This window comes from Anoplophora glabripennis, unplaced genomic scaffold, assembly GCF_000390285.2.
Source record: "Anoplophora glabripennis isolate ALB-LARVAE unplaced genomic scaffold, Agla_2.0 scaffold315, whole genome shotgun sequence".
In the NCBI taxonomy this organism is placed as follows: domain Eukaryota; kingdom Metazoa; phylum Arthropoda; class Insecta; order Coleoptera; family Cerambycidae; genus Anoplophora; species Anoplophora glabripennis.
In genome coordinates, this window is record NW_019416434.1 from 1 (window position 1) to 64,857 (window position 64,857).

Consider the following 64,857-nt stretch of genomic DNA (forward strand, 5'->3'; position numbering starts at 1 on the left):
GTCAAATTTTCGTTGGGATACCCTGTATTATGTTTTGTATACTTTTGCATTGTTTACACCTCTGCAAATCGTGATTGATTAGATTTTGTAATTCAGTCTCGCATATTATAAATTCTGTATTATCTTAAGATTTCATGTAATTAGGCAACTTTGCCTGTGTGGAATTAAATAATTAAAATAATGACCAGTGATCACAATCTAATTCATTACTAGTATCAACAGATACCATTGAAAAAATTACATCTTTTATTTGTAATTATTGAAGTATATAGTTATCAAGATGGATTTGCAGTTACTTTATCATTATATTATTTAACACCGTGATAAGAAAATTTGAGAAAAAAATAAGTGCAATAGTATCTTTACAATATTCTTTCATTTAAAACAGCAGAAAAATATTATTGACCTGTAAAGCGATAAATCCATGGGCTTACTCACCGCAATTTAATTCATCAGATAAGTCATAACAGTCGGCTCTTCCATCACATATTTGTTCTTTTCTGATGCATTGGGTTAGAGAAGCGCAGGGGTAGTAACCCTCTCGGCAGTTGTACTGTGTAGTTGTTTCTGGTGCAAAAGTAGTAGTTATAGGTTGACAATTGTATTCATCAGAACCATCACTACAGTCATTCCGTCTGTTACAACGTAAATTATAATCTATACATCGGCCATCAGTACATTGGAACTCATCAGTTCGACAAGCTACAATACAAAATAAAAAAGAAAAAATAAAATAAAAATAATAGTGATACAACAAAAGAATAAATAAGAATAAATATAAATAACGAAACTAACAAAATGTATATAGGAGTAAGCTAAAAAAATTCATGCTAAGGAAACGCAAATAAATTAGATAATGTGGTAATAAATAAAACAGATAATTTACTTCTGAAAACATTAAGGTAGGTAAATATTTTATTGATTCACCATCACAACAAAATTGTCTTATGGTTTGAAACTGTGATTAATTTTTACAAATTTATAAACTGGGGCCTGATATTTAAGTACATTTATATGTTTTTAATTTAATTTAAATGAATTCAGTGAAAATTGACATTATTTGTGATGATACTTTTTGCAAAATATGACCAAGAAAAAATATTACTGACCACTAACTAAGAAGGTATACGGAAGTATTTTTATATTTATGATTATTTAATTTGAATGTAAATATTGTAAATGTAAAAATGTTGTTTTCAGTTATGCTTACAATAAAAGAAAAATATATTTAAATAATATATATATGAATACAGGGTGTAACTTAAAGTGGAAGCAAATATTTTTTGTTAAACCGAAATAGTCGAATTATAATTTTTTATACTGTACTTTAATTCTTGTGTATGCCGCCACTGTACAACATAGGACTTGTATCAATGTTCCTAGTTGTTTTTGTGTTTTAAAAAAAATTAATGCCTTTGCATGAAATATTAACTAATGTTGCTATGTGAATAGACGTTACTAATTGTAAGTGAAACTAATTTAAAGTAATTATTTTTGTTGTTTGAAAAATACAAGTAATTACTTACTATTATTACAGATTAGAATTATCTGTTAAAATATTTTCAAATTTTGAACAAAAATTAATTGTTACTGTGTTCAGTTCTAATGACTTCTGATATTGAACTATATATACTCCGCGGTCGAAATTATAGAGTGACTCATCGCTAGCTTTTGGACTAGTAAGGGGGATGAAGCGTGCCGGGAACGAAAATCCATTGGCGTGTCTGCGTAAAAGACCACAAGATATAGAAAATATTGAAAAAAGATAATAAAACATAACATCTAATATTTTTTTACGGTTTGCTATAACCGGCACTTTGATCCATTTTAATTATTACAGCATTTTGAAACGTCCCAGTTGTGTTTTTTTTTAATTTATAAATTTATTATAGCCATGGAATTAGACCCCTCGTCTACGCTTATGCTATGACGTTTCTCAGGACGGGTAAATCAAGTCCGTTTACACCCACTAAAAAAGCATTTCCCTATTCCCTACCAAGTGCAAAAGACAGAGATAGAATATAGATCGACGTTCAGTGTAACTCGGTCTCTAGCCGATTATAGATTCTATCGATGTGCGTAGCGAGCACAAAGATAAATAATATTGAACCGTATAAAAATCATTTTATATTTTATACGCATTATGGTAATAGTGTTTTTATATTATGTCTGAGTCACTCTCTATAATTTCTACCGCAGAGTATAGTTCAGGTGAATTATGCTATGGTAACTTACATTCCAACAAAATAAACAATTACCTGCAATCACGACGTGATTATAAAGTAAATAGAGACGGATTTAGGAAGGTTACAATAAGCATTATTAAAAAGTTATAAAATTCTAATCAAAATACAATATGTTTTTACTCATACTGATACAACATAAAATAATAACAAAATTAAGTCGCGAATGATACGTACGAAATGAAAACTGTTATACGATGTAAAGTCCGGTTCTGTTTGAAAGCGTTTGAAACCGTCCACATTAGGAAGTTCTAACAAGAGTACATATTTTTATAAAATAAAATTGTACATTAGAAATTATAGCCCGAGTGGTAAAAAACCTAACCTTAAAAAATTAGAACTTAAAATGTAATAGAAATGTAGCATAACTAGTGCCCTCTATGAAATATATATATAAAAAAAAAATAATTAGACCAGCGTATTTGGTATCCTTAAAAATCCCGAAAGTAAAATTTGTAGTCAATAGTAGGTATACAAAGTTTTTTTTAAGAAGTTTGATTTTATAGTAAATGTATTACAGTAATATTTAGTGAAGAGTCTTTGTGTAATATTTTATGTAATACAGGGTGTTTAGTTAATCGTTTGCCAAATTGAATTGGCCAAAAGGAAGTGCGATTTGCAATCTCTTCAGCTCAATAACTCACTCTTCATTGTTGTTTTAAAAAATTTCAAAATTCAGTATTGGTATAGCCTCTGAAAATTTAAATTTTTATGTTTACTGTTGTATGGTTCTATCAAATTCAAATTATTTTCAAATAACATATAGTTGTAATTTTATTCTCATAAGCTTTTTGGAAGAGGTAAAACAAAATTTAAAGCTCGACTCAACGTTGCAATAAAAAAAATTAAAAGCGATCGTGATCTTCGAATTCCTTAAAAAAATCCTCTGGTCTATTCCCTTTCCAACGGTATGCAACATGTCGTAAAAACCTTTTAATAATTTCACTAATTCGCTTAATGTATCGAGACACGTCAGGCTGATATTCGGGATGAAAACTTGATTTTACGTCGCGCGATGTTGGTAAATATTGTTATCTCACTTTTGCGCAGTAGAATTCTTCATCCGTCTCTTCGGTAAATTCAGTATTTAAGTGAATTTTGGGATTTTTCAATACAACAATAGTAATAGTATCTGTTTCAAAGAGAATATCCACGGAGATTTTTATCTTCTTGGCTTTCAAATATCACTAGAAATGAAAATTTTTCTATGCGCATAAAAAAAAACGTGGGCTTAACTTTGGCGGCACAAAATGTTAAAAAAATTCGAAAAATTTCATATTTTTTTTCTATTTAATTATGTATCTTTTCAAGAGTTGATTTTAGGCGAAAGTGGAAGAGGAAAAAAATGTTTGTAATTAAATTTTTACATACAAATCGAATGAATCATGATTATTATTGTAAAAATCGGAAAAATCGTAAAAAATTAGGTTAAAAAACATTACCTTCTAAGGAATTTTTTTGGGGTCCCTAAATTGGGTATAGGACCTTCATACTTGGCTCAAGAAAACTTCATATTTTATGAAGAATCATCACACCAAATTTCATCAAAATCGGTTAGATAGATTTTGCATAATAATTTTGCAATCCAGATTTTGAAAAAAAATTGCAAATTTTCAAAATTTTGCACAGGAAATACCAAGGCCCTTAGATACTTGAAAATTTAATCACATATAGAAGGGTTCTCAAGCTTTCAAACCGTTTTTGAAAAATTCGAATCCGTTAATTAGGAAAGCTCTGGCGCTTGTTTAAACATTAGTCGAATTTTTGTACTATAATTTTGTAATTTTGTAATATAATGAGTTAATTTCTCATTTGCTTATATTTTAAACAGTAAATAATATTTGAATTAAGTATACTTTAATCACAAAAGAAATGATGATTAAATTAATAATGAATGAATGAATTAATTAATTAATTACTCATTTTCGACATATTTTGAAAATAATTGTTGTTTAAACAATTTTAGAATATTTAAATAAATTTGTTTTTGACCTTTAATAAACAGTATATAAGTTTATGCTCTTACTTTTGATACAATAAAAAAAATAAAGTTGATAATTAAAGGAAGTTTAAAGATACATAATTATCGGACCAATGATTATTATTAACGATAGGCATTTGAAAATACGCTAATTATTTTTTTTTAAATTGCGGGACATCGATTTTCTTGAATTTCTCGCTTGCATAAATAACTTTAAACGCGTTTTAAAGTAGGTTGCCAATGAAGAAAAGTATCGCAAACTTAGACCTGGTAAGTACTCGGAATACCAAAGGTATTTTTCGAAAAATTAGCCCGGATGTCCCAGTACATTTAGTGTAAATGACGGTTAACTTTGATCGGCTATAACTACGTAACTAATTGACCAATCGATCTGTTTTTTTTTAAAGAAGCGTCTTTTCAATAACTTTTAAAACTTGCTTTAAAAAATTTGATTTGATTGAATAATCACAAAGTTATTCTAATTGTTTATAAGTACAGAAATTCGACCAATGTTTAAACAAGCGCCAAAGCTCTCCTAATAGACGGATTCAAATTTTTCAAAAACCGTTTGAAAGCTTGAGAGCCCTTCTATATGTGATTAAGTTTTCAAGTATCTAAGGGCCTTGGTCTTTCCTGTGTACAATTTTGAAAATTTGCAATTTTTTTTTCAAAATCTGGATTGCAAAATTATTATGCAAAATCTATCTAACCGATTTTGATGAACTTTGGTGTGATGATTCTACATAACATGAAGTTTTCTTGAGCCAAGTATGAAGGTCCTATACCCAACTTAAATTCCCTAAAAAGTAATGTTTTTTAACCCCATTTTTGACGATCTTGTCGATTTTTACAATAATAATCATGATTCATTCGATTTGTAACTAGTCATATTTTGTAAAATTTAATTAGAAACATATTTTTCCTCTTCCATTTTCGCCTACAATCAACTCTTAAAAAGATACATAATTAAATAGGATGAAAATTAAGACATTTTTCGATTTTTTTTAACATATTGTGCCGCCAAAAGTTAAGCCCACGTTTTTTTTAAGCGCATAGAAAAATTTTCATTTTTAGTGATATTCTAATGCCAAAAAGCCAAAAATCTCCGTGGATATACGATTCACCCAAACCAAAACAAATACCGCCTAGTCTACAATGGAAAAGTTGAAATAAAAAACAAATAGTGACAAGTGAGTTATTGGGGCTGAAGAAATTGCAAATCACCCCTACTTTCGGTCAATTCTATTTGGCAAACGATGCACCAAACACCCTGTATAATTATAGGTATAGGTAAGCTAATAAAGTTATTTATTTCAGTATTTAGCTATGTTATGTTCACTGTTAAATTTCTGTATGATATTATGAAAAAACATGCACACATACGAAAAAAAATGAGATTTGACAACTACGCATGACGTATCCCCTAACTGGGTAGTCCTTACAACATATTAGTGCACGTGATACGGTTGTTTGAGGGTACATTAGCCTTTCCGGCGGCAGAGGCAGGTTATTAATAAAAGGTTGTAAAAAAAGAGCCAATTATCACAACGGAGTTTGAGAAAATACATTTGTATGTGTTTCTAAAGGCCAAAGGTGGTCTCCGTACAAATATGACCCCCATTCAAAGTTACACCACGTATAAGGAATACTTAATTAAAATCATGCAAAATTGACTAAGGAATTATAGGTATAATTTACCGATGTTACCACTGTACCCATTAACACACTTACTATTTTTACTAATATCTACAAGATATTGTCTACCAAAATACTGTAAATAAATGAACCTACTATTAATCTAGATTTGTACTGTTCTACCCTAAATCCTAAAACAGACACAAAAAACACTTAAACTTCCACAAGAAAAACACTAAAATATTTTCTAACCGAAACAGTTTTGTTCGTCTGAAAAGTCTCTGCAGTCGTAGAAATTGTCACATCGAAGTACAACATCTATACAGGCCCCATCATAACATTGGAACCAATCAGGCTCGGCACATGTCCCTGGCCAAAAGGCCAGAATATAACATTTCATTTACATATCAGTGTTATATATAATAAGACATTTAAAACTATAACGCTCGTAAAGTGAATCCATTGTCCTATAAACCTTACCTCCAATGCAATCATGCGTAGTTCTGAAGTGAGCAGATTCTTGTACATATTTTGTTTCCCAATATCAGATTTCCCTCAATCTCACACTTATTCTCTCAGAATTATAAACCACTTCATTTGATTGCAGGAGGCAGATTATGTTCAGCTAATATTTGTTTATGTTGTTTTTAAAGAAAAGAATTCAGATGAATATTAAATAAATATGTGCATCAGATTTAATATTGACTTTTTGAAAATAATTTTTTTATTGTATGTTTATAACGATTTCAATTATGTAAAAATATACGAGTATAGTCAAAAATAGTCAAAAATAAAATTTGGATCATCATAATTATGTCTCGAAATTAAACTTCACAAAGTATAATAATCTCAGACATATAACCAAATTTCCATACATACAAAGTATCCCAAAATTAGTGTTTTATATTTTATTATCCTTTTGCAACTAAAAATAAGGGAAAAGTTTATATATACATAAATAAACAAATATCCCCTAAGGGATGCTATAATTCTTTAAATGAAAGTTGTTTTCCCAGAAATGTTCTGTCAAAATTATCAAAAATATTCAAATTATTGGAGATAACACTATCACCTATACTACAAAGCCTCACATCTGATTCTCTTTTGCTTGGTGACGATACTACCCGTGGTATTGTTAATTTGTAATTCAAATAGGCAAAAATTGACATGAGAATTGTTATCAATTTAATTTAATAATTTCGAAAAGTTTTTCCCAAAAAAAAAGAAGATACAATCCTCAACAATAAAAAACAGGTTTTTCGCATTAAATTGTAGATATAGTTTCCAATTTTTTACAAAGCGAAGGCTCGACAGCTTGAGGGGGCCTCTGGTTGTGTGTTATAATTCTAACAATTTCTAAATAGTGTTAATTAAGAGAAATTATTAGACAAAAAAGTTTTTATTTGTAGTTGGTGAATGAAAAACACACATAATTTAGTTATTATGTTGATCAAACATTGCATTTTTGCACTTTCGTTTGTCCATGATTTTTTTAGTAATTATAGTAATAATAATAGTAATAATAGTAATTCAATGAATTTCTGATCTAAATGATCGATACATCTGTTTTTCGTCATCATTAATTCAAATGGTTTGGAACTGCCATTTTTCGAATATGTAACATTATTTTTAAATCAATTACATACAAAAAAGTTGGTGCATAGTTTTGCCAAAATTTCCTTAAAAACGGGCAATGCAATTAAAATTTAGAAAATACTTTTTCACCTAATTCAAAACTTAATAACAATAATATCCAGTCTCAAATTTTGTTACACGTTGAACAATTTGAGGCGTATGAAAAAAAAAATCAGTCTCCTTTAAGGGCATATAATATCCACTTCAGAAGGCACGTCTTTGTCTATGTTCATATAAACTTTTCTCTTATTATTTTTTTTTTTTAGTAGAATGCGCTGATACAATAATTTGCCCTGCGAATGTAATGATTATTTTAATTAAAAAAATAACTTACGACATCCTTCCTCGTCTGAGCCGGACGGACAATCTTTGATCCCATCACACTGCTGGTAGGATTCTATGCAGGACCCGTCACTGCATCTCAGCTGGTTGGATCTACATGTAGGGCCTACAGGGGGACAGTCATACTCATCGGAATTGTCACTGCAATCAGGACGACCGTCGCATTTTTGGCTATCAGGTATGCAGCTTCCATCTGGGACGCATTCAAATTCATCGCGATTACATTTAGTACCTGGCAAGAAAATGACACTATTATGGTATTCACTATTAACATATTTTTTAAGGCATTGGACTTTTCAAAACTTTTATTCTGTAAAATTATTTTCGTGAATGTTAAAAATATAAAGAACTCACCGAACAAAAAAGCCGGCCAAATAAAATTTTGCAAAATTTCAGTGTTCGACAATTTTGCAAGTTTTCACCGATTTTCATTATTCTCCGCCATATTGAAATTAAGATCTAAATTACCACAAGCCTATACAATTTTCAAAAAAATATATTCCCATCGAACATGGGATAAACTTAATAGGGTATTCATCATCCCAATTGCAATCCCCAAAGATCAAATTTTTAATTTTGTTAATTTGTTGCTACATTGAGACGTGCTACTATTATAACGAGAAGTTGACATACAAATTTTTGAAAATTGACATTGGCTTTATTATTGTTCAAAATTTTGTGTGCATTCTAAGACCCTTTTGACCATTCAAATTAGTTTCTTCAAAATATGACGAGAAAATAGTAAAAATCGATGAAAGGATACCTACAAAATTTTGAAAATTTTAGATTAGCCATTTTGTTTCATGGTGAATTTATAATTGTAATATTCATACAATAATTCTAAAATAATTTATAGAGAAAAATATGTGCTCATGCTCAATTTTTTGAAATAAGCCTACCCAGCTTAAGTAAAAAAAAATAACTAGCTTACTTACCACAGCCAATTTCATCTTGGCCATTTTTACAGTCTTCATATTGGTCGCAACGGTACTTTAGATCTATACAATTTTCGCCACAATCAAATTCATCAGGACCGCATGCTAAATTATGTGAAAAATTTAAAAACTTAAATTATTAAAAGCAAATAACAGAATATTAACAATAGCAATTCAAAATGTATAACGTATCAAAATGCATCCCAGGAATAAGAAATTCTTAATTATTATATTATTATTCTATTTATTCTTATTTATTCTTATTCTTATTTGATTCATTTTTTCATATACTTAATATACAGCGTGCTCCAAACCTCCTTAACCTCTTGTATATCGACACCCTGATAATTCTGAAAATTTTAAAGGTACAAATTTGAAACTTCTTGTTTCTTTTTAATTGATTAACTTTTTTTTATTACTACTTTTTTCACAACAAAGAATAAAAACTAAATCTATAAAAAAGAAAACTTGGTTGTATAAAAGACGAAAATATCTTCCAAATGATGTACAGGGTGACCTAAACTAACAGTTGGCCGCATTTACAGAAAAAGGAAAAGAGAAAATAAGAAACCAAGAAGTAAGATTCTCTTACATCATATAAAAATTTCAATTTTGCTGAACAACTTTTATTAAAAAAGTTTTTCAATATCTCTTCCTATTACAAGATATAAATGATTTTTATACAGAAACGCTGGTTCACTCAAGACTGTTACTGACTTTAAAGTTTAGATAGAGGTACCTTCTAGTGATGTAACGAATGCCAGTTTTTAAGCATTTGCGAATGCGAATGCGAACATCTGTTGTTGACATTCGCGAATGCGAATGCGAATACCAATATTCAGTTTTTAAATCTAGCGCCGCATATCTATGATTCAAAATATGCCGCGCGCGACGCACATAATATTTCCGGTGACAGCGGCACTAGAGGCTAAAGAAATTAGCGTTGTTAAGTTGGTAGAACGGTATTTTTGTATGATTGGAATTTTGTTTTGTTTTCGCTACCGGCTCAGATGAGTTTGTGAATTAATTAACACCAAATATAAAGGTTGATTATAGAAAGATAAAAGATATAATTGTTTTAAGTAAGTTTTGTAATTAAAAAGAAAAGAAATGAATACTTTTTTGTCTAATTTACCAAATATTGTTTTCACATTCTGTATTTTTTTTTCACGTTCATATTCGCAAAATATTCAAAGATATTTGCGAATGCGAATGCGAATGCGAATGCGAATGCGGATATTCGTTACATCACTAGTACCTTCTATGTTTAGATTCATTGACAAAATAAATTATTAGTTTCGATAAAGTCATAAAACTTCGAATCTTTCTGAGCTTTCCCGAAAATCACAGTCATACTTACTTTTTAATTGCGTGTTAATTTTTTTAATAAATGTAGTAAATTTGCACAAAAGCAATTAAAATGTGTCAGTAATGATTATAAAATGTAGAAAGCATCTTGTTTGTCACGGCAACGCTGTCAAAATCAGATTCGATCAGCTACTTTTTAATTTATCTATAGATAACGTCTTATATATTTTGAAAAAGAGGATTTTTACATATCTAAGATAAAAAATATTTATAAAATAATAATTGCTCAGCTCTTAGGGTCGTAAATTTACCAAAATATCATTTTAAATTATATACTTATAATATCATGCCACAAAGATACCTAATTACAGTTTCCTCTGTTTGATTTTTCCCGTTTTCTGTAATGGCGGGTCACTCTGTATATATCATTTGATCCATTCTCCAATTTAAAATTCAAAATTTTTGTCAAATTTATTTAGATTTTGAAAATTATTTTATAAATCCTTTTCAGGTTGCATCATATTTTATTATAGAAGACTGGCGCCTCCACACACTGTTTTCTAGAAATATATTTTAATTTATTATTCTGTTAATCGGGTTTGCTACTGAAGCGTAAATGTTATGTTTAAATCGTGAAATATTGTTAATTGTGAACAAAATCTGATGAATTATGTTAGTCAATGAAATCAGGTTGTAAAATTCCACATAAGTAGTCCTGACGATATTAATTAAAAAGTTCACATAAAATGTTAAGAGTACATAAATGAAATTTTAGAAAGTACACCGTGCTTTTATTTTCAAGTTTATTGATGTGGTTCTAATAGAGAATTAGTTTTTATTGTTATTATTACTTAGGTTATATACTTCAACCAACAGTTCGAAACAAACACAGTCACCTCATAGTAAAATCTTAATTAAGAAGTTTATTTTTGATTTTATTGATATTATCCTAATAGAGAATTAGTTTTTATTAACAAAATGTTACTTAGGATATACTTCAACCAACAACAATACTGGAAAGTGGAAACAATCACCTTGATGTGTTTTATTTCATAATGGTATTAGAATGCTCTACGTGTACTGTATTCGTTAACCGATTATTGGATGTATAGATATTTATGTAATGTTGTGTTTCTACTACTGTGCTGTACAATATTATAAAATGTTAAATCATATATTTTTTTATTTTCTCACTTCCTCGATTTAGTTTTTTGAATTAATATATTCTGCATATATACAAATTTTTGAAATTAATATATGTCTGACCAAAATTTTGGAAAATCAAAAAATGAACAAATATGTTCAGTGATTACAAAATCGAGGAGGCAAATAAATTTGGACGGAGAAATAAACAGAGAATAATTTTTGTTACAAATTCATAGATTTTATGTACAATTTATAATATCGGCAAGTTAGCTATGTGGATATCTAGGCTATATACGTAAGTTTCATGGCCTCTCTAATAATAGCAAAAATCAAAATAACCCCATACCAATTTCTGTAAAGATCTATATTTTAAATTTTATACATAATATATATTGTCATTTATTTTGTATATTATTTTTTTGTTGGATTTTATACCCAAAATTTTATAACGGAAAATTAATTCTCATTTTAAATTTAACTCATTTAACGGTAGACATACAAAGGAGGTGGAAAATGTCAAGAAAATTAATATCAACTTGAAAGAATTTAATGAAGATATAATTTTTTTTATTTCACTATTCAATTTGCCTTTAAAATGAAATAAATATGACATCGTTCTTTAAAAAATCTCGCTTTACTACCCATTCCTACGCCACTGACATACAAAAATTTGTAAATTTTACAGTCAATTATGTACATGTGTAAATGTTAACACCACCCAAATTTGAATCAATTTGTTATAAACATACCAAAGATTTCATAAATAATACGGCCCTGTACAGTGAAAACGGTGAGACTTAGACTCTTGCTTTATAAGGCAATATTGAATTATTTATTGAGTTCTATTTGTGGTTAAAGTTTGATTCTCTCGAACTGAAACACCCTGTATACTTGTGGCTAAAAGGGATTTTGAAACTTTTTTCATTGTTGAAATCTTCTTATTACGATAGCTAGTATATTTTTTACCCTGTAAAAATTTTTATTGCGTCTGCTATGTCTTCATCCTAGATTGACTAGTTTTATGGAAAGATCAGCAAACGTTACTATGTTTTTAGTTCCATTGTCAACTTTGCTTTTATTTAAACTTTCACTTTATATTCAAAAGTTATAAGTATAAAAACCGAGATATCTATAATTTCTTACCATCCCTTGCTTTTATACTTGTCAGTTTTACAAGAGATGGGATCAACAATTTCCACAACGATTGCGTGTTTGCAATCCAAAACACTCATGCTAATCGAGAAACCCATTTTCAGAGAAGATTCTCTGTAAAAATTTGGACTGGAATAATTGGGCTTTTTGGAGAACGATCTATCTCTACTACCTCAGGACATTCCTCTTCAAATCAGAAGGACGGTGTTCTTTTTGCATGATGGTGCTCCATCTCATTATGGAAGAGGTGTCACTAATTTCCATCGTTTGGCCACCGCGATTTCCAGATTTCAACCCGTTTCATGCTGGGACATGTGAAGACACTTACCTACTCAATAGGAAAGTCTTGCAGAGACCAACTCATTGAGAAGATTCGTACAGCATTTGATGAGGTGAAAAACAATGTGGAGATCTACTGGGAACGAGAGCTTCGGCAGACGATTGAGTTAAGCATTGCAAAAAGCGGTGACCACATTTATTAAAATATTTTTATTAAAATAAACCACTTTTTTACTCTTTAGCAACTACCCATACCACCTTTAACTTCAAACTCCGATATTTCAACAACCATAGGGAATTCGGGAAAAGTGAATATAATCATTTTTGCTTAAAATTAGTCACATAATTTATATACAAAGAATCTCGGATAGCTGGGTGACCACCCTGTATAAAAAGAAGTTAAAAGTAAAAAAGCGGGGAAGTGTGAAATTGCCCAAATTAGGTATAGGTGTAGTTTTTTATTTGTAACTTTTTAAATATAAAGTGAAAGTTAATAATTGAGTCAAGCGCACATTGTTATGGAAAGAAAACTTATTAATGTCCAAAAGGTCACTTAATTCAAGTAAAAAAGGATATTTACAGTTATTGTCATAAAAATATAATCTCAGCATGAAAATCTAGCAGCCGCGATATAAACTGTTGCTATTGTAGAAGACTGAAAGTTGCCGTGATAAGAAAATGGAATATCAATAATCAGGAAGTTAACAAAAACCTGTTTTTTATTACGGCAGCAGCTTATTTAAGATATTTTGTTAGGTTTAATCGATTTCTGTTTATGAGTAAAAGATATTTCCCTCAGTGATGCGCTAACAGAAGATTTAGTTGTAATCTTAAAATTCTTACATGAGCAGTTTCGATTCCTGTAGTCATAGGTAGATCCCAACTGAATTCAATTATCTAGTGCAGTAAGATATTCAGATACTTTTAGCAGGAGAAGTGCTAGAAAAATTTATTTATTTATCGTAAGAAGATGCTCTATTGTTCTAGTAAAACGCCGATGTTATGGTAAAATCATTTTAGTTAAGCTTGGAATACGATAATGCAACCCCAAAAACAAATTTCTTTCAATTTCCTTCAGCGCAGTTTCTTTAATGGTGAAAAATAAATGGGCAGATACTCTATAATACTCCCCATAATAGTACTTTGCTGTAATGAATTTACTTGACAAAAATTATTCCCTGTTCAGTGTTCCTTCATATTAATCGCATACTATAACAGTCAAACAGTTTCAAAACCACTCGCACACTGCCAGTAAAATCAACATTTAAAAACCTACGCTTCCTATTCGTGCAATTGCTCTCATCTGAGCCGTCGAAGCAGTCTGGACTTCCGTCGCACCTCCTTTTTATGTCCAGACAAATTCTATCGGAACACTGAAATTGGCCTTCAGGACAAGACGCTAAACGAAAACATTTCTTGGTGAAAGGAAGGCCGAATAAATGGGCAACTTGCAAATAAGCAGTAGCTATTAGTTAACTCCGGCGCATCCGCCAAAAATTAAAAAAAGGCGTGGTGTAAACTACACGGAGAAAACTACTATTATATTTCCAATGACAGCGTTAATAGCTATTTCTTTAAGTTAGTGTTAATCAAATTATGTATTTTAACTGAAAGCAAATATTTAATTAAAATACAAATTATGTGTAATTTGCTATAAATATTTATGTAATTATTTATGATTACAAGCCACGTGACCAGTAATTTTATTCTAAACAGTAATTTTATTTCGTTCGTGGTGATAATTAAATTCTGGTAAAATTATAAATTACTAAAATAAGATCAAGACTACATTAAAATGCAACATTTCGTTTTACCGGCGTATGATTGGTGTAATTTTTCAGTCAATCAGAAACTGTATCATCTCGAGTGTAGACGTAACGGTTTGTTACTGTTTGTTGTGTGTCTCTTATTGTTTATATTCAATTTTTACTATCGTTTTGTTGTTTCGTATTTCCTATATTTAAAATTTTTAGGTTAATAATATTTTTATTTTGAATTTGAAATTAAGCACTGCATTTGCAAAGAAAAATCTATGGGCAGACCAACTGTACTTAAAGAAAATATTGGTAATATACAGCAACGAATAAATGAGTTCTACAAAGTCCGTACCAAAGTTGTCTGTTCAAACAGGTATTTTTTTGTTAAGTTCGAGCAAATATTCTTAAATTTAGTTCCTGTCCATAAAATATTCTATCTTTGGAATCTTTATTTGAATTTGAGATTAGATTGAAGTATAGTTATATCCTAAACTTTCCATTTTAGGGCTTTCATTTGGGGCAAGTTACCAAGCTTTAAAAAACAACTGCATATACACCCTTGCAAAGTAACTGTTGTGTAGGACTTATTTCCCATGGCAGACTATGGCAGACGATTACAATACTGTGAGTGGTCATAGAAAAAGAATAATAATTTGTTGGCCATGGTTCCACTTATCATATTATGCAAATAGCCAAAATTATAGAATCTGGGCTGCAGAAAATCCTAATATTATTCGTAGAAACCGCTTTACATCCCTTAAAAGTAAGCGTTTGTGTAGCGATGTCAAGAATGCTGAAATGCTGAAAGATATGGAACCCTTATTTTAGAGCCAATTTTAGCACAGTTACATAATGATGAGTTACAAGTAAGTTACTTTCAACGAGATGGGACAATCGCACATACTGCAAGAGCAACAATACGATTTTTGGAAGAATTTTATGATAATCGCTTGATTAGGCCACCGGATCTATGTCCTTTAGATTATTTTTTGTTTGGATATTTGAAATGCACAACATCGAAGATTTAGTGGCAACAATTATTCGAGAAATTAATAATACATAGAACAACTACAAAATGTGTATGAAAATATGCACAGGAGAGTAAATTTCATAGGTAGTGATCATTTTCAACATAATATATAATGTTTTTACCGCTAATATGGTAATATAGCTTACTAATTTATGAGTCTGAATTTATTTTATATTACAGCAAAGAGCAATGGTTTGTAAATTATTGTAACTTTTTCGTAATCCTACTTCATCTTTAATAAAAACTAAACTGTCTTATGTTTATTTTATTCTGTACTTAAATAAAAAAATAATTAACTGTTATAGGTTCACGTAATGTTTTTTTTGCAATTTGGTCATTAACAAGTGAAGTTTGACAGTTTTCTCATTTTAATAAAGTTAAAAGTATTGCAACGAAAAAAGAAAAGTTCGGATCGGAAGTTTTTACTAAATTATATGTGTGTATTAAGTTTAATATCGATAATTCAGGTCAATTCAATTTTTCAAATAATTTTATTTAATTAGATCTCTCTCAACCACTCCATTGAGGTTTAGACATTTTAATTTGATAATACCAAAAATGAATTATTGGTTGCCTATGCTCGACGGTCACGTAGCTTGTTAACATTTCTGAAGGCTCTGTAGTTAAAATGGAAAATGGAATCCTGAAATGGACTCAATGATAGCAATCAGAGCCATTTGACTTCTTATTTATGTCGATCCTATTCGAATCATGGGTTGCAAAAGAGTACCGAAGTTCGATTTGGTTTTGTAAGTAATTATGTAAATCTGCAAACTGTGTGATATATTATGTCTAATGCAATAAAATTAAGATTTTTGCAGAAAAAAGGTTTAAATATTGCAGTTATATGTTATGTAGTGTTTCACATACAATGAAGTTTTGAGTTATAAAATTTAACTTTTAAATAAAATTTAACTAATGTGCAGCGTGATTTTAGTTTTGTTTATGACAGAAATAAGTTTATTCTAGAGTCAACTGTATAATTATAATAACTATGTTGCTATATAGGGATAAAAGTGTAGCATTGCCAAAAAAGTACATCATTGAGAACAGAATACCGTTTTCTCCATGTACAATATTAGAAAATCATATTTTCACTAGTACCGCAAGTATTATTACTTTTTAATAAATTAATTCTATTCTATTGAATGTTAAAAAGCTGGAAATCTTCACAATTATTATATTGTTATTTGTTAGGTATTGTTATTATGCTCAGTATATCTTTATGTTGGAATTTGCTTGCTAGGTAGGTAACTTAGTCGTATGATAAAGTCATTTAAGTTCTGTTAGTGATTGCTGAAAATATATAGGGTGCTCCAGTTTTGATCTGCCAAGCTGGAAATGGTGTTCTGTGAATTTAAAAGGTGCAAATTTTAACACAGAGTTTTAATAGCATCTCAAAAAAGATCATTATATTAAATTTGGTATAGTTTGCAAAGGTGAAAATTGCAATAAAAAGCATCTGCTAACATTTTGTTTCATACAACAATGGCGTGCGAAAAGGTGGCTACGTTTTTTCACATCACTTACGCTATGGATTTTTTAAGAATTACTGAATTTTAAAATTTTGTTAAGTAGTTAAATGCGTTACCGTCTAAATATTAACAAAATTTGTTGATAAATTATAGTGTCGGACAAACGACCAAAATTAAAATTACAATATATTTTACATTTTAGGTTTAAACAAACGCCAATTTTGTCTTTTAAAAATAAGAGCAGAATTTTCATATTCTCTTTATATTCAATATACCTTTTTTAATAAACATTTCTGAATCTGTTTATAGAAAATTTTTCTTACAATTAAATTCACCTTTTTTAATTTGACAGATTAGTATTGAGACACCTTATATACTTTCAATAGCATTAACAGCGTAATAATTGCTATGGATAGATTAAAAATAATAATACACTATTAAGAAGTAATATTGGTTTTTAGAAGTTTTTGGTTTTTAGATTTAAAATTTAGTTCGGACTTCCATAAAAAATTAACCGCTGTATTAATGTTAATTAATATACAGGGTCGCAAAGTCCCCATGGTTCATCGGCCGTTACGTGAGAGCGATAAAGAAAGTCACAGAAATCCGTGCGATAGAAAAAGATGGCTATAATGAAGGCGTCTAATAGTCACCGCCCATTTCGCCCTTCCACAAATAAGATCCACTTCTTATTTGTGGAAGGGCGAAATGGGCGGTGACTATTAGGCGCCTTCATTATAGCCATCTTTCTCTATCACACGGATTTCTATGACTTACTTTATCGCTCTCACGTAACGGCCTATGAACCATGGGGACTTTCCGACCCTGTATATAAAACCTTACACTTATAGGGTGCTTTCGAAAGTGGGATTTTAATTTTGAACGATTATAGGTAATGCCAAAATAATATGCTTAACAAAAAATGATGTAATAGTTTTGTAAACACAAGTTAATGAGGTTTCTGTAAAAAAACATGCAAATTAGTCCAAGCATTCTCTCACGGATTAATGTTAAATTTGCAGAAATTATTACCTGGACAAAAAAAATATGACCGTATAGAAAATTAAATTTTAAATTGAGTTTCTTGTTCTTTAAACTCGATCCAATATGGCGAATATGGTTAAAAAAAATCGCAAAGTTGAAAAAATCGGTTTTTCTAAAATAACTAAAAAAATATAGCACGGATTGAAAAATTTTAAATGAGAAAGTTGTAGGTTTTAAAAAGATCTATCGACTGATTTTTTGAAAGTATCGATTGCTTTGTTACTTTTCGAGATATATCGAAAAAACCGTTAAAAATCTTCTCTTTTCTCTTCTTCTATAACTCGTTTACATTTACGTGCCCATATTTGCTATTTACTGCAAGCATAGCCCGCGGCAAGCCAAAAAAGTACATTTTTGAAAAATTTAAAAATATTAATTATTTTTCGAGATATATCGATTTTTTGAAAAAAAGGCGCTCTCGAAAATTGGCTAGATCTTCTCAGCGGATAGCCCTACAGTAACGATTTTCGGTTTATTTTCTTCGTAAAGAGTTATATTATCATGCTGTTAAAAAATGTTGACGATTTTATTAATTTTAAGGATCAAAAAATGACTGAAAAAGTTGCACTTTTTTTGGGTATGTTTTTTTCAAATAACTATTTCAATTTTTATTATTTTTTTGTACTTAATCTGGGGTAGCTAAACACGAATATTATAGCATTTTCGCCTTAGAAGCAAAATAGACCCGTAAATGTTTAGTTTTCTTTCTTTAAAAGTCATTTTCATAAAATAAAAATTGAAATAGTAATTTGAAAAAAACATACCCAAAAAAGTGCAACTTATTCAAAGTCATTTTTTGATCCTTAAAATTAATAAAATCGTCAACATTTTTTAACAGCATGATAATATAACTCTTTACGAAGAAAATAAACCGAAAATCGTTACTGTAGGGCTATCCGCTGAGAAGATCTAGCCAATTTTCGAGAGCGCCTTTTTTTCAAAAAATCGATATATCTCGAAAAATAATTAATATTTTTAAATTTTTCAAAAATGTACTTTTTTGGCTTGCCGCGGGCTATGCTTGCAGTAAATAGCAAATATGGGCACGTAAATGTAAACGAGTTATAGAAGAAGAGAAAAGAGAAGATTTTTAACGGTTTTTTCGATATATCTCGAAAAGTAACAAAGCAATCGATACTTTCAAAAAATCAGTCGATAGATCTTTTTAAAACCTACAACTTTCTCATTTAAAATTTTTCAATCCGTGCTATATTTTTTTAGTTATTTTAGAAAAACCGTTTTTTTCAACTTTGCGATTTTTTTTAACCATGTTCGCCATATTGGATCGAGTTTAAAGAACAAGAAACTCGATTTAAAGTTTAATTTTCTATACGGTCATATTTTTTTTGTCCAGATAATAATTTCTGTAAGCATTTCTCTATAATGCTTGGACTAAATAACATGTTTTTTATTTCCCATGGATATAAATAATTCTAAATCTAACAATCACCGCTCTAATTTGATTAAAAGCTTTTGTTCTAATTTATGATTTAGTTGTTAATGTAAACTTATTGGCTACGTTGTGCCTTAACAAACTTTTTAATTTTTTTAGTGAGTAGCTATCTATAAACATGTTTGCCAAAATGGTACATTAATCAGAAATACCAAACGACAAACTTGTGGAGATTTTTATGTCAAATTATGTTCTTAACATGGCTATATCCCAGATCCCGAAGAATTGCTTATCTCATTTATCGAGTTCGAGATGATGGAAGCTTACAAGAAGACCATGGAAGATGAGTTCAACTACATGGGACAACTTTTGGATCATGAATACTATTTCATTTTGATATAAATACGCAGCTGTTAAAATTAAAATCGTACTTTCAAAAACATCCTTATAATGTACCTATATTTATTATGTATTATATTAATTATTCCGCTATTTGATGTAGTGGTTTAAAATTATGATTTAAAAAAAAATATGTATTACTACGAACTTTGTGTTGGGCTTTCGGAGATGATTTGATTGCCCTAAGGATTGTTTTAAATTTTAATACTTGCAAATTTCTTTTTAAACATGAAATCAGTCACAGATTTTTAAGTTTTTGATATAGTCGTTTGCATTCAATATTACCATTAGATTTGAAGTCTTTCAATTGGTAATATAATTCAGATCTGTATCGTTTTTCTTTAAAATTAATTTTTTCTACTCGAGTTGTGTTGATTTATTGAAAATCATCATAAATGAATTGAAAAATCATAAATTTATACGGAGTCTGTTCTGAAAATAACCGAACTCTTTGAATTACATGCTAATGGAGATATTTAGTGATATACGGTTGGCAGCACTGCGTTGCGCATAATCTTATCTGTAACCACATTGGATTGTTGATTTAGTTTTCGTGATATTATTATTTGAGTGCAATATGTTTAAGTGTTGGTGACGATTTTTGAAATGTACAACGATACAACTTAAGATTTTGCGTGAAACTGGAAAAAACTTTCACGGAAACATTTCAAGTTTTGAAACAAGCTCACGGAGATGATCGTCTGGGTCGTACGCAATGTTACGAATGGTTTTCACGATTTGAAATTGGTCATCAGTCAATTGAAGATGATCCTCAACAGGGAAGACCTACAACTGACGACTCCCACATTCAGAAAGTTAAAGATCTGGTGCGTGCAAATCGCCAGTTGACTGTCAGAGAAATTGCAGAAGAGGTAAGCATCTCAACTGATATTTCGACTGAAAAATTGAACATGCATCGAGTTTCAGCGAAGGCAGTTCTCTTATATCCGAAATTAAAATCAGTCCTGAAAGGACGCCGTTTGCAGACTATTGATGGCATCAAAGCATATTCGTCACAGACTTTAAAGGCCATTTCAAGTGAAGCTTTCCTGGACTGCTTCGCGAAAGAGAAATACCGTTGGGAAAAGTGTGTGAATAGGGGAGGGAATACTCTAAAGGAGAGAAGGACCAATAATGTATAAAATTAATAATAAAATTAAAAAAAAGTTCGATGATTTTATGAACAGACTACGAATAGAACCCGATTGCTTATATAGGTACTAATGACTTTTTGCTTTTCAACATAGTGTATACGTAGCATATACGTAATATATTCTATTACATTTTGTTTGTGTTGTTAAATTAGTTATTTTGTAGATTACTTTTGTGTACACTGAGTTGTGACTGAAGTTTAAAGTTATTATAGTATACGTAATTAAGCATTCTTATTTCGTTTTAGCTCTAACCGTAACCAGCAAATCAAAGAACCTGTGTAATTTATAGTTTATTCCACTGTTCTATTAGAGTAATTCTCCATAAAACTGGCGTGATCTAGTGGGAAATAATTTTCACTAATGCAAAACCTTTCGAAATAATAATAACACCTTCTTAAGCAATTCCAACATATAGACAAACTAGAGGTCTAAAAGATTTCAACAGGAGATGAAGCGGGAAACTCAAACAGCGGCTGAAGCAGTGCAGCCAACATACCGCACTCCTTTTCATCGGAACCATCGCGACAGTCTCTAAGCTTATCGCAACGTAACCGGTCGTCTATACATGCTCCGTCGTCACATTGAAATTCCGATAGAGAACAGAAACCTTCACAACCCTGTTCGTCGGAATTATCCAGACAGTCGAAAATGTGATCGCATCGTTTTCCTGGGACACAGCTACCGTCCTTACAACTTATATCGCCATCCTGGCACGCTGGAGCTAAATCATTCGAATGAATAAAAACGAGATAATTCATTGACTATACGAAAAACAATGTCTTAGCTTCGTATGAATAAAAATTGAAGCAAATCTTTATACCCCGTAAAAGATAAAACTTCGAGGAAAAGCATCATTTGCTACTTTCGGGAAGTAAATGTCCCATTCATATGAATAAAACCAAGCATTCAGCTTTCACCGAAGTGAACACTTCAACACTTTGGAGGTAGTTCTCGAGCAGACTCTAGTCGACTGCAAATATACAAGCGATATGACTGTCTATTAATTATTGCGAATTGTGTGTTTTTATGGAAATGCCTGTAAGAAAAATCAGATACTTAGTATGAAGTACTACATCTTACTATTTTGATGATCAGGTGATAATCAGAAGAGCCTTAAGCTCACTATAATGAAAATATTTTTAAGTTTGGACTTAACAAAATACGAATACTTAAGGTTATATGGCATTTGGGATTTCTTGGGAATTTTCCTTCACTGAATTTTGCAAAACCTAAAGGAGATTTATCCAATTACATAGGCACAAAAAAATTAAAAGTTCCAAAAACTAGACCTTTGTATCCGGGGCCAGAAGAGCTCCATCACCCTCCATTTTTTTTAAATCGCGAAAAACCCACCCTAAATACAGAATGTACGAAAAATCACGGTTTGGGAGGGATCAGCATTAGGTATAATTGTAAAACCGACTGAAAATGACTGCAGGACCATATATGCGTGTATTTTGATGTGCTGAATCCGAATTCAGGGCCAGAATTGTACCACAACCGTTGTATTATCTACGTTTATCCATAACGATCAAGGGCCGAAAGGCGAAGGGCCAGTAACTTCAAACCGGGCACCAGGACGCCGTGAACCACTCGACACAGCAAATATAAATAGCAGCCAGATGACTTAATATGCATGTCTATACGACGAGAGTGATATGTTTTTCAAAAGCTTAAAAAATCTAAATTGAGAAGTGCCATTCCGAACACTGTTCAATCATTGTCAACTGTCATGGAAGTTTGCAAACCCATCTAGATGGAAGAGTGTTATTGGCGTCTGACCAATACCACATATTTTTGTACCATAAGCCGATTGATGTTTGAACGTAGAGCATTTGGTTCCCGGAAGTTAAGAAGATACATACTTCGAAGTAAATTCTACTACCTAGCACATACTTTGAGTCAGTCCTCCATTTTTATTCATACGAGCCAATGTCAACGATCAATATTTCGTTCCTTAGAATAGGCTTACATTATTATTTCTATTATATTTATATTACAATGTCCAATGTCATGAGGTTGATCCTTGGACTATTTTAAACCAAAGAGCCTTATAGACGAACGGTCCACCCCTAAAAAGATGCTTAGAAAATCAAGGTCACCGACCACGAGGAAAGGCCAGGATGAAACCTTTTGTAATCGATGCATTGAGTTATTGCGAACAAAAAACCTAAGTAACGTCTTTGTGTCCGAGTGGCAGGTAATTTGTTATTAACAAAAAAGTTGCATAATAAAAATATTGCAAAAAAACGCTCTGCAAACAACTTTCTAAGGTAAACTGGGCAAAAATAAACACTTTTTGTCTCTTGACATTTTTTCGTAGAACGCTTCCTTTTCGAGCTAGGGGCTATTTAAAGTCGAAAAATGGCTAAAAGTTGCCAACTTTAAAAATTCATATCTCAGCTCCTACCAAAGCTTTCGGAACGTTCAAAAGCGCAAAATGATCCTCGAGACTTATACTTCAATGTAGTATTTTTTTTAAACCAGTCCCTTTTTTTTAACCATTAAATTTGCAGTTGAATTTCGGACTCTAGTGCCCACGCGCCACCCCTACGTATCGCTATATATAGATATAGTGCTGTCGTGCATATAACCGAATAAACGCTATTAATTCATTACTTGTTACAATTTTTACTATTTAGTATTTCTAACACTCATACATATTTTCAAATTCATCAAATATTGTATATCATATAATTATTTATAAGATTAATAATATGAATATCATATTTAAATGGAAAATAATATGTATTACGTTACAAATATATTGATTTATATTTATAACTGTATCTTCATTAATGTAGCTTCAATAATAATAACTATATATAACTATATTTATATCAAAAAATTATTTAGAACTAGAATATAAAATGTTATAAAAGGATACGCATAGATAGTCAACCAAAATATTAACTAACCGAGTTTTCGCGAACGTGCGCTTATGCGAATTACTTGTTATAACTTGTTTAAACAAGCGCAATGGATTAGACTGCAGCGATCGGGTGTCGCATGGATCATTAGTTTATTGTCTGGCATCAGGCAATAACAGTGAACATTTGACAAATAATGTATAAAAAATAAATAATACATTTTCTACAATATTCATTTGTGCTGTCATAGTGCAACAATCCTTTATTAGTCTGTAAACAATCATGCAACGTATGTGAATATTCAATGTTGTATAAAACTGCAGGTAAGTTTTCGAAAAATATTCTTGTGCTATTCGTTATTTAATACAATATTTATTATTCCCAATAGCTAGTATGTACATGATAGTATAGTAAATATCGAATCATCATGATACCAATACCATCATCAATACCTCCGGCAGAACCTGTATTGTTACAACATGTTATGCGTGTTAAATGGCAAATCAATTAATGGTCTCAAGCAAGATCTGCAAGCATAACATCCTTCGACCTAACACAATATGGCTGGATATTAAAAAATAATGTATTGTGCTACAATTATTTGGAAGGAGATACAGCCATGGAAATGTTACAAAAATTCATATGTTCCTGCAGTGGAAAGTTACTCTGCAGCGATGAAGACATTTGTTCTTGCTTATCACAAGGCTTCAAATTTTGCGATCTTTGCAATTGCTCTATAAAATGTCAAAATGCAGAAATACAAACTGATGATACTTATTCGGAGACTGAAAATTGATTTTTTATTAAATAAGTAGTTAAGTTTATATTTAAATGTAAATATATTTTTTTGTATTAATAAATACCTTTGATATATGCATGTTTAATTAATTTATTTTTCATTTAAATATCATATTCATATTATTAAATCTTATAAATAATTATATGATATACAATATTTGATGAATTTGAAAATATGTATGAGTGTTAGAAATACTAAATAGTAAAAATTGTAACAAGTAATGAATGAATAGCGTTTATTCGATTATATGCACGACAGCGCTATATCTATATATAGCGATAGGTAGGGGTGGCGCGTGGGCACTAGCGGCCGAAATTCAGCTGCAAATTTTACGGGTTAAAAAAAAGGGGCTGGTTTAAAAAAAATACTACATTAAAGTATAAGTCTCGAGGATCATTTTGCGCTTTTGAACGTTCCGAAAGCTTTGGTAGGAGCTGAGATATGAATTTTTAAAGTTGGCAACTTTTAGCCATTTTTCGACCTTAAATCGCCCCTAGCTCGAAAAGGAAGCGTTCTATGAAAAAATGTTAAGAGACAAAAAGTGTTTATTTTTACCCAATTTACCTCAGAAAATTGTTTGCAGAGCTTTTTTTTGCAATAATTTTATTTTGCAACTTTTTGTTAATAACAAATTACCTGCCACTCGGACACAAAGATGTTACTTAGGTTTTTTGTTAGCAATAACTCAATGCATCGATTACAAAAGGTTTCATCCTGGCCTTTCCTCGTGGTCGGTGATCTTGATTTTCTAAACATCTTTTTAGGGGTGGACCGTTCGTCTATTAACAAACAAAGGTTGAAGGTAAAATAAAAATTGTACATTTATTCAAATGTTTGAATTCAGAATGCTTGATTATAAATTGATAAAACTTGGGCTAACCATTTAACTGATCAACTGCAAAAATTCACTGTATTAGTATACAAATCAGTGGCGGAGATTTTAGAAGACACTATCCCTGAGAATCCCGGAATTTCGAAGATGCTGAACATTTTGGAAAATAGACAAGTGTATTTAATTCTTCAGTTGACCTAAGAAAAACTCTGTATTGTGAACAATGCAACAATGGGCCATTCTCGAGTTACTTTCTACTTTTTGTTTAAATTAAGCTAACAGCTGGTGAAAATATGTAAAAATCTATAAAGCTCCAAAAAGTATTTAACATTGTCACGCCAATAACTTATGATGATTACTTGTTATCTAAAATTGTATTTCGAACAAAAAATTAATAGATTATTTTGTGAAACGAATAGTTTCAGTTATTTTAAATTTATTCAACTGTTTCACATTATTTTAAATCAGAGAAAAATAAGTAAAGCGGGAGATACCTTTTTTAAACAATATTCGGAATGAAACACACTCGAATTTTCAAAACATACGTCTAGTATTTTGGGGTTCCTGTGGCAGCATCTTCCAGGTTTTCTGCTACTGTTTGACAGTTGTGCATATTAGTTCAGTGAATATATACTTTTAATTAGTTAAATCGTTAACCAATGTTACACCCATCTCTGTCAAACATCATCAGAGGTAATTGGATAAATGTGATATATTTTTTCAAGCTACAACATCTCGAATCAGGGGTTTAAAACCTTCGGTTCGTTATCGACAACTGGTTTAAAATCATCCAAAGAATGGAGGTTATGACGTGGACATATTTTGAACATAAAAATATCGGGTTTGCTAAAATGTATGGTTTGTGTCATTTTACTCATAAAAATTAAATTAAAAAAATTAAACGAAGTTTATGGTACGAGTCTTTTTAACTTTTACTTAAATGGCATGCCATAAATGGCTGAGACTCCAGTAATGCAGTTTTCCACACGTGAGAAGAAATTTTGTACAACAGCTTGAAAAATTATATGTGGAACAGTCCTGACTTCATTAATGGGTGTTTTATTCTCAATTTCATATGAACTTTATGTTCATTTGTTCACTTCTGGAATATTTTACAAAAAATAATATGAGACAAGAATTTTTAGACATCCGAGGGTTGATTGAGCAACGTAATGTAATAAATTCCCCAACAAAAAAAAATCGAGACGTGTTATTCAGAATGCATTTTGACAACTCCTGAACAATAAACAAAAATTATTTTAGTAACAAACGGCGCCAATTCAATTGAATTTATTTATATTTAAAAAAGTATAGAGTATTTTTTTATAGTCGCAAAAATGACCGCAATACAAGTATCATTTACTTATAATTAGCATTTAATTGAAGGTTACTATTAGTATGAAAGCTTAAGTCAATATAGATTTAAAATTTCAAAGTGTAACGGTGATGTTACCAAAAAGGTCAAAGATTAGTTTCTTTCCATAAATAAATAAAAATAATATTTTTGTCTTCTAGGTATGATTCCTAAGGCTTATGTGCCTTCAAAGATCGATAGTATGAATTTAGTGACATCCATATTTGTAATAAATTCTCTTCTCACCAAAGTGACTGTTTTTAATAGAAACTTTTCACAAACCTTCTTATTTCAACGCTATCATATGTTACAGTTTTACATACCTATTGGTAATTTATGAAGATAACTCTGAAATCTCTGTATTTGTGAATTATTTTTGAGTAACTGGTTAAAAACTGCCAATTATTTTTCAAAAATTCTGTAGCATGGAAATTATTTTAGGAAAAAATGTTACCCTTCTTTTTTTTTGTCTACTTCAAAGAAATGAACTATTCCTTAAAGCTTTTCTGTAACACATTGTTTAGGTATATACTAATATTATATTCGACAGGGGCAGTTTCCTGAAATAATAGAATAAGGGACGTACTTCCAGTTTATTTCCATGCAAAAAAAATCTGAAAATGTGTTTTTTTTTTTAATATCAATTACACTAGATTATCAAATATGGACAGAGACTCATTTGAAATAAAATTCCAATAACATGTATATAATATTTCGAGATTTAATGTGGAGCATTGAGAAGTACTATCGAGAAGTAAATAGTTTATTAATACTTAAAATATTTCATTAACTTTTCAAAAATTTTAGTTCGCCTTCCGCAAAAGAATATCTGCACATCTATAAAAGGAAAAATTTAAGTACAGTTAATAATTATTTTAGTTTAGATAGTTATACATTTCTCATTCCCTGGAATGTAAAGACTTTAAATAAAAATGTTATATACTGAAAAAAAAAAAAAATGAAATCATAATATGCAAGTCATGTTAATAAACATAAGATTGCTGTAAAAGAACTGAAATCTATGAGTCTTCTTGAATAGGGTATATATTTCTGAGAAGCATGCAACTTTATGTACCTATTAACATGTACCAAAAGCAAAAGTACGTAAATGAGTGTCGTAATATACCCACCGTGACCGCAAGCAATCTCGTCAGAGTTGTCAAAGCAGTCGCTCACTCTGTCACAGCGCAATGCTATGTCAATGCATGTGCCATCATCATTGCAGCGGAACTGATTATCAGCACAAGATGATTCTGTGAAAAGCAATCGCTTAAGCAATGTTTGTCTAAAGAAGCTTAAAATGAAATAAAAGCAGTATCATTTAATGAAAGGTTTATATATTACGTACAAAGGATACTGATAATAATATCAAGCAGTTTTACGGTTTTTTAAGATGAACGACATAAACATGAATATAGTTAAGTAAGGAAATGGTTACATGTACAGGATGGGTTGTCAGGGTGTACAGGTTACATGAACGTGATGTTAGTAGGTTTATAAATCCGGAGATCTCAAGCAAGAACAAGTATATACAATTCGTCCAATATTTGTTGAGAATTCCAAGAACTACTGTAACAATTTACCGCGACAGGGGCGTGCCTTGAAATTTTTCGCCAATGTCTTTCTAGCTTAGGTGTCGAATGTGGTTAATTCCAAGAAAGCGACGCAGGGATCTTCTTGGAATTCTATCTCAACAAATATCGTACGAACTGCACCTAAAGTGTTAAATGAAAATGGGCAACTGTTCCTAAAATTGACCCAGTTTTCCATGTTAAAGCTTCTCTGTAATGTTACTAATGAGATCTACATTTCAATTTGTTCTATAGAATTTTATGAAAATTTGTCGATTTGTAGAACCAACTAACGATCTACCTACGTTTATTTGACATCGACATGTTTGGTTAAAGCGGACATAATGGAAAAAACGTTACTGTTTTTTTTTTATTTTCGAAAAAAGTTGTTGGTGACAAAAAAATTCTTGTTTTTAAAATAAGGTAATTTACGGAGCAGAAAGTGCAAAAGAAAAATAAAACAAAAGTAAATTGCCTTATTTTAATCGACAGGAGAGAAGTCGTTTAGAATTAAAAGTTATATCATAATTTCAGTTTGTAGATAAATCGGACATTTTCTATTGTTTTTAAATACAGAAAAAGAAATCATTGGGTAAAAAAAAAATGAATTAAGAGTCTAATAAACATAGCACTAACTCAAATTATTGAGTATATTTTCACTTAATATTGAGCATTTTGACAATTTTACTGATTATATACTTATTTATACTAAAACTGATTAATTACACTCAAATATAATTATACCTATAAATATTCTTAAAAAAAACTTAGATAGTAGGTATATTCAATATATTTGTACCTCAATCAAGAGTGAATGTCACCAAATTCCACATTCAGGAGGAGGAGGAGGAGGAGGAGGGTTCAGAGACAAGTTCAAAAGTAGTCGCAAAAACCCTGCTTATTGATTTTCTGTAAGAGCATTAATTCCCTATTAATTATGATAATTAAAGTCAAAAAGGCCACTTTTACTTTACGATAATTCGGCGACAAATCATCGTACAAAGCTCTTGAACAGCAAAAAAAATGTTGAAGTCCATGGACTATTTAAAAGGGAAAATCTGGAAAATAGGACAACGATAAAAATTTTTGATTTTCACATCCTGAAGCTGAAAATTTCAAGCTTAAATTTATTTTTTTATTGTTCTACAACCTATTACTTTTTCGCGTAGATACATCATTTTTCAAAACCCCCAAAAATTTATGGTTATCGTTTAAGGGGAAAAGCCACTTTAGAACGTCGTTAAAATCGATTTTTGGATAAATAGTTTAAAATATGCTTCATTATGTGAAAAATATACGTAGTGTTGGGTGGGGGGAAAAATCGAGAAAACGAGTTTTTTCGAGATGGAACGCGCTGCAAGAGTACATTGTACATTGTACATAACTCGTGAGACCGCGCGATAGTTAGCTAGATTATAGAGGCCAGATTGAGTCTCAGATCAAGTCGAAAAGGAGATGATGAATAGAATATCAATAGATATCAATTATATGGTGCAGGCATCGCCGATTAAAGGTATATGAATGGCAATAACAACTTGCGTTTTTCGAGAAACCACTTATTTTTCTTTCCGAAATCATAACTCAAAAAGTTTCCCGTGAATCAACTAGATTGATTAACAATTTTCATTGTTATTAACAATTTAATGCAATTTTTTGTCTTTTTTCGATACTTTTCTTTGAATGTTCACTAAATCAACAATTATTAATATTTTTTAATTTCTCTACGATGTTCCCTAGCTTTTAGTATATAATAGGTATCAGAAAAGTTTTGTGTTTTTGTTCCATCTGTTAATAAGAAACGGCCAAACAGCCCTCTGAAAAAAAGGTGTCGTTGCTTGTCATCACCTAGAGCCACCTTTCAAATCCAAATCGTTTGAAAAAAATTACAATACTTCCTGAAAAAATGCACCATAAAGCCATTTTTTTCAATAAAACATTTTTTTAAAGATCAAGTTCCCTTTTCAGTTACTGACTATATTTTAGTGTACCTGCTTCAAGTAAATTTATTAAGATGTAACCTTTACTGCAACATTTTTGAATATGTGTAAAATTTAACTTTTAGTTATGCTTGTTTTCTATATTCATAATAAAATAAAAAGTGAGGAGTAACAGAATGTAATATTTGTGCAAAATTTGTCAATTCTACTGTAATGGTTTAACTGATAAAATTGCAATTGTATTCAATAACATACGAGTAGTATCTGGTATAGATAGAAGTCGAGACATGATTGCGGAATTTTTTTTACAACGTACGAAAAAATTGTTAGAGCAGAATACACATTTTCTGTTTTGTATCATATTCAACAACATTTTTCTGGTTAAGAAATTTTTTTATTTGTATTTGTCTCTGTTATTCAAATCTAGAGCGTGGTTGCAAATTAATTTACAAATATTATATTCCACTTTAAAAGTTTTAGAATTTGAATATTTGTAACTACTTGCAAAGTATCTAATTTTCTTATTCATTATTTGCAGTTTCATATGAATTGACAAATCAAAGATAATAATTAATATTGTCGCATACAATCCAACTTTATATTTTTCAAAATTAATTTTTATATTATCTTGCCATATTTTTTAATTTTAGATTAATCGAAATAGGGTGACTTATCTAAAAATTGAAAATCTGACACGCCTTTTAATTCTAAACGACTTTCTTTAACAAGAATTATTAAAAATAGGGGTAGTCTATTCTTACATCATTTCTAGATATATCCCTTTCTTGATCACCAAATAGGTGATATTAAAGTTCTCGAACTAAATTTAATTTTGAAAATAAGAGACATTTTGATCAAAAATCACTTTTTTTATGAAAAATTAAAATATTTTTTTTCCTCTTGAGCACTTTCATCGTACATATGCTATGTATACCTTCATGGACATATGTTGTCGATGGAACATTTTTTGTGTATATTTTCCTGTATTTAAATTATTCTAAACAATAATAGCCACAACATTGAGATCTCAGATATCTAAAAGACACAAAAATAGTCAACTTATAGAGCGATTCTGGGTTCACTCGTAAAATTTATACGAAAGACTCTCATTAAAATTCATCATAGAATACAAGATTTCTATTAAAAAAATAACAAATAAAACGAAAATCTGAATTATCCATTTTACAAAGAAGTAAAAATAAAAGAGGACAATTTACTTCTTTTTGGCATTTTAACTTACTTTGATATCTCTTACTATAACTGAGATCCTCAGTTGTGGCTTCAAAAATTATATCAGGCATAGTATTCCAATATTAATGAATGCAAATAAGTCAAACCAAAAATGGACTTTAATATAAAATAATTTTGTACACTCTTTAAATAAGAAATATATGTAGAGAAACAAATTCATAAAAAAGCACATATTATTTTTGGTACTTATTAACTACGTAACTACTAATTATTAATTAACTGACGACAGACAGCTATTTGAATATTAATGTAATGTAATAAAAATAAAAGATCGTGTAATTCCTGAAGCAAATAAATGAATATTATTATTACATATATTTTTAGCTAAAAAAATAATCAAAACCTAACCAAATATACAGAGTGATTCATGGGAAAACTGTGGAAAAACTTTTCTACGAATATACTATAACCTGTAAACACAACACCATTTTTCAATTGAATAGAAATTTTGATTTGAAGTTACTACGTACATTCCATATGTATAATGTAATAAAGGATTTTTTTTTAATTAAAATTTAATTTGATAAATAATATTGAATTGCCAATAAATATTTAATTGTTGTTTTGAATCTTACTGGAGTCAATACCTTCTTGCACAAAAAAAATATATATCTTGCATGATATGTATAAATTCATATTTTACAACAAATTAAATTATATAATTTTATCTCCTTATTTTTTTCAGGTGTAGATGATCAAAGGATTTTTTCCTGCTTAGTAATTAACACCTATTGAATTCTTCTTGAATTACTCTGTATATGTTTTATTTAATCTAAAATCCAGATATCCATGTCGGATATACAAACTGCAGTAACAAATAAACATACCAGGTCGTTCGGTAGGAGGCGGACAATTTTCTTCATCACTGCCACCAGGGCAGTCATTTATACCGTTACATTTTTTGTAGGCCATAATACAAAAACCTTCTGCACACCGAAATTCCCCTTCTGGACAATAATTTGTCGGGCCTATTGAAAACACTCAAAGATGTAAATTTTTTTTGAATTCAAAATCGATTTTGACGTGCTGTTAGAGCAAAAAGATTTTCTTTTTACAGAAACGAGTGCTTCTCCCAAACAGTGCAAAAACACAATCCATATTTTCATTCCTCAAGTATTTCCCAAAACCTGGTACATATATTTCAAGTCGATGCAGTCGGAATGAGATGCATTGGTGTTAGTAACGTTGTAGGGTTGGTTTGGTTAAACGAAACATACACATGGCAGTAATATGAGTTTCTTTGTAATAGACAATTAGAACACTGAAGTAAAATAATAATATATGTACAATTTAGAATTTTGGAGAATCACCAGAAAATCAAAATTGTCGGTATAATCATATTTATAAGAAGAAAGTAGTTTCTGTACAAGGAATATGTCTTATTTATAGTTTTCACAGTAACGTAAACTTTCAAGCCTGGTTTGTCTCATCAAAAGTAACAAATTTTTCAGGTTACGAAGGGCTGTTTGTAATCATAACTACCGTTCACGAGCAAAAGCCTAAAAACCTTTAGTAAAGAAAAGATCAATCAAAACCTCAAAACATTAAATTATATTTACATATTTTCATCTGTTTCCATGGCTAACAATGTCCCTAACACTGATATGGTTTTTTATACTGGGCTATCTAAATATGCAAGAAAAGATTTTATTTAACGTTGGATCATTTGATTTTTAACAGAAGAAATCCCTTAAATGTCTTTTAATTCCGACGTTACGGGTTAGCTTTTGTTCATACATATTTTGCATGTACAGGGTTAGTCACTATAATCTGACAACTAATTGTGAATTTATTATTGAAATTACAAAAAAGTTTTTAATACAAAAGTTTTAGTTAGTTAGTTTTTTTTATGAATTTTTATAATACAGTATTAGAAAAAACAATTCTATAATGGAAATCACTAAATTAAAGAAAAACATTTTTTTAATGGAACATATTAGTGCACACTTAGCTTCTTTAAATTTTTCTCTTTTCGAAAATATATAATATCTTACTGTTAGATTCAGGAGTTTTCGACATATTTCAGAACTGCATTTAGTATAAAATGGGAATTAAATTCACTTAAATTTTTTAAATATATATCAACTTTATGTTCATCTAAGTTTACAGTAGTTTTCTTATAAACCTCGTTTTTTAAGTGACCCCACAGAAAACTGTCCAAGGGTGTAAGGCCTGGGCTATTTGAAGGCCATTGAATATTTCCACCATTACCAATCCACAAATCAAACCTATTATTTAAATAATTTCGAACTGCTCTGGTTCTATGCGGAGGCGCTCCGTCTTGGTGCCAAATTAAATTAGTATAGTCGATCAGTTTGTTTTTTATTTGACTTTCAAGAAAATGTAGGTATATTTCCCCTGTCAAAGCACCTTCCTAAAATAGTCGGTCAATGAATTTATTTCTCAATATACCACACCAAACATTAAACGATATGCCTCCTTGACTTGGAATTTCTCTATTACAGTGAGGATTTTCATTTCCCCAGATATGAGTACTTTCTCTATTATAAAAGCCAGGTGTTGTAAAAGTCGCCTCATCAGTCCATAAAATCTTTTCAAAATGGTTTAGGTAGCCATTTTCAAGCGCAGCATTTCTCTGCGGTACTCTAATCGCTGAATTTTTTGATTTTGGGTGAGTTTTTGGACCGGCATAGTTTTATAGGGGCGGTATTAATATTTATGTAACGTTCTAATAATTTTACTTTGGCTTATTTCTAACTGTCTTGAAGCATTTACTGTGGACTCTTGTGGCATTTCTACAATAACTTAATATTTGAATTTACCATGGTAAACTTTGAATGAATAGTTAGTTCTAATTATTCATTTGGAATAATTCTTCGTTTCTGTCTTCCAAGAGATTTTGTTAAAGCGTGGCTCAATGTCGTAAAATGCAGCTCGACATGGAATTGGACCCGGGCGGGAAGCAAACGAGCATACTCGGCGCGCGCTGCATTTACATTATTAGTATTCTTGTAAAATAAACGGATAACTTCTAATTTTTCGTTCTCACTGAACATTATTTCTTTGTTAAAATAGTTTGTTATAGAAAATAAATTAATGATGATAAATAAACTTCTGTCAAAGTCATTTGTTTGTTTCGCGTGTCTCGTCCATAGCCACTGCGATTCATCAGACATAAATTTCTCTCCTGTTTTTTAAAAATAGTTTTAAACTGAAATATGTCGAAAAGTCCCGAATCAAACAATAACATATTATTTTTGAAAAGAGAAAAATTTAACGAAGCTAAATATGCACTAATATATAGGGTGTTCCATTAAAAAATGTTTTCTTTAATTTAGTGATATCCATTATTCAATTGTTTTTCTAATACCGTATTATAAAAATTCATAAAAAAAGCTAAAACTTTTGTATTAAAAACTTTTATGTAATTTCAATAATAAATTCACAAAAATTGTCAGATTATAGTGACTAACCCTGTACATAGCTACTATGAAGTAACTACATTAATTGAAGTTTGAAGTCACGTCACGTCACGAGTAAGTGATCAAGTGAAAGATCACAGAGAAAAAAATCGTTTTAGGAAAAATGCTATTGTATTTTATTTTAATCGGGATGACGAATTGGTCCTGAAAGTTTGTCGTTGCTGCATCTTGTTGCATAAGAGAACGAAATAGATATGTTTAAAGGTAGTTGCAGAAACTATATGAAGCTGTAGATATTTGAAAGCTCCCATATAGAATAATTTTTACCTTCATATTCTTTTTCTATATTTTCAGGTGCTGGACGAAATACTTCTTTAATACAATATTTTTCATCGCTTGAGTCATCACAGTCAGGTATTCCATTACAAAGATTACTCACTCTTACACATTTAAGGTTATCAAAACATTTCCAAAAGGATTCTGCACATACCAGTTCTTTTCCTATTTCCATTCCACATACCAATAACATGCAAAATTCGATTATTATTGTGAACTACATGCTAGTCTACGTCAACTCAAGGTCAAGTTTAATGATTACTGTGTATACAGATATCTTATTTCTATGAACTACCGAGTCTAAGGGAAATTAAGTAAATGTGGAGATAAACAAAAGAGTGTGATAGGAGATGTATATTAATAAATAAAAATAAACAGAAGAGGAAATACTGTGAGAAATATTTGATTATTTAACCACTAAAACCTTGCCACAAAACTTATGCAATTTTTTTAAATGTATAAATTTTTTTTATTATTATTATCTAGTTCTTATACTTCCAGATAACTTTAAATATATTAGGCCAAGTCAAATTAATTATCAAAATTTTCTCGGTTCTCTGTTGCTTTCAAGATTTGATATAATGAGTTCAATATGTGCTTTTTCATTATAGTTCAGTTGGTATCTGTTTTAAAAGTAGGTTGTATGGATGTTTCATATAGTAACGCTAATTATTGTTAGAAATAGTTCTAAATATTATGTAAAATGGTAATTGCGATATGCGCCAGCTGAAAAAGTTGTGCATAATTGTTAGCGCAAGAAAATGTACAAATTTTTTTAAAAAGGCTAATTTTTCTCACTTCTTTCATGTATAACTTGGAGAATACTGACATTAGAGAAAATAGTCATAGGAAAAAAAGTTTCGTTTTAAGATTCTCTGGTCCGAAATTTTTATGTGCATTATTGTTGCTGCAATACAGTATAGACCGAACATCAAAAATGTTTAAATGGGGATTGATAGTTGAGACTAAAGGGTATGTATAAAAATTGGGAGCTCAAAATAATCATTGGTGAGAGAGTATTGAAAAAAAGTATAATTCTGTATTTTTTTAATTATCAATTCTATTGTGCGAAATCTACCGGGCCGATTTCGATGAAAAAGTTTCTACAATACTCCCATATCATGAAGTACTCAGAACCATACTTTTTATGTGGCTGCTCTAAAGTCATGGTCCGAAATAAATTAATAAAAAAACGATCTTTTTACGAATTTTTTTTCGATCTATACTGTATTGCGGCAACAATAATGCATATAAAAATTTCGGAGAGAATCTCAAAACAAAACTTTTTTTCCTTAGACTATTTTGCTTAATGTCAATATTTTCCGAGTTACTTATACATGAAAGAAGGGAGAAAAATGCGCTTTTTTACATTTACAACCACAGTATGTATGTGAATTTAGAAGCAGTTTTTAAAGATATATGAGTTTCTACTATTTGGTAACTCATAGGCACACATAAAAAAAAGTTTAAAACCAAGAGACCCACATATCATTTACGAATAATTTCAATGCGCTGAACATTCTTTCTTAGATTTTGTCCAAATATATCAATTTCGTAATATTTTGAGGCACTGACCAAGATGCCATTAGTAAAATTTACCCCTAACCTCGATATTTCTCAGAAAATCCACTATTTGAGTAAAACCTGACCCATATATGAGTCAAACTGATTTTTTCCTAAATTTTATCCAAATATATCATTTTCGTAGTATCAAAAAATCAATTTGGGTCCGTTTTTACCGAAAAATTTCACATTTCTCCGAAATTCATAGGGAAGTCATGAATTTTGAATACAGAATCGGGTTGAGCGCATCGATTTCCTTTGGAAATGGGGGTATCTTGGGTTGGGACTTTTTTTGTATGCCTGTGTTATTAATATTTTACGTATTATAGTATTGGTAATTAGTTTATTAATAATCTGTCACCTATATACAAATTCACGTTGAAAAACCTACGCTTAAGATATCGTTGATAGCTTTTCAATACCTCTATATCATAAAACCAGAGTTAATAAAATTGTTACATACGTTATACAGATGGAAAATGATATTATTGACTACAAGTTTTTAATGAAAAAGGAAAATGTCTACATTTTAATGTTACACACGAAACAATCAAACACTTCTGCATTCTACTCACTAATAGACGTACAGGAAAAGGAAATAGAAGTCTAAGTGAATGGAGAATTGTCAGTAATTTTGGTATCTTACCGTTGCAATCGTGTTCATCAGAGTGATCAGAACAATCGGAAATATTGTTGCAACGGTATCTTCCGTCGATGCACTGGCCATTCGCACACCTGAATTCCTCCGGACTGCAAACTGTTTGCATGATTAAGCATTAGCGTGATATATGTACGTATTTCTTGTGGCTGGTGTGTGACAAAATAAAACCACGAAAAGTGAAATAAGTGAAGTACCAAGCAACTGCTTAGTCATTGAAAACGATCGTGCAAAACTTTACTTACAAGCAACTACCAATAACTATAGTTGCATCTATTTAAAGACCTGTTAATAATAAAAATGTACAGGTTTTCTGTATGCACACCTTAAATAAAAAAAGTGAAAACAAAAATAACAGTCTACACTGTCTCGTATAAAACTACTTAGTTCTCTATCTCGAAAACACAAAGAGATATCTGTAAAAAGTGTCGTGTAGTACTAGTACATCTAAATGACTTCAGAACTGAAATTAAAGCACATTAATCTTCATAGCGATCTAGATGGTGTAGCAATTCAAAGGAATTTAACTTTTGTTCTTTAAAATATTTTTAAATAGGTATCTCGTAAACCAGCCATACAATTATTGTTTTGTAGATTGGTAGTACTGGCCTCGATATCTATGCAGAGTTTCGTGTTTTTGTAATACGAACATACGAAAGTGAGTTTATCGATTTTACTACTACTTTACTACTATATCTGATTTTGTTGGGTAAAGAATTTGCATTAAATTTTCTTTGCGGAATGAATATTCTGATGTGGAAACGTTGAGGATGTTACAGAAAGCCTTAAGTGATGAGGTTATGTCGCAAAAAATGCTTACAAGTGGTACAAAGACTCTAAAGAACCATCCAGCCGATCAATCGAATGAATATCGTGCAAAAGGTGAACCAAGACCGAAAAATTTTGATGATAATGCGCCGGCTCACACAGCATTGACCATTTCGCTAAAAATTCAACTCATATCATTCCGCAATCACCATATTCGCCTGATTTAACACTCAGTGACTTTTGGCTATTCCCTAAACTCAAAAGACAGTTTCGATTCGATCGAGGAAATAAAAGCCGATTCGACGAAAGCATTGAAGGTTATACCGGAAAAGAACTTTTCAGAATGTTTCGAGAATTGAAAAAACGTTGGCATAAGTGCATTGTATCGGGTGGGGATCACTTTGAAGGAGACGAATTTGATTTGGAGGTATAAATAAAGATTTTTTGGATAACAGGTTATTACAAAAGATATTCAGAATTTTACGGATTTTCAGTAAACAGATTTACAAAATTCCCCTCATCGAAATATTTCTTTGATTCGCTACGCCACACAGTGGGAAATATTGGAAAAAATTCTCGCCACTCGCCAATTTTCATCGTCTCCTCGTGATTTTTTTTTTTTAATAATCTCGTGGTAATCTGAATTTTCATATTCCGGTGAGGTTTTTTCGAAAAATCCTTTTTTTTTAATTTTTTAATATTTAGGGAGCGTCCCAACCTCAATGTCGAAGAAAAAATTTTTAAATACTCGATGCTCAGTTGTAGAAAAAAATTTATAAAAAGTATCTGCTATTAATAAAAATTGATTATTATGACCTTTGATGATATATTTGGAGTTAGGTTTTTGAAGAAAAAACATCAGATATATCATCAAGAGTCATAAGGGGCGCTCCCTAAGCATTAAAAAGAGTTTTTCGAAAAAACCTCACCGGAATTCAGATTACAACGAGATTATTAAAAAAAAAAAATCACGACGAGACGATGAAAATTGGCGAGTGGCGAGAATTTTTTCCAGTATTTCCCACTGTGCGTCATCTGCACTGGTATAAGAAGACAAATTTCGTATGCACTCAGTCATTTATGTAAACTACACAACACATAACTTTTTAGACATCTCTTTTGGGTTTTAAGATATATGTAATTATTATTAATCAATACTGATGTTTTCTGTAGTCTATGCCAAATTAATATTAAAATTTGAAACACGGGTTTAGTAAAATATCTAATTTTGAAAATTCTGACCTAGTATTTGATTCTTAGTCGTATTTCTAACAAAAAAGTTGTTTTCCATTTTATTTAAAAAAAAACAGTAAATGTGATATCTAAAAAACATCACACCTTATGTTACCACTCGTTTGAGAATCTTCATTAGGGTTTTTGGGTCTAAAATGAACAATTGAACAATTCCCGAAGATATGACATGGACTTAGAAAACGCTTTGTATAGCAGGACATGTTTATGTTAGAGATATTATAAAACCGATTTAGTGCAATTTGTTTTATCGTTTGCATTACTAACCAGTTCGCACTTCCACTTAACCCAAAGGGTCGAAAGTAAAGAAATGACAAAAACAACTAACCACAAGATTTTTCGTCTTCAGACAAGGGGCAATCAGACACACCATCGCATATTTTCGACAGGCTTAAACAAGTTTTATCGCTGCACCTAAACTGGTCGGGCATGCACACGGGACATCCGATCTCGTCTGATCTATCCGGGCAATCGATTTTCTCATTGCAACGGTAAATTTGGTATATGCACGTGCCGTCGTTACATTTCCATTCGTGCGAAGCACAAGCTGTTGAGATTTTGTTCGCAGGGTTACAATCTTGTGCAGATTTATTAAAACATTTGAGTTACTTGTAAAATACGTTGTAGGAAATCAACAGAATTAGACGCATCATTATAGGTATTAGTTCCATATTATTTATTCATGGCAAACCATCCCAATATCCGCAAACAAAAATTCTAATGATCCTATTAAAGAGTTTTTTGATATTGAACTTTCTTGGATAAACTTACATAAATCGACTAAAAGTCTCTAAATGAAAACTTAAAATAAGATGAAATAAGAAAGAAAAGAGTTATTTTTACCAAATGGTTAGAAGTAAAGGTTTATAAGCAACAGTGGCGGCTCCTGACATTGAAAATAGGTGAGGCATATTCATTGATTGATTAAAAAGAAAAAAAAAAGCGTCGCAGGGGAAAATTTTCAAATTTTCAGGGTCAAATGGCTTTAAATGAATCTGGAAATTTTTAGTTGCATTTGCAATAATACCGAAAAACACGTTAATGAAAAGGATTTTCATTTAGATTTTATAAAAAAATAGAAATATTAGTTTAGCCTGTGGACTTCTGCGAACATTAACGCACACCGTACATGTATGTTTCAAAGAACAGCAAATATTAACGAAGAACCGTTATAATCGTGCACTGGGCGACGCGTATTGTATAAAATGTTTCAAGGCAGGCGATGGGCGATGACAATGTTGCTTCAATATCCGCGTCACTCGTTCCCCCATGGAATAGTTTACTCCCGTGTTGGCAGCCTCGTTGCCATGACAACCGCCGTAAACACTGATTTCGATCTGCGTTACTTGGGTATGGTACGAGGCAATGTTTTTTTAGAAGGCGTTCACCGCGCAACTATTCTGATTATTTCTGCATATTAAAGGAACAAACACAATACAATTTAAATATATTATTATACCTAAATTATAAAATTTATATAACATTAAAAATAATTTTAAATTGCACAACCAAACGGAAATTTTAGGTGAGGCGGTGCGACACTTGCGTCACCTGACGAGCCGCCACTGATAAGCAACCTTAATTTTTTACATGAAATAGTAAAACTTGTAGAATGTGGTTAGAAAGTTAAATATTAGACTCCTTAATTATTACATCTTACAACTTAAAATTACTGATAAATTCAAATAATTTCGTTGTATAAATTGAAACAAAATTTTCTAAGTATGTAAAAAAGAGATATTAGTTCTTTTTGCACAATTTTCTTTATTTTTTTAACGAAAATAGATGTAAATAGGTATTTCACGAATTTACATATTTTTGAGATGGTGAAATAGAAACATGTTAAGTATTTATATTTACAATTCCAAAGATTCAATTAATTCTCACTTAAAAACGTTTTAAAAAATCTGCACTTTAGCTTTGCTAGTTATCAGAATTGATGGAAAAAAATCACTGAAGTGTGCACGTAAACAAGTAGGTGTTTTGAGTGAAATATTTTACTATTATTTGGATACGAAAATGTGACACAAAATGCATTTCAGTATTTAGAGATCATTATACCAGATTTATTGGAAAAATGATCTACGCAAAAGATACTATTTTTTAATCCACTATTTCGGCTGCCGATTAAAGTTCGAACACCACATATTTTTCTTGAAATAATTAATAGACATATTCATTTTACTACCGCTCATAAATTACACAGGCCAACAAGAAAAAAAAATGTTTTAGAGACTATAAAAAAGATTTTGACGTGTGGATCCCCCCCCCTCAACACCCACAATTCCCCCCAAAAATTCAAAAAATCCAAACTAGCCATCCAGCCCACCTATCTTTAGAAAAATTTTCTGCTGAACCCGAAAATGATAAAAAAAATTATAACGTTTGGATTCCCCACACACACACCCTCAATTAACTCCAAAAATTCAAAAAATCCAAATTGTCCATCCACATACCCATCATTAGTAACATTTTCCGCTGAATGCGAAAATGATAAAAGAAAATTCTGAATGGATTCCCCCCACACACCTACGTTGGCATTGATGATGATAACCGTAATTTGAAAATGCTATCTGGAGGTGAGGTTAAGTGCATGAGCAAAGGGAACTTTTAGTTCAAAAATATATTTTAGTTTTGGTTTTACAGACAGATTTTATAAAAGTTATAATGGTTGCCATGCTTGATTTATATTTATTTTTGAAAGAAGCAAGTGAGATATGCGGTTGAGTAGGGAGGATTCCTCACGTCCAATTTTTTTGCCATTTTCGGATTCAGTGAATCTTACTAAAGATAGGCCGGATGGCTAGTTTAGATTTTTTGAATTTTTGAGGGGAATTGAGAGTGTGTGAGAGGAATCCACACTTCAGAATTTTTTGTTTATCATTTTCGTACTTCGCGGATTTTAGTAAAGATAGGTAGGGTCACATCTCAAAAATAAACTTTTTTTTTGTCGGCCTGTGCTATTATCCTCGTTACTAACTATACACGCTGTACAGTACGTAAGAATCAATTTTATATGGGAGTATTTAAGTTATTGTGAAAAATACAAATAAGTTTATATTATATTGTGTCACGGTGTCAGTATTTACATAAGTTGCTAAACTGATAATTTTTCAGTAATAATTTAAAAAATATATCTAAGAACGTGTATGTGTTTTCAATATGAACGATATGAATGATTTGTAACTAAATACAACTGATTGTTGTATCTTGCAAGTATACTGTGAAATAATGAATCGTTATCTTACTTATTTTCAGGCGTAAAATATACAGAGTGAACCTTAAACGCGTATATATACTTTAAATAGCGGTATAGGTTACTGTAACTGATATAGTCAACATTTTCTTTTTTGCGAAAAAATTGGAAATACAAGTCAAATTTAAAATAAACATGCATGGTTTTTTAACAGAAAATTTATTGAGAACCGCTTATATTACATACTATGACATTTACGACTAGGATAGGTGAATCCATGCAATGTTGGTGCCGTTACACAGAACTCTTAAACTATAATTTTCATATGAAAGACGGTACATAGAAAACTTTTATTGAACGATGGACACCTTACAAAATGCGTACACCAAAACCATTTTTTTTAATCGTTTTACGTTTGTATGTTTTATCAGCGTAATTTTCTTGATAGTCCTAACAAAAATGTAGGTATACCATATGTGCTAGATGAATTTTACTACTTATGTCCATTTGCATAAAAAAATCCGTTTTAATATACATTCATGTATGTATTTCACTTGAATATAGTTTACTCAAAATATTAATTAACTTAAAGACACCGTTCATGAAAATAACACATCGATACATCCGTAACCCAGCATACTAATGTTAAAACATAAAATTATGCTTTATTCAATTCAAAAAATTACTGCAGTAAAAATTTACATAATATGTTCATCAAGAAATTTTAAATAAATTTTTTAAAAACTTTTAAATAAAAATATCAAGTATCGTTTGAAAATGTGCCATCTAATCGTAGCAATACTATTTGTGTCTTGTTAAAGGTACGGAATATTTAATAATCTGATATTCGAAATTTAAAATTCCGAGATTGCGGTTTACGGTAAACAAAAAAATCATCGCTGAAGCCACCGTTTTGAAAATAATTATTCTGTACTAGTGGGAAATTTATTTAAAATAGATATTTGTACTAAATCAAAAAACGTATTTTTCAATTACATGGAGATTATGACAACGTTAGCTAGTCAAATTTGTTGATTAAGGTTGACGTTTTATCAGAGTGGTCCCGAGGTAATGGGTCAAAATTCATGGGTAGATTCCCCAAGTAAAAATATTGCGATGTAGCCGAACTTACCTTAGTCCAAAAGTTGATAGTTAAAGATACAGGCTGTTAAATGTAAAATATTATTTCAGTTTTTTTAATTTATTCCTTAACAAATGCAAATATCCTCGCAAAATTTTGGGGATTGCAGTTCTTTGAGTAGAGGAATTGAAATCTGTTCACATTTTGGTTAAAGTGCATAGAGGGCGCTAGCTGCAGTAGATTGAATGTGTTAAAAACGACATAACTTTTTTGTACTTTCAGGTATCTCATCTTTGGTAACAAATTCTTATTTTTCAACTTTTTTTACATAAAAAATGTATACTTTATTAAAGTAGCTATCTCGCACCGTTTTCGAGATATTTGGCTTTGAAACTTCCAATGCTGTTGCATAAAATTGCAATTAAGTACCTACAGGTATTATTAATTTAGCGATGAAGTTTCTTAAGTAGGATTTGGACGAAAATCAAATAATTGACGTCTTCCACTTGTCTTATTGTTGTCATTTGTATGCTAATTTCTGTTAAGTATTATCCGTATCTAATTAAAATTACATCTTAGCTTACAAATTAAATTGTATACTCGTATACATAAATGTGAGATAGAATGCCGAGGTTTTCGTTTTTGGAGTTACATGAAATCAGTTGTTTATGGAGAAACTATAAACACTTGAGAAGAACTTTAGTAGCAGGTTTTAAATGCTGCAAAGTCAATTCGCATTAACCTTATACTTTAAAAAATTTATACTTTAAAATACGACAATCTTTTAATAAACGTGTTGATAAATGTATTGATGTTAGAGGTGGACATTTTGAGCAATTATTGTCAAAAAGGCATATTTTTTTACTAATGTTTACTATTTTACTGCGCATTACAAGTTTTAATTCTAAATAAACCCTTGTTTTTAACATTTCTAAATTATTTTAATTATTTCAACTATTAGCATTGAAAGTTCCAAAGCCAAATATCTCGGAAACGGTGCGAGACAGCTACTTTCATAAAGTCTACCTTTTTTATGTAAAAAAGTTGGAAAATAAGAATTTGATACCAAAGATGAGATACCTTTAAGTACAAAAAAGTTATGTCGTTTCCAACACCTACAATATACGGCAGCTGGCGTTGTCTATGAACTATAACCAAAATGTGAACAAATTTCAATTCCTCTATCCAAAGAACCCCAAACCCCAAAATTTTGTGTAGATATTTGCATTCATTAAAAAATAAATGGAAATAAACTAAAATAATATTTTACATGTAACACCCTGTATCTCTTTAACTATCAACGTTTGGACTAAGTTAAGTTCGGCTAGAATCTACCCATGAATTTTGGCCCATCACCTCGGGACCACCCTGTATATAAGAAATCGCACTATTAGTAAGACAATGATAGAACAAGTGTAGATCAATCCAGGAGCGTAACTAAACATAGCAATTTCCTTTAATTTTTCGCACTGAAAGATCACGGAGAATATATAAACATCAGAAAATGTACACTTCTTGTTTTTCCTGCAAATTTGTTCCATACTCAATAAATGTGATTAGTGCATGTGTTAATAGTTTCCTAAAAGCATTCTGCGAGATGTGATTAGGTTTATAGTACCGTACACGATTTTCTGTATGTTCAACAGGTGTGCAAAATTCAGGAAACTAAGATAAACATACGAGGTAAAAATATATTTTTTACTATTTACTATTTACTATTTCATAGTAACCAACTGTTTAAGTTTATTATTTTTCAATAATTAGCCAAGATTTTTTTGTTACATTTGCTTTTGAGTAATTTAATAGATCTGATTTTTAAATATTGCAGCTTTAAACTTTATAATAATAGTATTTTATTTGCTGAAATTAAAATGTACTACATAATTCAATTTTTTTAAATAAATAAATAAAACCATTTACTATTTTTTAAACTAGAATCCGTTACAATGTATTAAAGTTAGATTCTCAAAAAGTGCATGTAAAGGGGCGAATCTTTAAAAAATATAATTTTCATAAATACTTGTAATTTAGAAAAATAACTCTTTTTTGGATTGATTTATATCGCGAATTATATCCGCAGTTAAAATATATATATAACTACACATTTAAGGTTCACACTGTATTATTTGCAATTTAATTTATAATATATTTTTCGGCGGTAGAAAACATACTGGATGTAATTCGTGTGTCATAGAAAGTAGGTATCTTTTCTCAAAATTTTCAGATGCGAGAAAGTGTTACTTTAGATACTTGTTGCACAATAATCATTTATTTTATGCATGGTGTCCGCAGTATAAGTACCTTACGTTGATAGTAGAGACCAAAATAAATATGTATAAAAGTTTATACAAGATTGGTCCTAAACCTAAAAATTCTCGATAAAAAACGTTTTATATGGAACTTTATCAAGTTCCAAATAAAAGCTCTTATTGCAACTTAGTCTTTTTTATAAAAAAATATGACATCTTTTATCGAGTTTTCAGTTATGTGTAACTCAGAGTGAAGAGATTTAAACTACCGTATGACAACTAAGATCAAAAGAGATAGAAATAGTAAGTACAAGTCAGATATTCATTAATATTCAGTCGCGAAAAAAACCTATAGCCTTGTCTTTTAATATGCAAATCTGATTCTGTTTCTTTTTATTATGTCCGGAACTGCGCACTCTGAAAATTGTCGATTGGCAATATATCAGGTGAGAAATAGTTGACATAAATTTTTCAGTTGCTGGCTGATTACACGGTGATTGTTTGCTATAGTATTTTTTTGGCTATGGTGACTGTATACCTATACTGCTAGTGAATATTGGTTAAAATATTTTTATTTTATATTTATATCATGTTTGCCATACGATAATATCACAGCATAATATTAATTTATGAGGAAGCAAAATACAATTATTATGAACAGCGTATATGTGTGCCAGATTGAAGTGTACTACGCGTTAAATTTGTTTCAGTATCCTAGCGTGTTTTTGATACTGACAGTGTTATTCCTCACCCCAAAAAGACAGTAGGTACTAGAAATCAATCAAACAAATGTGATGAAGGTTTACTGTCCAGTGTCCACCAAAAAAACTCACACGAAGTAACACAATAAATAATTTATTTTGCAATGATTACTAACGAAATACGTGACGATGTATAAAAAGAAATCGAGACGAGTGCAGAAGTTGACAGTAACAGATTTTTTTCACTGACGGAATTTATATTTAGAACTAACTCACAATCTCTGTTGCAAGATTGAATATTAAACTCGAAATGTGGCATTTTACGCGATGGTGCTCCTGCACAATATTTTTTACGATGTTAAAACTATTTGACAAATATTGGATTGGAAAAATGGACCACCTAAATTGTTGGCCTTCTCGTTCACCAGATAAAAGTCCTTTGCAATTTTATTTGTGGTCACTCGAAAATATTAATAATGACGAAGAACAACTTCATGGGAGTATTTTTAACATTGACCAGGAAATAAAAATTATACCGAGAATTTTCTATCGTGTACGAGACAGTTGTTCATTGGTAGAGTATGCGGTTGTTTAGAATATGGTGGTGGATATTCTGAACATCCTGTAAAATCTGTTGAGTACAACAAGCCACGTTTTGTTTCTCAGTTTCATTTTCGGTGCTTTATTTGTCTTAAGTAGGTATTTGCGACTTTAACCTAAACAATATTAACCAAACAGACACTGGCAAATCAAACAGGAAAAGTTTAGGTTTCCTAAATATTTTTAAAACAGAAAGACTTAGAATCTACGCCGTATTTGACTTTTGTGTTTGTTTTGTGGCATTCTGTTACATACTGAACAAACGGCATTTATACCACGGACACCCTGTAATATATAATAAAACGATAACAATAGTTTCGTAAAGAAAATTTTCGAAGAAATTACCTCGTATTTGCCGGCGGTATTTCTAATATTTCAGTATTTCTATCGTGTGCTTCGCATACTAAATAATTCCAATAAAATTCAAATACGGCATACCGCGAAAAATATACAATTAATTGTTATAGTTAGTAGGAGTAAACATCTTGTTAAAATATTTCCTCAAAACCCTACCGTCACCATCAATCAATGATTACAGCGACCCAAACCAATGAGTGTAACCGTAATCACAAAATTATTCTCAGTTATTGTTCTCAGTTATTGCCAAAACTACTTCAGCTAGTTACGACTAATGCTACTGCGGGCGTACAAAAGAAGCCGTTGTGCATACTTTTATTGCATCCCCTCTCATCAGACATATCCTGACAGTTATGAATGCCATCGCACCTCTGGGACCGGGGTATACAGTGACCATTATCGCAATGGAAATCCGTCGGTAAGCATGCTGTAAATAAATATTTTCTACCAAATGGCATATTTATTTGAAGAGTTTGTGTTAGAAGACGGTGAAGAATGGAAATATTAGAACATATAACGTGACAAAAGGCAACAAATGAGTTTTGACATTTAAGTGGAGCCTATAAGACAAGGGCTGGTGAAAAAAATACTGAAGTAGGAAACTGTGGAAATGATAGTACTATCATTTGAAATTGCTAAATTGATAGTGTTCTCCTAACTGCACTTTTTAACTTGAAACATGATTTGCCATATATGTATTTATGTTGTTTTTGTTTAATAGCATACTCTCTACAGCTTTTATACCTCATCTGCTTAGAGCAACTGTACTGTTTGTAATTGAATACTGAAGATTTTTACACACTTAGATACAGCTTTTCTTGCCAAAATGTAACATAGTAATTTCACTCAAAATATTATAACTACGACACACTCTTTTACTATTAGAATAGTAAGCAATGTGGTTATTTATTTAATCTGAAAAAAAATAGCAGTCTGGTCGGATTAGTGATGTCCTTTTTACCCTTAAATGTCAAATGTGTGTATGGTATATACCATTTAAATAATAAACCTTTATGTGAATTACAAACTTTCTAATTTTAAACTTCAGAAAAAGGCAATAAAAAATAATGCGTAAAAGAAAATATTTTTTGATCAATGACTCGCTAATTTTCAAAGGGCAACCTCTGTAGAAAGACTGGCTAATAATACAGTGCGTCCCAGAAGTAAAGTTAATAACACAGGCACACACAAATATTTTTTTTTATGTACTTTTTACCAGAGTTTGAAACCGCCCTGTATTTTGATCCGCTGAAGACGATGGAGCCGTCAGAAATGCTCCATCACGTCAAGATTTTCCCTTAACGTCAAAAAATAGTTCAATCAGTGGAAATCTCGATTTTTTGTTAAAATAGTTCAGATTTTGATAATATAGAAATCGATATTTCTATTGATGTTGAACTATGTTTTGAGGTTAGGGAAAATTATGACGTTTTGGAGCATTTCGATGGCTCCATCGTCTTCAGCAGGCCAAAATACTGGGTATTAAAAGTATATGATTTATTTTGTGTGAGTGTGTCATTAAAATTAAAACTGTGCACACCTGAAATGAAAATAAAAAATCAATTTCATCTACGTTGAAATAAATATTCTCTTATATGGATTTTTCATAACTCCTTTGTACTTATGACCAATTAAGTTTAATATAAAATCCATTTTAAATAATTATTTCATTTCTTGTAAAATTTTGAATCTACTGTGGATTTTGAGTGTGGTTATACAGGGTGTGGCGTGTATAATCTATAAAAATTAAACTACAGCTTCCTGATGATATTTGTATTAGAAAAGTCTTATACGAAAAAGTTCTATCTTTGCGTTTTTTTTTTGTAAATTAAAGTTCATTTATTCAACGAAAATGAAGGCCGACCCTCTGTTATTTATTAAAAAGTTTGGAAAAGCTTAGGTTACATTGTCAAAAAATTTGTGCAGTCAACTGATTTTGTATTTGTATTGAATTCATTATTCACTTAATTATTAAATATTAAGCATCGTCCATCGACCCATCAGTGTTAAAAAGTGAAAGATTCCAGACAAAAGTTTTGATTTTGTAATTCCACGATAGTGTAATGATAGTGTAATTTTTATGAAGAAGTAAAAAAATAAGAATAGCGTGCCGATTACATTAAAAACGAGATTCTTATTTCTAACTTTGCTTAATTTTTTAGTTTGTGCTCAAACTAGTTTTACAATGAACCGAGAAAACAATGCATTTACTATTTCCGAACGTGTGGATATGGTGATAGTGTATGGTGCAGCCGGAGAAAATGCGTTCGTGGCGACTAGGTTGTACCGGGAACGATGGCCACAACGTCACCCCCCATGTGCAAGTACAATCCTACAGTGCGTTCAGCGGCTGCGAGATACTGGAAGTGTTATTCCTCAAGAAGAAGGACGTGGTCAGCATCTCGTACCGTATATCGCACTTAAGGCGCCAGCTGTTACACCCCTATCACCTGCAACCAGTCCAACAGATTTTACCCCCGGATTGTGATCAACGAATGCGTTAGTACAGATGGTTTTTACGGCAATGTGCCAATCAAGTAGACTTTCCTGCTTATGTTTGTGTAACAGATGAGGCGACATTAGCCCGTGATACGGGCCGATGAAAATTCTCACGCGCTTAGGGAAACTCATTTTTAACATTGGTTCTCGCTAAATGTTTGGGCTGGCATAATAGGTGATGTACTTGTGGGTCCCTATTTCTTTGAAGGACGACTAAATGAACCAACATAAATATGCTGACTTTTTGGAGAACCGGTTGCCTGAATTATTGGACGATGTGGCTTCTCCACACAGTACTCGAGAAGTAACGACACTTTTGAATGAAATGTTTCCTCAGCGATGGAGTGCACGCTTTGGTCCGTGGCCACCTTGATCAACCGATCTAACTCAAATGCACTTTTTATCTTCGGAGTCACTTGAAATCATTGGTTTACAATACTCCAATTGCTACGGTGGAAGAATTGCTAAACCGTAACTTGAAGCTGCTGACACAATTAGGGGAATACCTGGAATTTGGGAAAATATTCGCCAAAATTGGGTGCGTCGGTGCCATGCCTTTATCTGCGCTAATGGGGATCAATTTCAACATTTTCTCTAGAAATGGTAAGTTTTATTTCATTTTGTTCCATATTTTAATGGGGTTTGTTTAATGCACGCAGTTGGCAACTGCAGATGCTTATGGATGTGGTTTTGTTACTATATGCATTGTTACTATCGTAGTAGTAACAATGCATTTAAGATAGTAGGTAATTACTATTAATTATTATAATAAGTAAATATCAGTTTTTTTTTAAAATATCTATTTTTCTTGGATTGTACTTTTGCATTGAAAAATTCCCCAAAAATTGAGAAGTATCTCTGTATCTTTCAACTACGATTTGTTTACGCGGCTGGTCTACAGCACGTAACTGATCATACAGCACACGGACAGGACCGTTCCAGAGAAAATATTTTGATCCATAATTGAACTATAATTTACGAAAAAGAAAGAACGCAAAAATAGAACTTTTTCGTATAATACTTTTCTATTACAAATATCGTTAGGAAGTTGTAGTTTAATTTTTATAGATTATACACGCCATACCCTGTATTGAAGCAGGAAATGTTCCGATAATTTACTATTTCTATTTGGACGGATGATTCTAGGTAAGTAATAATAAAATAAATACTGTATTGAATTTTTTTGGCGTAAGAGATTACTTACTTAAAATTTCTTTTTCTTTCAGTCTGGTAATAATATTTAATCAGTTAAAAAATCGCACATGAAAAAACGTTGTGTGTCATACCGTAGTAGGCGGTGGCTTTTGAAGAAAAGTTGGTTGATAGCCTTATTTTGATCTCAGGAGTCCGTGACTAATTTGTTGTTTTAATAAATATGTACGTACTAATTGCTAGCAGAAATATTGAAATTGGTCGACTGTAATTAACTACTTCGTTAAAAAGTACGTTAGAAAAGAACACTGTACTAGAAGAAATTAGAAATTGTTTGAAAGCTATTCATGGGCATAAGTTGTTTTGTACCCATAAAAATTAAAATACATGGAGCTACAGCTGAGATAGTGAAACTGAAACTGATACAGATGTAAACAAGGGTTGTAAGGTATATCACAAAGAGACATGGTGCAGATTTTAAACACTTACGACAATTTTTTTCGTCACTGAAATCCTCACAATCGTATTGTCGATTGCATTTAGAAGCGTTCGGGACGCACTTCCCAGTGCCACAAGTGAATTCGTCATCTCTACATCGTTCTGTTTTGTTTGTACATACAAATATGTCATTTATTATTTTACAAATATGTTAAGATATTCTTACCGGCTTTTAAGCATTTTTCGAATAGGTGTAAATACACTGTTTAAATAGTCTGTGGTTATATTTCGATTATTTTAACTGAAACGATTACCTGCTTCTTTTATTGAAAATACGTCTAATATTGTCATGTTCAATTTGCTGCTGGTGACAATAATCTTACATTTTTAAAGAAAAAGTTAATGGTAAAATTCAAGTGAATGTTGGTATAAGTAGGAGAGGTGAAATCACTCCCTTTTTTTAATTTAAAGTAAGACTCAAATTATTCAGTAATTCATTGATCAATTGAACAGATGCCAAAATTAAATGTTACAACTTTATTGTTAAGAAATGACAGAGAGAACTAAGTTACTTGATTTAGAAGAAACAACTATTCAACGGCATAGAAAACTGAAATTTAAAGGAATAATTTTCATGAAATTTAAAATACATATCTATGCTCTGAACAATGCTTAACTAAATTTATAAACTAATGACCGTCAGTATCACCAGACCTCAATACTAGTGGATTCACTACTACCTTAGATCAAAGGTGTATGTGGCTTAAGTTGAGATCGATATGGACTGTCGAGAAATATACACACCTTAAGAAATTTAGGGAAAAGGAAAGACGCAGATTTTATTTTTGTAAAAAGTGAAAAGAGGTAATTTGGAACGTCTATTGCATTAAATCAACAGCAACTCAAATTAAAACAAAAATATTGTTCAAGAAGGTAAAGTTTATTCCAAAAGTGAAATTAAATGATTCCTTTGTTAATAAAATTTAAAGCTATTTTAAATAAAAGACTCCCCCCCCTCCTTTTTTATATCATAGTAATTTAAATCAATTATTATTTCTTCTCTATCCACATTTCAGTTTTTTTTTTCATTTGGGAAACATAAAACTTATTTAACCCCCGCACTGTAAAATGCAGAATGTAATATGAATGTTTCAATAAACTTTCAGGATTGATTACTCTCATTAAAACAATGAGTAACATTTCTTTTTTAAAATTATTCTAAACAGCTCTAAGATTCTTAGAAAATTCAACACAGTTTTGAATCACTGAATTTTTAGTCCTCAAATATATACTACACCATTATTCTAATACAAAAGGGCATTTTTTGCTTTTAATCATAAATGGTCTATTCTGGTCTATAAAAAATACATTTTTTGACAGATGAAACCCTTCAAACTCCTAATTTCGTTGATACTAGTTAGCTTGTGATAAAATTTTACACCTACATTTACTATGATAGATCGGGACTGTATCGAATTTGAAATCTATATCTAACTTGAGCTTTGACGAGCAGTAGAGTCTTTAGGAGTCGTTTTAGGACAAATCGTTATGATTGTATTTTATTTGTTTTGATGAGAGGGATCAGGCTTGAAAGCTTGTAACGATGTCACTGTTACATCCTGTAGGTTTGGACTAAAGTTTATTAAAATAAGTATTTACTATTAATAATATTAGACCAGGGCGGATCTGTTTTGAGGTGGATGTGAGAGGGGGCAAGCAATTTTTTTCTGGATTACCTTCAGTACAACGTAACAATAAAAGTATAGATCCCTAGATCTGGGCGAGGTCCGGAACATTTTCAAAATTGAAAAAATTTTTAAAAAGTTTAAAAAATATCTATTTTATCTGAGGTTTTTATAATGCATTTTGGAAGAATATTGAAGAGGAAAAAGTTTTGGAATTGAATTTTGCACAATATACTGTTATAAAGGTTAAAATTAATAACCAAGCCAAAAAAAAACAAAAAATGGTGAAAAACGCAAAAAAAACAAAGAATTTAAAAAAATTTTTTAAAAAAATTTAAATGCCCCCAAGGGAATCCAAATTTGGGAAAAAAAAACTTAAAAGAAAAAAAAAAAAAAAAACAAAATTCAATAAAAACCGGTCCAAAAGTTTCCCAAAAAAAATTTTTTTTTAAATTTGAAAAAAAATTCCAAATTTCAAAAAGGTGAAAAAACTAAAAAGAAAACAGATAAATATAAGATAAGAACGGAAAAAGAAAAATAGTAAAAATAACAAAAATTTAATGTGGAAACAATTAACAACAAATTGAACAAGTCCCAACTAAGAGAAAAAAAAAAAAAGTATCTAAATGCAAAATACAAGGCTGTCCAACATTTAGAAGAATCGAAATTTTTTTTCATAATTTTTTTTAAAAAAAATATTTTGCGACAACTATAGAACCGATTTTAATGAAAATATTTTTAAAAAATTATCCAAAAAACTTGATTTTGCCTTTTTTTCAACAATTATTGCTATTTTGCAACATCGGTATATATTTAAACATTTTTAACTTATAGTATATTGTGCAAAATTCAATTCTAAAACTTTTTTCCTTTTCAATATTCTTCCAAAATGCATAGGTTTCAAAATATAAGATAAAATAGGTATTTTCTTTTAATTTTTTAAACATTTTTGCAATTTTGAAAATGTTCCGGACCTCGTATAGATCTAGGGATCTACACTTTTATTATGTGAGTTGTACTTAATGTATTCCGGCAAAAATTAGCTTGCCCCAAGGTCTATATACTCTTTTTCAAAACCCAAAACTGTAATTTTGAGATGGCACAATTAATTTGGCATCTGACCGGTTAAATATTCGTTTGATCAATAACAATTAATAATTTGGGCGAAAAATCAAAGTATTAGCAAGTCGAACTTTTCTATAAAGCTATACTTGAGATATTTAGGTACATGTAAAAATAACACTGAACCTGAATTCCTTGACATTATGCAAACTCATGAGTCAAGCAAAAATGCCCAGCACATTACCTATAGCTATGATAATGATTTGATAATTAGCTTTTGGCATCATGATGCTTAATATGAAATTACAAACGTGCGCTTCTTGCCTTGAAGCCAAATTAGCAAATAACCAAAATATAAAGCAGACTATTTGGAATTCCTTTCAATTGTAAAAAAGCATTATAACACAATGCACCACGTGCAACACATACAAAATTCAAAAAATGCAAAAAATAAAATTGTATCAAAATGCGCCTCAAAAGCCATGCACTTATGCAAGCTGTTAATACAGCCAAAATTTCTAAAGCGGCACTGGTAGTAATGTCAGCTATTTTCAGGAAAAAAGCAGGTATTTTCATTAGCAATTTATCAAGGGACATAAATGAATCGATTATGATATTTATGCTCTTACTGTGGAAATAAAACTTATACAATACACGTTCTGTACTCGTATAGTTTATATTAGGTATTATTCAATATTATAAATATATACGGGTGTCCTAATAATTCGTGTCATAGATTCTTAGGATCAAAATTACCTCTATTGAGTTAGCAATTTTAATTTTTGTGAGGTATAGATGAAATTTAGTGGTACTTATTTTGATTCCAAGAATATCTGATAACATAACAAGTAGACGGAATATTAGGAAGCCCTGTATCGCAAAATAGTGACATTACTTATATAGTTCATGCAATACTTAGAACAATAAAAAATAGTTCCCGTTGTGCTACTTACGTGGTCTCGAACAATTTAATTCGTCGTTATTATTTCTACAATCTGGTTTACGATCGCATCTAAGATAGTCGGGAATACAACTGCCGTCTCCGCATGAAAATTCTCCTTGTCGACAAGACTGGGGTTCTGTAAATCAAAGAATAATTCATTAATCATTTACTATCAAGACTCTACCAGTGAGTTAATATTTAGTTACTTAATTTTTATAAAGGCTGTTCAAATTTGAGTTAAGTTTTTAAATTGCCGCAATTTGTGTTTTTTTTTGTACTAGAATGGTAGAGCACGGCTGTAGAGTAGAAACAGTGCAGTTGATAAATATAGAGAAGTATACGATTGAACAACGCGTCTTTATTGTTAAAAATTATTTTAAATTTGGTGAGTTGCAAGTTATGCAGTTATCATTCGAAATTTTGTGAATAAATTTGAAGAATAAAATTTACAGTTATAGTTGTAGATCACACGAAAATATTGCAGCTATCAGTGATAGTGTCACTGCAGAACCAAACACATTAATTCGTCATCGTTCACAGCAATTAGGCATTAAACAAACCACTTTATTCAATATTTTGCATAAGGATCTTCACTTAAAGGCTTACAAAATACAATAAACATAACAATTTTTTTGACAACTGTTCATGGATTACGTTGTACAAATAATTGGGTTCTTGCAGCAAAAGAAGAAAATTATGATTTTTTTAAAACAAAATCATGTTTAGTGATGAAGCTCATTTTGGAATTGGTGGGTATGTAAACAAACAAAATGTCGTATCTGGGGTGAAGAAAACCCACATATTGGAACAACTAATGCATCCACAAAAAATAACTGGTGTGGTATTTTGTCCTGGTGGAGTGACGGGTCCATATTTCTTCGAAAATGAAGTTGGAAACGTTGTTACTTCTTATGGGATGAATTAGTGTTTAATGTGCAGAATATGTGGTTTCAGCAGGACGGTGCAACATGTCATACATTAACGGAAACAATCGATCTTTTGAAACAGAACTTTGGTGATGGAATAATTTCTCGAAGAGATGTTAATTGGCCGCCAAGATCATGCGATCTATCACCATTAAACTTCTTTTTATGGTATTTTTGAAGAGCAAAGTTTATGCTGAAATCCTCACACCATTCAACAGCTGAAAGAAAACATAATTGAACAAATCACTCAAATTGGACCACTAATATATGAACACGTGATAAAAAATTTTGCTAAAAGATTGAAGGCTTGTAGAGCTGCAAGAAGTGATCACTTATCTGACATTCTTTTCTATTATTAACCGCAACATGTCTATTTAATATTCAGTAAAGATATCGAGTTATTTCGAATAAATTATGAGTTTCATAAAAAAGTTAACTCAAATTTGAATACCTGTTAATTATCGGTATATTTAGTAATAGTATAGTATTCTTTTTATATACATCGTGGAGTCATACATACGAGCTATGACAATAAAGTTCACGAACTTCAGATTTGCTACAGCTCGACCAAATTCATCTTGTCCATGATTTTCAATTGCGCAGAGACAGTGTTACTAGAATAGCATTAGAGCTCATTCTCTGTCTGGATTTACTGCCCCTCTATTAAGATCTCCTATCTTTATCACTCCTACTTCGGACTCCCTTCTCGATCTGCGCATCTCGCAGACAAGATGAGATTGATCAAGCTATACATACGTCATTGTCGAATATTGTTGTAATCACTTTGAGCAGGTATAACAATTTAGGACATTTCGGAGCAGATTTTGTTAAATTACCTTTAAAATTTCTGTAAAGCTATACTTAATTGTTTCATATGTTTGACGTCAAATTACCTTCACTTCATATCATCTTTGTATTTTTGCCATAAATAATTTTTGGAAGTTTTGGAGATCAGATTCAGTGAAGGGGGATGATGTTTCAACATAGGTTGTGGTGTGAGATTCATGAGAATTGGCAAAAACTTTTGCGACGCAAGCATTTTATTCAGTACATTCTGGTTTACTAAGTATTTGGAAATATTGAGAACGCCATGTTACTCTAGTTTTTAGCTAATAAATAACTGTTTTCATACAGACTCGTTGATCCTACGAGAATTTGGTTTAAATATTTTATTATGTGTATGTTTGATTCCCTGTTATTATTATCCTTGGCACGAAGATAGGTATCGGCCAATTTTTTACAAAACACCTCGTATATATTTTTAAATGGCATTTCCCTAAACTTTCAGTGCTTAAATTTTTTTTTAAATACAAGGCCAACGATTATGTGAATACCTCTGATATATCTTTATAATAGAATTATTACATCAACTCTATAGATAAATATCCTGGATATACTTGTATATAAAGTTGGAAAGAAACTAATGATGCAATCATTTATAAAATAAAAAAAACAGTCTGTTTTGAACAAAATAAATGTATATAAATGGCAATAATTTTAATCCTTAGTTAAAATGATTTATTTTTAGTATCGTCTCTGATTTTGAGCGAATTTTGTACCAAGCACGGCCATATACGTAGCTGAATGCGAAGGCTATTTATTAGAGTAATTTATACAAAAGTATTTCTGATGAATTGAATTCACAATACGTGCTTTATTAGAGGCATGGCTGGTGTGAAAATCAACGATTATTGAATATAATTGGGGTTTATAGCTAATAACTATTCATAGCCATTCAGTTTCCAGAAATTATTAATATAATTTCTGCAATATCTATTCGTGAATTAATTTCCAATGGCTTTATCACGTCGATTCGTTTATTTTTGCTACAAATCCTAATCTTCGATTAATATTATTTCAATTTATAAACAGCAAATTATAATTAGATCGATATTTATCGCTGATGTATCCCAAGTGTTTCCCAAAAGTATAAAAAATAACAACAAAATAACATACTACTGCTACTTAAATTTAATAGTATTTTTTTATATGCCAAAGCCTTTGTTCTTATGATTCATGCTTTCAGAAAATAAATGTTATTACAAATTATTAGTAATTTGCAAAATGATACGTTGAGATAAAATGTAAAATTTATTTAAACTATTTACCAAATATGTTAGAATATGTTAAAATACCTTGTTAGATACGTCTTGACACATACGATTTTTTAATATTAATATAAGTATTCCAATGAATTTGTTGATACCATTTTTTTTAATTACACGAAAGAACAACGCGTTTTCATTGTTAAGCAATATTTTTAAAATAATGAACGTGTGGCAANTTCTCGAAATAATTTCCATTTTGCTGCAAGCATAACCTAATACGTCTGTTGAAGTTATAACGCACTCGCACAAACAATTCTTGGTTATTGCGAAGGTTATCTGTTGCCTGAAATATTCTTAAGCGTAGTTCTTCTAAGGAGGCAACAGGAGAGGCATAAACAATACTTTTTATGTGTCCCTACAAAAAGAAATCCATAGGCGTTAGGTCAGGTGATCGTGCAGGCCAACAAATGGGGCCATCACGACCACGACCAATCCAGCGATTCGGGTAATTTAAAGTTAACCATTCTCTAGCGACAAGTGTACTATGTGCAGGCGCCCCATCGTGCATATACCACATCACCTAACGTGTAGCGAGGGGGGTACATCCTCAAGTAATGTTGGAAGATTTTCGTTCAAAAATCTAAGATACTCGGCCGCTCCAAGCCTGTGTGGAAGGACCTACTAGAGTATTTCCTACAATTCCCATCCAAACGTTTAAACTGAAATTATGTTGACATCTTGAAACAAATATTTCATGAGTATTTTCTTCNCACGAAAGAACAACGCGTTTTCATTGTTAAGCAATATTTTTAAAATAATGAACGTGTGGCAACTACAGTTTTTTCGTACAAAAATATGGTCGGAATAGTAAATGAACTTCATCAATTGTGAAGAAGTTAATTGAAAATTCAGGGAGACTGGATCAATTAGTGATCTTGAACTCTCTGACTACCCTTCAACAAGTTGTTCAACACAAAACATCGAAGCAGTTCGTGAGACGGTTGCGGAGAGTCCGGAAGCACCAATTCGGCCTGTGGTCAAGAATTGGACATTTCGAGAATATTCTCACGAAAAATTTGCATCTTCATGCTTACAAAGTTCTATTGACTAAAGAACTGAAGCCTACTGACCACGCCGAACGAAGAGGTTTCGTTCAATGGAACAAGTGGATGCTGATATTTCGAACAAAATCATCTTCATCGATGAGGCTCATTTTCATCATGGCTTAGTTAATCGACAAAATTGTCGCATTTGGGGCTCAAAAAATTCACGTGTGATTGTTGAGAAACAAATGCATTCACATCGTGTCACTGCTTGGTGCGGATTTTGGGCTGAATGCATCTGACCATTCTTCTTCGAAAATACGGTTGGACAATTAATGGTGCTCGCTATCGCGACACGCTAATCCAGTTTTTTTATCCCTAAATTACAAAATATGGATGTAAACGACATGTAGTTTCAACAAGACCGTGCCACATGCCATACAGCCCGAGAAACTATTCAATAACTGCACGAGTCATTTCCTGGTCGTGTAATTTCCCGTTTTGGTAATTAGCCGCTCAGATTATGCGATATGACTCCCTCCGACTTTTTGTTTTGGCGTTTTTTGAAGTCTATGGTTTATGTCAACAAGCCCACGACCACTCATGCCTTGAAGGAGGCAATTGAGTACTGCGTTAACGAAGTTTAGCCGCATTTGAAGGCCATTTACTCTATATGCTATTCTATATATAAAAAATTCAGATTTTTGGTGTCGTAGAACACTGACTTCATTTGATAGGACTATTTTAAGATTGTTTTTAAATTTATTTGATTTAGCTCAATACATTTATAATAAAGTAAAATGCGAGAGCTAATAATAAAACATTAAATTAAAGAATACATAATTTTAATTTTGATAATGACAAATAATTTTTTCCAATGTTATGCCATAATTTTTGAGATATAAGTACACATATATTAATATTACGCGACGTGCTAGAATAGAGTCCAAGTTGTGTTTATATATTTCATTTCAACATTTTTTATGAACCGTTTGTTGTAAATGTTATATGTATTTTTATTTTTTTTATTATATCTTTTTTATTCTTGACAAATTGTTACCATACCTCTGGGACGTTATGCCAAATCTAAATAATAATATTGCACTTTTTCATTCTAAAATATTGGTGAAATCGTCGACTATTCGAATTTTATTGACATAAAATACCCAATGATTTTATGGGAACACTAAACCAACTTTATTAAGTCAGGCCCTTGTTCTGCCGTAGATCGGAATATACAAGCACTTCATACTCGTGTTAGGTATCACAAAGCCCTACTTTACTCAATTTAACGTAATACTGTAACGTGATATAGCTGTTTCCCTTTGATAGTCACCTTACCCGGAATATCTCAAACTTACGCAATATCATATCGGATAAATCGCAAGGTAAAAAATGCGAAATGTACGAATTTTATTTGCAGATGACGTTAGTAGACGTCAATAATATCAGTGACCATCTCATCTGTGGAAATTATAATTTTATATATTAATAAATACAAAATACCCCAATACAGGTGTATACAGGGTGATTCAGAACTTATCCAAATAAAAAATTCTGGATGTACAGGGGACCCTTACAAATACAATTTTGTAAAGAAAAAATAAAAAAAGGCAGTTCGAAAATGATTTAAAAATACACTTCTGCACGGCACTGGAAACTGGTCCACTGTAAAACCTGACCTAGCACAATGCGACCGGCATGACGGTGTGATAAAAACGGACAAAAACTTTCGCAAAGAAAGAAATATGTAAATAGAATTTTATCGCACATATTTTATATCGGCAAATTCAACTGCTTTTGCCTTCATTAATAAAATTAATTTGTGTCTTTAAGTAATAAAATCATTTGACATACTCGATGTTACAACAACTGTTCAATATTTTATTTATCCACCAATGTGTAAATACATTTGGGTCCGTTGTACACAGTTTCTACGAACTAACACAAATGTTGTCTTGTTTCACTATAACACAAATGCTTCACCATAAATTATCCATCAACTCCGAGTACACGCAAACCATTATTGACACTAACTACTCATTTTTGACACTAACTACTAAAACACAACAGATAACGTAAATATCGCAACGACGATTGCAAAATCCGAATTCAGTATTCGGAGTCGCTGAAGCCACGTTGTGCAAAACCGTACTTATCTTATCAACTTCGACGTCACCTGTTACATAGGTGTTGTATAACAATGAAAAAGTAATACTAACGGTTGGTAGAAGGAAGCGCAAAAAAGAAATACGCCTAGATAGGAAATTCTGAAAGGAAGCCTAGTTAGTTGAAGACTGGCAGTTGAAGTGAGTGCCGCGAGTAGTGAAAAGTAAGACCGCGGGTGTAGTGTGAAAAACGATAGAAGTAGTGAAACAATAAACGTGTTTAACTGGGATTAGGTAGTAGGTAATATTCTTTAAGTACTTTGTTGTTAATTGTTCTATGAAATCTTATGATTGTGATGTTTATAGATGTTTCATGATAATAATTCTTTGTATGTTTAGCTTCCATTGCTTTATGCTCAAGGGCATATATTTTTCTAAGGTAAAATTGTTATATTTATTCTTAACGATTGCTCATTATTTATTACATGTTAAAATATATATTGTCGTATATGTAGAACGACTCCTTTGTTTCACATCTAACTTGTTTTTGTCCTGATTACGTTGTCCGAAAAACATAGCTTTATGCTCAAGGGCATATATTTTCCTAAGGTAGAATTGTTGTAATTATTTTTAGCGATTGCTCATTGTTTGTTTCATGTTGAAATATGTATATCGTCGTGGGCGCCCCCGACTTTACAATAATGACTCCTTTGTTTTACAGCTAACTTGTTTTTGTAATGATGACGTTGTTCGTAAAATATAGATGTCTCATGATAATAATTCTGTATATGTTTAGCCTTCANGGGGTCTATTTCATTTATTTCGATAGTAGTCAGTAATAACTATCTAAATAATAATCTAATTACTGATAGAAGAAGATACACACATATAATTGCACATCTTCAGGAAAATTATTTTAATTACTTCTATTAGCTATAAATCACAATAATTCGCTACAAATAAGTTAATAATGACCACAGACAATATAGCTTTTCGCTTTAAGCTTTATTAGAACAACTTTCAACAGAGACAATACGAAATTAAGCTATATCATAAAATTTTTTATAGGAGAGTTTTTAGGTTACCTGCACTATAAAAAAAAAATCCACTCAATATCACTCAATTTTACTCAATAATCAATTTCTATCCACACCCGATTGAGTGAAATATTCACTCTATTATGAATACAACTAAAATTTTATGAGTGAAACTATTGCAACAAAAGTGAGTGAATTTTACTCAATCCGAATTTCTGCTTACTATCAAGTAAGTGACTTTTGACTCCATTCTGAGTATGTAAAATCAATTAAGAGTTGATTTTTTCTCTAAATTTAACTATTATTGAGTAATTTTTTACTCAGACTTGGTTTATATTCTCTTTCAATTTTAATTTATTGACCAAATATTAATCCAGATTATTGTTTTTAATTACTGTAATCAAATGTCGTTTTTGTCACCAAAATAACTGGCTAAACGGATACTTGTCCAGCACTATACGCCACGAGATGACCTAATGGAGACGATGGGAATAGACAAAGACAACGCACGACAACCATAGAATGGGGTCGGGTCACTCAATAATGAGGATATTTACTCCGATTTAGATACAAGTGTACCGGATACGGATTTATCTGGAAAATGTATTTAACGTGAACTTATATTTGGGTGAAAGTACTTAGTTTTAGTTCAAATATAAAAAATTATTATCATTTCAATAATTTCACTCAATGGATTCATTGCGTACCATTTATTGCATTCACTTAGACCGATTTTTTTTACAGTGTAATCTCACATGAATATAAACGTACTCTTAGCGATCTCTATCGCTATAAGAGTACGTACCTTAAACAGTATTTTCTTCTATATATGTTTTTTGTTGGCAGAGATTTTAACTTCATTTTTTTACTAAATTTGTAATTGTGTTAAACTTTCTTTCGATACTATTTCACATCTATTCAAAAATGAACGCCTACTGAGATATACCTAGACCTATTAAAAGTTGTTTTGTAGATCTATGTATATTCAAGCATACTCCAGTCGGCAGAGGCCGAAAAGTTACTGTTGGTGACATTTTCTTGATAACTCGGAAATAACTACACAGGTCTACTTTAAATGATGAGTATAATAACAGGCTAATTTGCTGACAAAGTATTTTATCAGGAAAAAAAGTTATTAACAATTTAATCGTGGAAAAAATTTTNTATAACTTCAATATTTTTTTTTTCGGAAACTATAAGGATATTACAAAAAATTTTTTTTACAATATTGATTCCATTTCTCATGCTGCATCTATTCTCAAATTTTTTTGGATAAGTTGTGAATCACCCTGTATATTTAATAATTTTAGTTTTTTTAGTTGAAGATAATTTTTTCTATGAAAGTATTAGAATATACAAGGTGTCCCAAAACGAATGAATTATACTTCGAGGGTAGCTGTTTTGAGTGAAAATGAACGGATATATACAAGGGTACAAAGTCATTAGTTTTCTAGATAGGGTTTTGAAATTAAAATATATATATAGCATCATTGATACGGACCATTTCCAGAAAAATACGCTTATTATAATTTATTTCACTGTCCAAAACTGTGACACCATTAAAATTCATTTTGTGTCCTGTACTTAATGTATGTTCTGAAAGAGCACAGGACGTTTTTTTTAAATTGCAATCACTTTTGTGAGATGTTATTCTACCTTTAAGAGTGCGGCCTGTTTGTCCAATATATGTCTGATTACAATTAAAACAATCTATTTTATAAACCACCCCCGATTTTTCAAGTTTATGGTAAGGCTCTTTAGTTCTAGAAAAAAGTCTGTTGCCAGTGAGTAAATTTTTATATCCAATTTTAACATTTAAATCTTTTATAATATAAAGTAACTTTGGTGCAAGTTCTTTTAGAAACAAAAACGATTTGTATTTGGGCGCAGCGACTTGTATATTGTTGTCAGTTTCTACGCTGTTATCAAAAAATCTATTTTGTAATGGGGGGACATTATTAGTATCTGTATTGAACAAAATTTTATTAACCAGACTTTCCGGGTAGGAATTCTCCATCAAAAGTGTTCTCAATTCATTAAGTGACTGATTTAAGAAACTGGGGTGTGTAAGTTTATATACCCTGGCTTTAAGGGCTGAGATTAGATTCAGTTTCATTCTACTAGGATGGTATGAATGAAAATTAATGTACCTGCCACTACTTATCGATTTTCTAAACCACTTCGTGGCTAACTTATTGTGTTGATCTCTATATATTGACATATCCAAAAACGGGATGCAGTTGTTCTGCTC

At 30.9% G+C, this 64,857-nt stretch overlaps 1 protein-coding gene across 1 annotated transcript; it reads right to left on the reverse strand.

Moving 5' to 3' along the window:
- Positions 1–7,828: 7,828 nt before the first annotated feature.
- Positions 7,829–21,666, reverse strand: LOC108910061 (low-density lipoprotein receptor; the record flags this gene model as incomplete). Its single annotated transcript, XM_023454531.1, has 3 exons — positions 21,405–21,666; positions 8,772–8,876; positions 7,829–8,068 (listed from the first exon to the last, which is right to left on the reverse strand). Coding segments are annotated over exons 1-3 (607 nt in total), but the record flags the coding sequence as incomplete, so codon positions are not given.
- Between the last annotated feature and the right edge of the window lie 43,191 nt (positions 21,667–64,857).